The sequence below is a fragment of the Lacerta agilis genome, chromosome 10, assembly GCF_009819535.1.
Source record: "Lacerta agilis isolate rLacAgi1 chromosome 10, rLacAgi1.pri, whole genome shotgun sequence".
NCBI lineage: Eukaryota > Metazoa > Chordata > Lepidosauria > Squamata > Lacertidae > Lacerta > Lacerta agilis.
In genome coordinates this window covers 34,976,941-35,049,029 of record NC_046321.1, presented here as the reverse complement: position 1 = coordinate 35,049,029, position 72,089 = coordinate 34,976,941, and the positions used below count along the sequence as shown (strand labels likewise).

Sequence of the window (72,089 nt, the reverse complement as noted above, 5' to 3'; positions counted from 1 at the left end):
ACTTTCGGGGGTGGGAGAATGGTTTGATAGCAGGTTCAGCCTCTTAGAACTGCTTCAAATATATTTCCTGTGGATTGATGTCACCCTGTTACGTTTGGAATGGAACTATCAGGGCCAATCTGTGCTGTTTGAGAACAACTACTTATTTAGAAACAGTGATTGTACAATTTGTCCTGGGTTCTTGTGTCTATTCTTCCTTGCATACAAGCTTGAAGGTAGATGTTCTACTACAGTTTGTTCCTAGTCTGCTTTCAAAGTTGGTTGATCTGAAAAGACAGCAATAAGTATCCAGCCATTCCCTACCGGCTGCATTTCTTAGACTTCCTCAGACAATAAGCTCACAATTTCACTTAATTATTCAGATATTTTGAGATTTCTGTACTGCTATCATACTGGCTCCTGAGCATTTGCAAACATTACATGTTGCACTAAGCATTTTTATACAAATAAACTCCTAAAGCAGGAAAGGCAGCCTATTTATTTTAGTGTCACTACAGAGGAAATAAGAATTCCTTTCCCAATGGATAAAATAAATCTTTGGCAGGACATAGTTTGTCTGTGACAAGATAGATTTCTATTTACAACTTTCGGGGATTTGAAGGGGAAAAAAACCATATAGTCTTGTTATTTTATCAAGCAAATCACTGAAAAACAATATGAATTTGAACAAGATGTATGGAAAGATGCTGGCTACATTTAGCCATAGCCAGCAGCAGTATTTCTCATTTAAACCCCAAAAAGAAAGAAAGAAAGAAAAAGAACAGAAGCAATTATGTCATTGTTACCTTTTCCTCAAGCAGTACAACAATAATTCTTTCAGGGTTACTTTTGACAAATGCTGCCTGAGTGCGTATTCATAATTCTGTTTACAATAATTAGCAATGTTGCCAAATAAATAAATAACCCCCAAAACATTTGCCAAGTAAATGAAGGAAGGTTTGGAGGGAGAGCTTTACAGTTTTCATGTAATTGCCATTAACTTAGTTTCTCAGACTTATTATTACATTTTCTTACTGAACACTTCATGCCTTTGGCAGCCACTATGATGGAAGGACATTATTACACAATGCATGATGAATCCTTCAGATCCATCTGCTGATTTCTTGTCCAATTTGTACATTAATAAAATTCCATGGGTCTCCATAGAAACACCTGGCCTTTAAATAAGTCAGTTATGTTACGGAGCCCTGGAAGAACCCATGTAGTCCAGTCACTGACCCTTCTCCCTCCTGTAGCTGCTGGTGAACAATATCTTGGGTTCTATCAGCCAATTGTCCTCTATCTTCTCTTGAAGAACCCTAGGGCAGGGGGAAAAATATTCCCCTTTCCCTGTTAAATTGTTCAGAGGTAAGACAGAAGAGGAGAACATTTTAATCATTCTCAGTCTTCTCCAGTATCAAGGTAGATCCTCGGAATCCTCTCTCCTCACTCCTGCTTTCTGGGGGGGGGGGTTCCAAAGAGGCCATTCTTAGGCTCCATGTATACTTAATGGTATTCCTGGACTCCATCCAAATTTCCATCTGCAAACAAATCTGTTGCACAGACCAGCATAAGTCTAATCCATTTCAGGAGGCCTTGTGCTGAAATGGGGCTTGGGAGAATCGAAAGGACCTCATTGGTATCTTTCGGATACCTACTTTGTGGGAAAACAACTCCAAACTTAAAATGGATTGAGTGTCACGGGAAGTGATCGTAAGTACTAACATAGAAGGAAACCTGGAGCTAACTAGAAGACAAGGCAGGAAGAGAAGGGCAAAACAGATGAGAGTAGTGATCTCAGATCTTGAGGCTAGTGTTTGTAACATACTCGCACTGATATTTTAGCAATATTTTCCCAAGTGCAAAAAACTAGCTGATTGTCAGTGCTTGAGAAACTCTGCTCACAATGTTTCTAAAACACAAGTGCTGACAATCTGCTGATGGGAAGCATTGCAGAAGGAGCTTAGCAAGCCCTGCTCTTCAAGTCACCCACGTGCTCACAAACAGCTGAATGTCAATGCTTAGAGAGCCAGTGTGGTGTAGTGGTTAAGAGCGGTAGACTCATAATCTGGGGAACCGGGTTCGCGTCTCCACTCCTCCACATGCAGCTGCTGGGTGACCTTGGGCTAGTCACACTTCTCTGAAGTCTCTCAGCCCCACTCACCTCACAGAGTGTTTGTTGTGGGGGAGGAAGGGAAAGGAGAATGTTAGCCGCTTTGAGACTCCTTCGGGTAGTGAAAAGCGGGATATCAAATCCAAACTCTTCTTAGGAAGAGCTGCACACACTTTTTTGCCTGTGTGGTTTGATTTCAAACCATGCTGTGAAAAATGGGGCAGCTGACGTCACTGTGGCATCACCTGTCAAACCTGGCTTGTAAGGGATCCAGCCAACAGGAAATAGGGATCCAGCCAACAGGCTGAATCCAGGTTTCCACCCCAGTTCGAAATGAATTGTCATACCCTGTACTTTTGCATTGCATTAATAATATAATAAGAGCCTGGTGAATGAAGCCAGTGGTCCACCAGGTCCAGCATTCTGTTCTCATTGTGGCCAACCAAGTCCAACCTTTTCATTACCCCCACCTTTGCAGCTAAGTGCAGATGTACCTGACAACAGAGGATCACATTCCCTCCATCTGATGAAGCGCACTCTAAATGCAAGAAAGCCTGTTTCATTAAAATGGTTCATCTTCAATGTAGCAAAAGTTTTTTAATGCAACACAATTTTATTCTCGCCCAGACTCTCTTGTATTTTTATGTTGTGAAGTGCTGTGATCTACAGATGGAGGCCGGTATACAAATGTAATAGCTAATAGCAAAGGTTCTAAGATGGCGGCGCGCACAGACGCAGCGGCTCAGTGCTCTCCCCTTTTCTTTTTCTTTTAGCGTTTCGTAATGGCTTTTATTGTTGTTTTATTGTTGTTACTTGTTACTTGTGTGAGTGCATTTGGCGAACAAATGTTTGTAATAGATTTGTCACTTTAAGAGGGTCATGGCTCATTCCTGGAGGAATAATGGCAGCTATGGCAGTTACCGTATTAAGATCTAAGATGGCGGCGCGCAAGATTTACAGTCGGCAGGAACTCCTAAGGGTTGGGTTACAGTGTGAACAAACTGTAAGAGCTGATTATCTTCGCCCAGATAACATTTCGGTGGAAGTAGCTAAGGCATCAAGCTCTCCATGGATTGCTATCCCCTTAAGGAGGAGGCAAAGGCGGCGCAGAGAGAGGAGGAAAGGCCAGGCTTTATCATCAGCCAGCAAGACAAGTATCCTGAAGCTGAAATGTGCCACCAGAGGGGACAAGACACTGGACAAAGTCTATTCAAATATAAAACATGGTTGTAGGGCTTTACAGCTCCCACATTTGGACCAGTCCAACCATATGTCTTTGTTCCTTGTACATCCCTCTCAGGAAATGGGCTCTCACTCTAACAAGGACTGTTAATATCTGGCCTGAATGTGCTACTTACCAGCTGAAGGACTGTTTCACGAGACCTGGAAGGAAGTTCTGTGCTATATCAATCGCTATATGTATACTGTTTTTATGTTGTTTTTAAGGGATGGCATCCAATTTCATTGTACTTGTACAATGACAATAAAGAAATCTTATCTTAATAATGATAATAATTTAAATCTATCAAGAAAAATAAGTGAACGTGAACTGAGTACATCAGCTATAACTTTGGTTTACTGTCATACAATAGGCTTGTGTGACAGGATGTGCAAAAGAGAGGACAAATGTGTCTTTCTGATACTCCCGTACAATGTAAAAGGTGAAGAAGACATGCTTGCAAAAGAAAGGAGGGGGAGACCCCAAGAATATATCTCACAAATAATTTCAGAGGTTTTAAGCACTAATTATGCAGAATAGACGAGCTCTGGCAGGTACTGGCAATAATTATACGATGCAACCAATTTAAAATGCTGAATCCTGAGGGATATGGTTTTGTGATACAGCATAATTATACTTCCTCCACATGAAAGTGCAGTATTCATTTCCCAGAGCACTCAGCCAAACATAAATATCATTACAAGGTCTGATCCAGTGTTTAGTGAAATCCACAGACATGCTCTAGAGGGCCAAGAATCATATGGAAGAAAAACCTCAAACGCTGCAAAAAGTATTAACAGTGTGACCTAAGAACATGCACATACAGTTATTTAAAAGAACATATAATGGAGACTCTGTGCAAAATGAAATCCGATGAAAGGATATCAGATTATTAGATGATCAAACCAAAGCATAACTAGATGCCTCCAGGAAGCCCACTGGATCCTATTAAAAAGGTCAGCTGTGGAAAGCCTGTGGGGCCTGAAGAAGGCAGCCACCCTTCCTGCTGCAGATCCAACTTTAGAATTTAGGTTTTTTTTAATAATTCCTCGAGTGCAGTAGGGCATGCTGAGTGTTCTTAGGTATTTCTGCAGTCAATGGAAGCAAAGAAGGCAGAATAGCTGGTTACATACTGTTGAGTGGTTACAGTTTAAGGTTCATTACTGTTCCACAGAAATGTGTATCTCTTTAAAAGAAAGAAGGAAATGAACTGACCTAGTTTTGCAGCTGTGGGGCAGTACAGCAGGTGATGTTAAGTTTGTATTGATTTAAGGCGTATCAGCAATCGGATACAGTATATAAGGAGGTCTGCGTACCTCTCTCTGTACCCTAGGTGGTGGGTCACCGGATGGGTCATGTTTCTGTAATGTTCTTATAGCTAATGTAATTTCTGTTATTTTTCCTTTAATTAAACCAACTCCTAGTTATGCTTTACAGTCTCCTCAGCCTTTTGTTGTGCAGTTGCTCAGCTTAAATATGCCAACACATACAAGCCTCACTTTGCTAAAATGTCATCCAAATTATCCTTTGGCATGTGCTTAGCCTGCAAATGTTCAAACTTTTCCTGAAGTCTAAAGGCACTGGTTGCAGACAAAACATGGATCACCAATTCTGACCTGTCTAGCATAACTGGAGACAAGGAGGATTCTATCAAGGCAGGTCACACTTATGTTCCTGTTTGATTCTAGTTTTAGATCATTGATCTGAATTGCAGAAGGCCTTTTGTGATTTTTTTTTAGTGAAAGTTGAAAGAATAAGGCTATGTCTTTTTGTTATAAAAGTTATTTGAATGCATTTATTTGTTTGATTTCTTTACCAGCCTTCATCCAAAGTTTACAATACTGTTGCATGCCACCCCAATCTCTGATCAAGGCACTTACCCAAGGTTCGTGTTTCCTTTGGGGAATGAGGCACACCGTAGATTGTGGTGTCTTTAGGATATATATCTGAAGAAGTGTGCATGCACACGAAAGCTCATACCAAGAACAAACTCAGCTGGTCTCTAAGGTGCTACTGGAAAGAATTTTCTATTTTGTTTAGGATATATAGTTATTTACACATCTATACAATCTGAGCCCATGATGGAGAGGCTCACAGCAGTAACAACCCAAAAGGGTACTGTTTCTCCTATAGCTGCAGCCTTGGATTCATACAGAAATCAAGAATTATTCTCAAACGTCCCTCTTTTCCAGCTTGCTGCTTTACCTCTAGGTCACATCACTGCAAGCACTCATTCAAATTCTGGCTTTATCTTCTAACTAACCATGTACTTCTAACTAACCAACCCACACAAAGCCCCTTTCCTCCCCCACCCCATTAATGCCCCATCACCCAAGCTATCACCTCAACACAGGTTCATATTTGAACACTTGCTGGATTCAGGGGTTAGAAGGGTCTCACATACAGCCTACGTCTTCCCTGCCCAAACTCACAATATAAAAACACAAAAAGAATCAACACAGTAACAAACAATAAGAGAAAAAATCCCCTGCAGTTTAAAATCCCCTGTGTGACCATGCTGGCTACAGCTGATGGGAGTTGTAGTCCAACAACATCTGGAGGACAGCACATTGTTGACCCTTGGCATAGGCAATACTGAGCTAAATGTACCAGTGATTTGACTTAGGACAGGACAGCTTCCAGCATTATTATAAAGGGAAGTGTCATGGGTCAGAGGTAGGCCTGATTCTTTCTCAAGTCAGCTGCAGTCAAAAGTTTGCAGGACTTACTGACTGCAAAAGACATGGATGGTAACTTTGGGATGCAATCCGGTGCATATTCATTTGCAAGTAAGCTTTGCTGAATACAGTGGGGCTTGATACTGAATAAACACGTGCATGAGTGGTATGCCACCAAGAGAACTGTGATGAGCAGCAACCTTGAAGGGGGTGGGAGCAGAAGCGTCCAAGGGTACCCAAAGCCAATTTGCTGTCTGAATAATTTTAAAATATGATATTATGCTCCATTATGCTGGACACAGAGGCAGGCACTGGGAATCTATAACTAAACCCAGGACACCATTGAAGATCCTGCAAATAAAATCCGTATAGGAAAAAAAATCTGTTGTTTTTATTTTGGCAAGGAATCCAGTTTCCCAACTGAAGAAAGTACATCCATTTTTTATGTAAACCAGCATACACCTATTTTTGGAATTGGAGAAGTCATTGTTCGGATGTTATAATCAGCAGTTCATCTAAAACAATGCACCTTGCAAGCATGGCAGGAAATGGGGGCAAATACTAATTACTGTCATTTTCTATTTCACTGTGAGTTGGCAGCCTTTCCTTCTCAGATTCTGCTGGCCCCCAGCTCTTACAAAAATAGAAATGTTAAATTTCTGTATAGCTGTGAACGGTCTCCGCCCTGTTTTGAATCTGGCATATAAAATGAATGTTCTCTCTTCTCATAATGTTTATTTATGCTAAAGATAACACAGTTAAGACCTGTGGAGCCCCACCTCTGTTGTTCATTGGTGACTCGTGGTACTGAGGACAGAGAACTGTAGGGGATCACTATCTAGCAAAGGTTTTGAGGGTAAAGAGGGAGAAAAGTGTGGTGAATTTTCAAGGTGTCCCATTTCACTACCTTGCAAACATCTTGGGTGTATTCTGGGCATCAGGATTCATTAAAATAATAATCCTTAGCATTTACACACCATTCAGAATGGTCAATGTGCTTCTCGTATGCTATTTCTGTCAGTGCTATTTCTCTCGAAAAAGAGATGCTGGAACTCACCATGAACGCCTCCCTTGTTCTCTTATAATAGCAATGGTGCCCACCTGAAATAATTCCCTGGTCTCAATTATGTTTACCATAGCCTGCAAGGCCATTAGCACCATAGTGCAGAGTAGGTAGGCGGCTTAGGCTGAGAGACAGTGGTCTGCTGTAAAGCCCACTTGGTGACTTTATGCTGAGTTGGTATTTTCAATGGGGACGTCCTAGTTCACAGTTTTCATCCCTGTACCTACCACAGCACCAATGCCCTTCCATTTGTTGGCATATCACATCACACAAAGACACTTTCACAATTTTACAATAAAACTTGGCTGACAAATTCCAGGAGGTTTAACTAAACCATACGTAAGCTCTAAGAAAGCCCGTAAGGTTTCATGAGATTCCACAATGGTCCAGAATGTTCTAGGACTAGGGTCACCAAACCTTTGAGGCCTGTGGGCATATTGGAAGTTTGAGAGAGTGCTACATGGGTAGGGTTGCCATATTTCAAACAGCGAAAATCCAGACAGAAAAACAACAACATAAAACCCCACCAAAACTCCAAATTCCAAATTCCCTTCAAATCAAAGTTTTCATTGGAAAGAAGTCTGATACCAATGACTGAATGGGAAGGAAGAGGAAATGGAAATAGTTGGGTATTTCCAGAGCTAGCTATGTTAGTAAGCTCATATCCCAGGGGGTTGGGATTGAAGCCTTCATTAGGGAACTAGAGAGACGCTCCAGGACCAAATCTTTGCTCACAGTGCATGACAATAGAATGTTTATAGCTTCAGTATATAATAATGTTTTTGTAGGCTGTTATCATTAAAATGATAAATGTGTAAAAAAAAAATCCAGCAAGGCATTCTTCCATGAGTTTAATGAAATGCTAATGTAATGGTTATAAATACATGGAATTATAAATGACAGATCTTAGATAATAGTTTCCAACTGCTACACACTGTCACATAAAATTTGATGAAGTACCTTAATAATGAGGCGGCTTGCCTATTAGATTACAAAGACCGTTTTATAGCTTATGTCACTTCAGCAGTGTCCCCTAAGATTGATAAATATCTTCTGATATAACCATAAGCATTTTGTAAGTGCAAAAGGTAAGCACCTCCAAGAAAGCAGGGCCAAATTAATTAAAGACATTATGACTTCCCAAAGGTTCTGTTAGTTAAGCACACTGAGCAACATAGACCTTGGACATGGTCAATGGCAGGTCCACCATACTGGGCGTTCGTAGAGCATGGAAGAAATAAAGAAAGCTGCATCATCTTGTTTGTTTTGGTTTTCTAGCATAAGGTAGATGAATGAAACAGGCAGTCAACGCCTCTGTATACCAATGTATATCCTCCATATATCTGTATATCAACTCATGTAAATTGTGTGCAATTTAGTACCCTGGGATCCGGAGGCTGTGATGAGACAGGGGAGTAGGAAATGCATTCCTGTGTTTTCCTCGTGCAACTGGAATTGTGTCAGGGGAAACACCTGAACAGAGCTGTAGAGGAGATGAGAACAGCATCCAGTGAGAAGCAAAGGGAAATCTCACAGCAAGTTTGTAAAAGCAGTGTTCAAGGTCAGTTACGTGCTTCCTTCTCTCGCCTCCAACAATACATTCTAAGGTTGTTTATTTTGGGGGGAATACTTCAAGTGGCATAGAATGTAGCTGTGTGCAATTATTGTGCTCAGAAAGGAATTTAAAAGATTAAGCATAATTCCTGCTGGGGTTTAAGCAGGTAATTATAAATAGAGTTGGGACTTATTCTTGCAGCATTGAGCACTCCAGGCTAGGTTAAAGCTCTTTGCTCTTTCATCTCATTTTCCATGTGCAGTGAAGTTTTTGTATGTTTGTGTGGAGGGACCTTTGGTCAAATGACACAGGTATATCACGTCATCTGCTCTTTGCAAGAACTAAGCTTTAGGGCAGAGTGACACTAGGTGCAGGTGATGCATGATTACATCTCCTGACATTAAAAGGGGTGGTGGTGGTGAACAGGCAGACTTTTTCATGTCCATGTGATTAAATTCTTAAAATATAAATATAAGTAGGCATTATTCTTGCAAATATTTTGTTCCTGAAATATTAAAGCTAGGACACCCAGAAGACTTGGCCATTGCCTTTAGTTTGAATGAGATCTTAGGATCAGAGCCATGAGGTCTAGTGAAGCAGCCGCCTCAGGTGGCAGAAGTGCCAGAAGGGGCAACCCAGTGGGTGCCCCACCTGCCCTCCTGCTTCCACCACCACTGGAGAAGCAACCCAGGTAATGGAGGCCTCTGCAACAGCAGAGCAGCGCAGCAGTTCTTGCTGGCCTTCTCCATCCCTAGGGGGTACCAGCAGCAAAGCCTTGAAAAATGCCCCCCTCCTGTTGAGAGTCTTGGCAAGAGGGAGCTCTTCCAGTGCACTGCATTGCACCCTGGCAGGGAGTCTTTCCCCCAACCCAGCGGCGAGGCGAGGCAAAGGCTTTTTCTTAAGGAAAAGCCCTTGCTGATTTTTTCTTCCTGCCCAGCAGAGTGGCGACAATCTTCAAGGTTGTCTCCTTAAGGAAAAGTCCTTACAAAGCCTCGCCACCACGCCAGACAGGGGCGAGGAGTTTTGGCAATGGCTTCTCACTAAGGAAAAACCCTTGCAGAGCTTCACCGTCAGGTCACAGGAGAGAATCTGCAAGGACCTCCCCTCGAGAAGCTTGGGCCCCCTCCCATACCCAGTGGCAAGGTTTTCCAAGGGGTTTTCCTTGAGGGCAAGCCTTTCCAGAGCCTCGTGCCCCCAAATCTATACATGGGCAACTGCAAAGCGTTTTGCCTCAGGTGCCAAAACATCTCAGGGTACCCCTGGATCTGAATTTAAAAATATGGCCCCAAAAAATCAAGTGGGGGATGAGGGACACAAGGATGCCCAAGATAACCATAACATTATTATTATTATTATTATTATTATTATTATTAGCAAAAAAATTAACAACAATAATATTTAAAAAATTGCCCTATACCCATATATCTCAGGGCAGTTCGTAACATGACCATAAGAAACATGGTGGGTGTGCTACTTCCTCACACAAAAGAAGTGAAGAATGGGACCTTTACATCTGACACCATATCTCTGGTTCCACAAATTTTATAAACTTGCTCCCTTTTCTAAAAAAATGGAAGTTGGGGATCCAGAAAATATGGTTTATCTCTCTGCGGACACCCATGAGGAATTTAAGTATATATTTCTTTCGTTGGCCAAGGACCATCGATGCTCAACTGGTGACATTCCAAGCAAAAAGAGAATGCACTTGGCCTGAAGGCACGAGTTAATTGCTATGTTCTCAGATATACATTGCTGGAACAAAATGACAAGAAGCAGCAACAAAGCGAAAACATAAGATTAAATATTTGGGAGGAAGATAAACAAGAAACTCAGCAAGACCACCCAGCTTCACTCAGGGTAAAATGATTAAATGCTGCTCACACAAATTAAATGGGGGGAGATGAGTTCATAAAAAAATAATGTGGGGCAAGGGGCTTTTTTGTGCCTTGAAATCCTTGAATTGCAAAGAAATGGAAGATATATACCAACAAGTTGTCATAATTTCTAAGGTCATGTAGTGCCAAATTTCAGTTTTCTGTCATGAAGTTTTATCTCAAAATCCCACTGGCTTTGGTTGTATTTCTCAGAAAAGCTATGGTGATGATATAAAATCACCCATGGCCTAGCATATTTCACTTTAATGCTGATAACACTTACATGGTGCTTGTACATTACAGTCACCACTGCACTCTGGATATGCTTCTAAAGAAAACTGGAAAGGCATTATTTATGTACTTGATTTCTAAATGTATCCTCTGCCTGAGGGCCCTTGGGCATGTGTGTACAATAAAAATGCATAATAGTTAACACACACACCCCAACTCCCGGAATAGGGCTGAAACGTAATTAAAAACCAAATGGAATTAGATCTGCAGAGATCCATCGGAACACAAACAAATGTGATTTTGACACTGGGTGGAAGATTTCCCTTCCATACAGTCTTTTCACTGACATATAATATACCGGTATCTAGAGGCATACCTAAACCTGCTCTCTTTGTAAAAGACAGGTTAAATGTTCTTTGTAAAATGGTTCAGCTACAAGGGCAGAATTAACTGTGACAGCAATTTCACATCAATCCAACTGAAATTATATTGTAAAGAAATCCTCGCCATTTCCTCGTGTGTAGTGAGCACTTATCCTGCTCCATTTATAATTCTCACCATGGGAATTTTGATCTCTCTCTCTCTCTCTCTCTCTCTCTCTCTCTCTCTCTGTGTGTGTGTGTGTGTGTGTGTTTCCTTGTTCTGTAGACAAACTCCCAGGTGTCAAAAGATCTGAAGTTCCAGGAGTTTCCTCTAGCATTTCTGTTCTGGCACAATTTTTTGCTAGTTTATATGTATTATTATTACTATTCATTTCATTTCTATACTGCTTTATATTTTTAAGAAAAAAAGATCTCAAAGCAGTTTACAGCCTACATTAAAACACCAAATAAAACAATGCAGAACAAAAACATTACCGAAGAAAGTCAAATACAAAGTATACATTCAAAGCAACATAATTAGCAGGAAACTATCCTAAAGATTTCAGAATAAAACATTATAAAGGAGGGCAACAGCAAAATGAACATTAAATGCAGCAAAGTTAACGACCAAAAAAATTATCTGTAACATTTTGAAAGGAAACATTGCTAAAGGTAGTGAAATACAAAATGCACATTTAAAACATTGTAATTAGCAAGAGAATAAAATGTGACCTGAGTGGTCTTACACATAAAGTGTTGCATTTTGTAAAATCACCTCCTTTGTATTAATCCTTCAAAGGTGTGTAGGGTGGCCATGCCTGAATCCATTACCAGCCAAAGCTCAACTCTTTTAAGGCTGCAATTCTATGCACACGCACTACAGAGTAAACCCTGTAGAATGCTGAAAAGTTGTGTACAGGATCTCTTATTCAGTGGGACTTATTTCTAGGTAAGTGCACACAGGATTACAGCTCAAGATGCGTTAAAAGTACTTTCAGTATTGTGTTTCAAACAACCATCACAGCACTCCAGTTGATGGGGGAAATGAATATTCTCTACCCGAAACTCGACAGAAACCCAGGAATTACATGTTAGTGAAACTGCATATTCTCTTAGGGCCAGGTTCAGCTAAACAATCTTGCTAGTGGGTGCCAGCACAACAAGGCTTTCACTGCCTCTCCTCCCTCTGCATGTTCCCAATGCCCCACAAATTGACTCTTTGGGGTCAAGGAAACCCCCCAAAACAACACACAGAGGTAGGGAATATTGTTTCATCTGGCAAACAAAGATGCTTGCACCGGCGGAACAATTGTATTGCTGCAACATTGAATTCCACTCTAAATGTTTCTAAATAATTAAAACAGCAGGATTCTTGCTACTTTTAATTTGAAATTTAATTATTATACCGATTCTCTCTGCGTGTACACACACACACAACACTGCAACAATGTGTACTGTAGAAATTTAAATAGAAATGCTGTGAACATGATTATTTCAAATATTTTATTTCAGATTGTCAGAGGGAATATCAACAGACAACAATGCTCAAATTTATTAGAATGCCCAAGTAACATTCCTCAGACATATACTTGCCATGCCCTATTTTAATAGCAGAATTGAATTACTTTAGTTTTGTCCTTTGAAGTAATTCCCAATGAGAACTGGGCCCAAGAGAGCTCCTAAGGGGGTAGATAAGAGCTCACAACTGTAATTCTCCTCCAATATTCCAAATTTAATTATTAATCATCATCATTATTAGATAGTCTGCAACTGAGGATCAAAATATAAAATGGGCAGACAGTCAAATACCAGCACCTTTGCTTGATGTCACAGACAACTAATTCTTCTAAATGTATGGAATAGCCTTTCACAACATTACTGCAAATATTTTATCACACCAAATTGATTTTTAGAATGCCGTAAAATGCTAGTGATCACATGCACACAAAACCACATGCGGGGGGGGGGGTATATGCCACTTCACATTTTTGCGCAAGAATCCCTAAGTGGTTTAGAGAGATTATAAAATCAAAACACACAGATCAGAATTCAATAAATGCATTTAAAGTTCTTCATTCAAAAATAGAAAAGGCAACAACTGAACAGGATAACATTCTCAAAAATTCTGGAGATTCGTTTTTGCAAATCCATTCCTATCCAGAGCCCTGTTTTGAAGTCCCCACACACTCTCTTATGTTATAATGTCAGTGTGGGAGCTGTCATATTGACACCCCTTCCTCATGCTGTTGAGGTAGTTAATGCTGGAGGAGCCTGCACAATTCCCCCTACACAGACCAGTGTAGCTCCGGTTTCCTAGAGGGGTGGTTCCATGGCACGAGGAGAAGCCACATAGGCTCCTTTCACAAGACCTGTGGCTTTCCTTGTTATTTCAGGAACCCCGGGGGGGGGGGGATGCACTGCAATAACTCCTGTGTCACTAAATGTGTCACCGCGGTTTTCCCAATTCCTTGATTTGGAATGTGAGCCTTTGTGACTCAGTGGTCACTTTCAATACAAGGTGACAGTTATGATTCTCCAAGATAAAAATCTGAGCCAGAGAATTATCTGGAGTGGGAAGTCATCATGCCCATCCTTTATTTGAGGTGAGCACTGCATGACCTTGAGACTCGCACCGAACATGGAGGGGCGAATCTTGGCAATGCCACTAGTAATATTATTATTAAACCTCTATTAAATATTAAACCTGGAGCTAAGCAAGTCAAAGGCTGAAATCCAGGTATCCAGAGGCATACAGAACACCTGTTGAGCTCACTCTCTAAGTCGTCTGTAAATTATTAATCAACTTCTGCGCAACTGGAACAGGATTTTGTATAGAGGAATATGCTACTAGCTCACAGAAAACACTCAGTGACATTTAAAGCAGGTAGTGACCATTTTTCTATTTATACCCAACAAACCACCTTCTTAGCGTGATATAGCAGCGGTTTCAATTGAACACGTATGTAGAGTGGAGGCACAAAGAAGGAGATGGTTGGTTTGACAACAACAACAACGGTGACCTAAGTTGTAGGTATTACTACAGAGTGGCTATTTGTACTTGGAGAACATTCTTCTGAGAGAGAGAGAGCGCAATGCTTTTACCTGAAGAAAGCTGTTGTGAGAAGAAAATCAGGAGCATGTGTGAGAACTGAAGTGTCATTTTTGGGGGACAGACAACACTAGCCAGGCACACAATAAGGTGGTGGTGGGGTGTGTAGTGTGTGTGGCCTGTCTTTTTAAGAGACATGCATGGTATATACTGGTAATAGAGATTCCCCTCCCATCTCTGGGTGTGGTTCCCTCTTTGGTCACCTGGGAACCAGTTACAACCTTAGTTTTGCCTATGCAGCAAGTCCCACCTGTTACTATATGCTGAGTTTCTGAAACTGATAGTGTTCAAACACTGAGTTTTTCCAGGTTGGTATCTGCACATACATTTTGCAAGTGCTTTGTCACCAGGATACTGCAAAAGAATTGCATATTTATAATCTGCATAATTATTAAATTATGGTGTATTAATATTCCCAAAATAATTCATATTGCTAAAATGACAGCCAGATTAAGCAACTGCTTCTGAGCTTTCATTAAAGGCTTCAATTCAATTCAATTTGCCAATAGATATTTATGAAAATCATTGTTTCTCCCTTATAAAAAAATGCAGTGCCTAATAAATCGTAATAGTTATTAATTTCTACTGAGGCCACCATAATTGGCTAGATTAATCAATGTAAAACATTTTGAGTGATTAAAATGAACCCCTGATTAATTGGGCAGTGGATCTAAAAAAAGGGGGTTTAAAAATGCAAGTTCTTATAAAAACTGTGGATGACAAGCTCAAGCTTTGAAGACACAATCCCTCCTTTGTGACAGAAAAACGAGTATCCTTTATTAAGGGGGTGTTTGGTGCATACATTTGTTTATCCTCTAAAAACAAACTATTTTCCCCAACTTTAGTACATTTGTGTGTTTTTGCTGTTATCCAAATTTCATTAATCAAAAGTTTGAAAGGACACTCAGATTCCTTTTAAGTGAAGAATCTGATACATGTTTACTTAGAAGCAAGCATGATGCATTGAATGGAGCTTAATTCCAAGTGAGTTTGCATCAGGTGAGAGCCCTAATTTATTTTCCCCCTTCTTCATTAAAATAATATTTTATTTAAAATATAATTACAAATAACGAGTAATTAGTTAGAACCTCTCTCTTTTTTAGCCTCCTATTTACAGGCCAGCAAAGAGAAGACAATGTATAATCCGATTTCTACAATCCTGCCAGCCATCAACTTTGGGTGGCGGTGTAGGACTGCACTCTTAATTCCTTATGCCCCAAATCACAATCTATACATACATTTATTTTAGTTCTTTATATATTGATTATGCTTCTGTGGGCCTTCTTTAACCCTTATAGAAGCGGTAGTCTTTGTTGTAATGGCATAATTTCTGCCTTTCTCCTCCTTCAAGATGTCTGACTTCTTCATTTTGCCTTGTGTGAACTCTCATGCTCTGATTATTGCAAGGGAATTATTTCATCAAGGGAAGGGAAGGGCTCCAAAAGAACCTTGCTTACTGCTTGGCCACCGACAAAACGAAATTCATTCTGACATTGCCAAGTGCATGGACGAAACTAATCAACTCCACAGCTGCCTCACACAGAGGAGACTTTAACCAGTCAGCAATTCCCCACCATGTACCTACACAGGATTACATGAAACCCTGGCCTTCAAATGATAAATCTGCAAGCAGGACTTCCATGAACGTCCATTTCACAACACAGAAACATTGACTTATCCACATATTTGGCCTGGACATACCTTCCTTTGTTCTCATTCTAGAATCCCCAAAATGAAATTGCTGGAAAAGTTGCCAACTCAAAAGGGTAGAAAGGCCAAATAAAGAACTAAGAAATGAGAACATGGTGGGATGAGACTTCCTTCCTTCCTCAGAGACATAGGAAATAGAGAGGGGATATTGGAGGAGGCTGAATTATATGCAGTTTTGTGGGTTGTATTTCATCGCATATCACTAACTAGGTCAGGCCTGTGACAACAGCTTTGTTGTTGTTGTTCAGTCGTTCAGTCGTGTCCGACTCTTCGTGACCCCATGGACCAGATCACGCCAGGCACGCCTATCCTTCACTGCCTCTCGCAGTTTGGCCAAGCTCATGCCAGTCGCTTCGAGAACACTGTCCAACCATCTCATCCTCTGTCGTCCCCTTCTCCTTGTGCCTTCCATCTTTCCCAACATCAGGGTCTTTTCTAGGGAGTCTTCTCTTCTCATGAGGTGGCCAAAGTACTGGAGCCTCAACTTCAGGATCTGTCCTTCTAGTGAGCACTCAGGGCCGATTTCTTTGAGAATGGATAGGTTTGATCTTCTTGCAGTCCATGGGACTCTCAAGAGTCTCCTCCAGCACCATAATTCAAAAGCATCAATTCTTCGGCGATCAGCCTTCTTGATGGTCCAGCTCTCACTTCCGTACATTACTACTGGGAAAACCATAGCTTTAACTATATGGTGATTTCTCTGCTTTTTAAGATGCTGTCTAGGTTTGTCATTGCTTTTCTCCCAAGAAGCAGGCGTGTTCTAATTTCGTGACTGCTATCACCATCTGCAGTGATCATGGAACCCAAGAAAGTGAAATCTCTCACTGCCTCCATTTCTTCCCCTTCTATTTGCCAGGAGGTGATGGGACCAGTGGCCATGATCTTAGTTTTTTTTATGTTGAGCTTCAGACCATATTTTGCGCTCTCCTCTTTCACCCTCATTAAAAGGTTCTTTAATTCCTCCTCACTTTCTGCCATCAAGGTTGTATCATCAGCATATCTGAGGTTGTTGATATTTTTTCCGGCAATCTTAATTCCGGTTTGGGATTCATCCAGTCCAGCCTTTCGCATGATGAATTCTGCATATAAGTTAAATAAGCAGGGAGACAATATACAGCCTTGTCGTACTCCTTTCCCAATTTTGAACCTATCAGTAACAGCTATGTGGAGGCATAACATGCTGTAGAAGAAACAGAAGCTGCAGGATGATCTAAGATGCAAGCAATCCATGGGCCGCAATCTTGCTCCTGGAATTCATTCTTGCACAGTTCTACTGTTGGAATGAATGCTAAGGACACCATTCTGCTGTTGCTTGAAGATATATCGACATAGGATGCTGCCCTGTGCCAAGCCAGACCATTTTGCCATGTTGCTCCAACTGGCAGAGTCTCATCCCTGCTTGGCGAGGCCAGGAATTAGACCTAGGACCTTCCGCATGCATGGCATGTGTTCTGCCACTGAGCGTACAGCAATAATAGCCCAAATGATGATGCCATTATTATTATTATTATTATTATTATTATTATTATTATTATTATTATTATTTCTGTCCTGCCCTTTCTTCCAAAGGAGCCTAGGGCAGCAAACATCAAAATGTTTAAGAAATAAAATTTATATACAGTAGTTGCTGCCTATGGATGTTTCAGGATAAAGCCAGGCCAATCAAGGAAGTATTGTCATGGTAGGCTCCACTGGAGGCTGCTGTTATTGAGCAGCAAGTGATGAGACAGAGCTTATCAACAGCTGCCAGGAAAGACATGATAATGGAGAGAAGGAAGGCTGGGGTCACAGGGATTGAGCAGTAGTGTCCCAAGACCTGTGGGAACTGTTCCATTACATGTTGGAACACATAGTGCAGGCATTCAACAAAGCCATCTCCCCATTATGATGTGGCCCATTTCTCTCCTGCCTCCAACTCAGTGACACCTGCTGCTATATATGTGAGTCCATTTCCCCTCCCAGTTGTCCTTAAGTGGTGGTGACTGATCACAGCAGCCCACTCCTAAACACACAAAAACACATAACACCCCAAGTACAGCCAGAATCCATGGCCCTTTGGATGTTGTTGGACCATTGGTCATGTTGATTAGGGCTGGTGGGAGTTGGTGTCCAGTGTTTGGAGGACCACAGGTCCCCCATTCCTGAGCTATGGGGCGGTTCTTCACATATGCATGTTCACTTGGCATTGCAAGATTAGGTGATGACCTCCACAGGTCAGTAGGTGAGTAGCCACAGATAAAACTCAGCAGACAAAACGTTCATATCACCTCAAATGAATTAGAGTGGAGTCAGTTCACACATTCAGCTGCCAGTCACCAGATGTGAAGTAACCAAGGAATACACTTTTATTCTTTGACGTTCAGAGAATGAGATGTTATACATTCCTGAAGAAAATTTAATCACTGTTGCATATATGATTTCACAGGGTGCTTGACAATCAGAGTTTTGCTGCCGTTGTAAAGTTGATTGCTCACAACACAATTGTGTTAGAAAAATAAATCCACCAAGATATATGAGGAATAAATAGGTCATAAAAATGCCTGGAGACCCACCTTGACAGCTTTGCAACCTTGAGATATACAAGGATACCACTCTACTTTCTAAAATCAGGAACTTATGTTTCAGTGGACCCACCTCGGGGAATGCATGTTGTGAGATTTCTTCACTTGGAAATTTGGCAAAGTAGTCAGAATAGAATTGCAGAGATAGCTGGTATAATAAATTGCTCCAGGGGATGGAAGTTTGTGTGTTATGTCCACTCACTAGTCAATGGGATTGAGTTTTTAATTTGAACTTAGAAACACATACACAAAAACCTTCCACAAACATTAAAACAGGTGGAAATCTTTTATTCACATTAATGTTATATTGCAGGTGGACTTTTCGAGCTGAGTCTGCCACAGGAATCAACAGGGCTTCAGTAGTTTTAGGCTATCTATGGGTAGGCTGGATGAATGTAGATACTGTCCACTTTTGACAGCTGTTAAGCATTAGAATTTCATGTTGTTGTTGTTTAGTCGTTTAGTCATGTCTGACTCTTCGTGACCCCATGGACCAGAGCACGCCAGGCACTCCTGTCTTCCACTGCCTCCCGCAGTTTGGTCAGACTCATGTTAGTAGCTTCGAGAACACTGTCCAACCATCTCGTCCTCTGTCGTCCGCTGCTCCTTGTGCCCTCAATCTTTACCAACATCAGGGAATTTCAGAGAACCCTCTAAAAGGGTTGAAACTTCTTTTCAGTATGGGACAAAGACTTGACATGGAGATTCTGATGAATAAAGAAGATTGCTCCAGGAGTTCATTATTTTTCAAATGACCATCCTAGGCAGGGAGGCAGGTAGCCAGCAATGAGTTTTTTTAAGGTTACACAGCAAACATAGCTGTCAAGTTTCGGATTTGAAAATAAGGGATCAGCAGCCTCACCTATCCCGGGGACAGTCACATGGCAGTGGTGGGCGGAGCCAGAAGCAAAAGTGGGCGGCACTGGTGTGAACGCGCGCAATAGGCTTACTGTATTTTGGAAATGCTGCCCGTGGGCTACGACGCCTGTAAGCGCGGGAAATGGCTCCCGCTTGCTTTGAGGCTGCAAGGAGGTGAGGTCTTCCCAGTCCCTGGCCAGCAGGGGGTGGGAGAGGAGCTGCTTCCTTTGAAAAAACGGGAAATTAAAGGGATATAAAAAATAAGGGATAGCAGCGGGAAACTGCTTGAAATAAGGGAGATTCCCGGGGGAAACGGGATACTTGACAGCACTGACAGAAAACCTATAGCTGCATCGTGATCAAAACATAAGCTATACACCAGACACAGTCAAACTACTACCGACCTTCAAGACTACCACTTTCTCTTACTGAGCACAGCTCCATGGAAGGGGAGACTGACAACCCTTATAGGCCTCATGATGTAGTTTCATAAGTATGATGGCCCTTTCCGTACTCTGTTGGCATGCAGCTTCTGTGGGTAGCAGTGCCTCATGTGCTCCACTGGCATCCACATCCTTGAGCTAAAAGGATTTCACTCCACAAATCTCTAATATCAACTGCATATAGATTAATATGAGTGCATGTGAGTGCATCTCATTTTAATAGAGTTGTTCATGACTCTAATAGTTTCCCCACAGCTTCCAGGCTTGGGACCACAAGACACTAGCACTACGCTGATTTTTTTACCCTCTGTGAATAGTTTTGTGGTGAAGAACACAATCTCCATGACATCCACCCCAGCCATAGATTTCTTAAAGGTTGGTAACTTCTTCAATACGTAATCCTAGCCAATCAGTGATTATGTAGATTTATTTATATATTTAGCAGATTTCCATACCAGTGTGTGTGTGTGTGTGTGTGTGTGTGTGTGTGTGTGTGTGTGTAAATATATATATATATATACCAAAACAACCAAGCCTCACTGGAGTTGGTGAAAATTGTGGGCAGGGCAGGGCAAACCCCTGGTACTGTCTTTGCTGGCCTGCCTCCCTCCTTCCCTCCCTCACTCCCGCCCCTTCTTATTCTTTTCCAGCAGATTTTTTTATTCCAGGTTGAAGACCACTTTCAAAACCCAATGCTTTGCATATGAATTGTTCCTTTAAACATGTATGGGTCGAGAATCTGTTCTTTATATTCCTACCACGGCTGCAACTCTGGGAAACGCTCATTAAACTGATCTATATGGTAAAAACAGGAGAATCGTGCCATATGTGATGGTCTGACAGTTTCATAAGACATAAATCTAGTAATTAATGAGTGAAGTGTTCCATGCTCTGCATGTTGTAACTTAATAATAACCTTCTCTAATAACATATAGCTTCCCTGTATCATCTGGTAAATCTAGCTCAAACAAGATCAAAACATCAAACTATTGGCAACATGTATCCTGGCCAAACCAAACCAAAAAGAAAAAGAGAAGAAGGAAATATGAGGAGAAAAGAAGTTTAGCTGAGAATGTAATAGAAACCTCTTCCTTATGCTGAGAACTGTGATTTTATTCTGAACTTTTAAATATACAAAACAGATATTCCTTCACAAAGCCTAGACAACTGGCATTTGTGTGTGTTTAAAGAGATATTATTATTATTATTATTATTATTATTATTATTATTATTATTACCAGTATTATTATTATTATTACTACTACTACTACTACTACCAGTATTATTATTATTTTTATTATTTTTATTATTATTTCCATGCTACCCTTCATCTGAAGATAACAGGGTGGTTTACAATATAGAAACACAAAAATAATACCATAATCATTAACGAGAACATTAACACTCTCCTCCCAACACACACAGTTTAAAAGGCTATAGATCAGTCATAGGCAACCTTCGGCCCTCCAAATGTTTTGGCCTACAACTCCCATGATCCCTAGCTAACAGGACCAGTGGTCAGGGATGATGGAAATTGTAGACCAAAACATCTGGAGGGCCAAAGGTTGCCTATGCCTGCTATAGATTCTTAATTAGTGAAAGGCCTGGGAAAAGAGGAATGTTTTTGCCTGGCTCCTAAATATATGTAATGAAGGTGCCAGACTAGCCTCCCTGGGGAAGCCTACTTATTTAACACTCACCCCAGTTTATTTGTTGGGAGATGAGTTGATGCATCAAAGCAAGTTTTACCCTACACTTTCCAGCACGTTTCCCCTGTCACTTGCCTTATCACAGAAAGCTCAATCTTTTGCGGAAATCAGTTTGTTACTCAAGACCTCTAAATCAATATTTCTTTCTCTATAAAAGTATATACATGCCACTCTCTCACAAAGAGTATGGTGTTGTGGTTAGAATGCCAGACTAGGAGACCAGGGTTCCCATTCCCACTCAGCTATGAAGCTCACACGGTGACCTGTCTCTTAGCCTCGCTGAGTTTTTGTGAGGATAAAATAGGGAAGACGACAACCATGTACATTATCCTTAAGCTCCTTGGAGGAAAGGTGGGATATAAACGTAATAAACATGTCCCATGCTGCAGAACACCCTTCCAACAGAGATGCAGGCAACACAAGATGACTGACCTCTGGTTGAGTCCAGTCAGGCCTCTGTAACAGGATGGCAAGCAAAGACAATGACGAAGTACCGTGAGTCAAATGGGAAGTAGAGAGAGATGCTGAAGCAATATTCTTAGGAAAGGGAGCTGTTAAAGGAACTATTTATCACCATCAAATGGAGAGAGAATGGAGTTCAAAACTGTGATATTGTTTATCTGAAGGTTATGGAGCCAGAGACAGAGGCAGAGACAAATTTAGGGCAGTGAGGATGGTTCCTCCACCCAGGATGCCAAGATGAGGGGGAACAAAATATGCCGCAACTTTGACGTGGTGCACCTGAGAGCATGCATAGAACAGAAGGCGAGAGGGAGGAAGGCATGAAAATAAATATGGTGGGGCAAATTTTCTCGTTGCTCAGGGTCCCATATGACCAAAGTCCACCCCTGATGTAGCCCGCTCATAAGAAGCTTATCTATGCACCAATTCAGAATTGCCAGGCAAATCCCCCTATTTGACAAACCATTAGCACTGTGGATTCAACTGCCCCATTCTCCGTGCAAAATAGTATGTACCAACAAGGAATGCAGAATCCATCCCTTAATTAGCTGGTGTTTCAGGTACAAGATCAAAGTCTCCCATGAAGCCTAATGAAAAGAGGTAAATTAATGCAGGCATGGGTTTTGGGTTTTTTAAAAATGTATTTCCGGACAGGTTCCAACCTGGCAATAAGCAACCATTAGGGAGGTGGAGGTCAAGGGAGGTAGAAGTCAGCTGCCTCAGTCAATTCCCTCCTAGGGTTGCCAAGTGACCAAGGGGAGTGGGGCACAACCAGCCCTTCTTGCTTCTCTGCCAGAGGTCTGATATGAAGGAAGCCTGGGTTTATGCTTCAACCACTAGCACAAAGAGCATTTAACATGTCTGGTAGTGATCCATCCATGTCTTTAAGGTGGAATATGGGGTGGAGTCTGCAAATGCCCATGTCCCAGTTCATTCAAAACATTTGGTGTGTTAAGACACAGTCCAATCCCAGGGTCGGGGCTAAACACATGGGAAAGGATAGGGCTAAAAATTAAAATTATAATCCAACAATTTTCAAAACACGTACACTTAATTTAAGGAAGCAGAACTTCTTTCTGCAAGTAGCGGGGGGCAGGGGGCAACATCTGATGAACTAAAGAATTACATTTATATATTTCATAAAGTTTATACATTGCTGGGGGGGGGGGTGGAGCTTGAAGTGGTTTTGAAAAGATGAAACTGCCAGTTAACTGGAAGAAAGGATTCTGAAAAGTTATTGAAAGTAGTTGGGGAAGTGATCACACCCAATGAAGAGTTGGTACCACTGGGCAACTTGTCAGTGTCCCCCACCCCTTGGAGAGATCACTACTCTGCCTCATTTCCCTTCTGTTTACCTTGAGATAGGAAGGAGCCAACAGCAGCAATGTTTTTAAAGAAGCCAGTGTAGCTGGCAGGTGCTGCTGGTGACGGCTGGTGTTTTAATTTCCTCCCAAAGGACCCCATCATAAAGCCCCTACGGGGTAACTATGTGGGGTCCCTAGAGGCAATGGGGATGGATAAAATGCTGGGGACCAGCACCAATATTTCACTTGTTGGCTGCCCTCACCTTTTTGCTACTGCTGGGCTGTTAGCTCATCTATCACGAGAGGAGAAGAGCTGAGCTACTTTCACCCGGGGTACCTACCCATCAGAGTCGTTCCTCCACCACTGGTGGTGCCACCTAAGCAATGTGTAGCTGTGCTGGCTCCTCCGGTGCTGCTATCCCTACCTGGGAAGGAGGAGGCCAAGGGCCTCATCAAATCCAGGAACAGCTGTGAAAGTAGTGGCAATTTTCTATATTCATTATGAATAGCCGTTATTCCCTTCCTTACCAAGACACCTTTTTATATACCGACTTCTTCATGAATCTGACTTTCACAAAGGCAAATGTGTGGTTTAAAAAAAAAAAAACAACTCACACAGAAGTTCTGCTTTGTGGGGGAGTAATTAGAAGCACTCCTAAAGAAATTACCTGTCAACCTTCTTTTCACTGGGAAACTGGGGGAAGTCAATCATGTAAGACATGTGAATATAAAATTATCATAATAATAATGTTTGTCCCATGGACAGCTGTGAAACCTTTTTTTTAACTCTAAGCAAAAATAGCCTCATCCACCCCATATCTCTGTTTGCTTATCTGCAATGTAAGCAACTCATTTTTATGTCCATGTTTGCCTTTAAAGCAGAATGTGAAGCAAAACCTTGCTTTTTAAAAAAAAAATCATTCAAAGCTTTTGATCTGTGTCTCTCAGGGTCTTTCAGTTTGAAAGTTCCTCCCTTCCTGAAACTGATCGTTCAAGTCCCAATATGCATTCTGAGTGACTGAATGAGTGATTTTTAATTTATGCATGTGTGCTGAATCCCAGTTTAGATTTCTCTCCATTTCTCTCTTTTTTTCTAATCGTAAATTCATTTTGCCCCATTTCCTCATCAGTTTGTAATTTGAAAAGAAAATGCTGGTGGCAACTTGCCCATATCACACTCTCAGTGGTTTCATGTAGATATTAAAAATAGCATTCAAGGCTATTTAATATCCACTCTCTCACACCATGAACCATGCTCTGGACCCAAACAGTTAAACTCCCTCTGCTCCATTTAATAAGCCAGGATGAAAGGGCATGTGTGCAAGTGTACCGCTACCAACACCTTATCCACACCTGCTGACAGCATAAACTGAAGCCTATCCTACAACACGTTGCTATGGCACTGGATAGATCATCTGGAATTGCAATAACTGTATGTACCAAATGAGGAGAGTCCAAAGTTGAGCATCTTGAGTCAAGGTCACTCCAACTTTATAATCAAAATGTGTAGCCAGTAGGTCACAGCGGGTCCTTGAATGCTCCAGAAGTCACGGTCACCACCACCACATTGTATATTGCAGGCATGTCCAACAGGTAGATTGTGATCCAGCGGTAGATCACTGGACGTCTGTGGTAGATCTGCGGCTCCCCCCAAAGAAGCTAAAAAACTTTGGCTGCCCTAAAAATAACTCAACATCTTTGCCTTGCACCCTTAAAATAACCTGAACCACCAAAAACAGGGCTTTCCTTCCTAAAAAAAAAAGCTCAATGTCGCTTTCCTCCTCCTTAAAGAAGCTCAACAACTTTTATGTGAACCCCAAAAAACAGTGCTTCCTTTCCTTAAAAAAGCTCAACAACTTTGACTTGAACCCAGTCACTGCCAGTTTTTAACTCTGTGAGTAGATCGCAGTCTCTTAGAAGTTGGCAACCCCTGGATATTGTATCTACACAAGAGTCCTGCTACAAAGGCTGTGAGATTTACCCAAGGCCAACCATGTAAGCTTCATGGCCAAGCATGATTTCTTCATGGCAAAGCTGGATTTCTCGCTTCAAAACGCAGCGTTCTAACCATCATGACACACTGATTCTCATCATGGTATAGTTGGAAATTATTCAGAATGCAGAAGTCAGCAGAACTCGATAGGCTTTGTGGTTCTGTGAGCAGTAAGAAAATACAGAACTAAATTTGAATACTGAGGTACGCAGAAAATTAAGAAAGAGTAGCAGCATTTGTTCTGGAGAAAGAACAAAGGCAGTGTTGGGTTTTTCCTTTAAAAAAAAAAGCCATTGGCTATGAGCCAACAAAGCAGCCTGCTCATGTGCAACTGGAGCTTCCCCAGAGCCAGATGACAAAAGGAAAGAAATGTATATGATCACAAAACTCTGTCATAGCTGGCTATTGACGCCTTGTGTGCACACACTTGGGATTCTAGATCATGGGCAGTGAAATCTGTGTAGAAATCCCCAGTGACTTTAAGCCCGTGAATTTGAGTAAATCCTCAGTGTCACCTTTTCATTCTTTATCAGATCCAGATGGGGGAAAACAAATAGTTAAATCTGATAGATCTGATAGATATAAAGTGGGGTAATAAAAACACAGTTAATTCATTTTGAAGGCTTTTGGTTGTTTTTGTTGTTGTTTTACAAAACTTCTCTATAAAGCGCATATTCTGCTTAACGGCACCCAGTCCTTTTAATTCTTCCACTGCTGACTATGCTATTATGGTACACTCTCATTAGAACATTAATAGGATCATGCAAGTTTTATGTGAGTCTTCAGTGCTCTAGGCCACATGAGAGTCACGTTGCAAGTTACATATATCAGTTAATTACGTCCCCTTTAGCCACATTGAAAGCCTTCCTGTAGTTTATCTTATCCTTCTACAGTATAGTTGAGTTCATTTGAATCAGGCAGAGAATTTTCAATATTCAGAATCTAATTTAATGAATGTTGTGCCTGTAAATGCAGAATGCCAGTTTTTAAGGCTACTGTATGGATGACTTTGGTGTTATCTGACCTGATTTTTAGTTCAGAGAGCTAAAAATTAAATCTTACTAATGAATATGCTTCTGCATATAATCAGGACATGATAATTTATGAATGGCCCTACTGATCTTCCTTTAAACAGCACATTATATATGAAATTATGCTAGTCCAAATACCCCCAAGGACCTTGAAAGTAGAAACAAAGTAAGGTCCAGTCCAGTAAATGTGCTAGTCCAAGATGCAGGAAGATGGGACACAAAACAGAGATGGGCAAAATCTCCTTGTACTGGCTCTACAGTGGTACCTTGGGTTACGTACTTAATTGGTTCCGGGTCGCTGTATGTAACCTGAAAAGTACGTAACCTGACAAATTCTGTTTGTGCATGCGCAAACAACCCCCCCCAACCCCGCTTCTGCGCATGCACAGACCGCAAAAACACATCTGTGCATGCATGAATAATGTGTGCTTCAGATTGCACTTCCGGGTTAGTGGAGTTCATAACCCGAAAAGTACGCAACCCAAGGTATGACTGAATCATCTTGGTGCAATTGTTTAGAAGTAACTTGCCTGTTTTCTGACAGTACCCGTAATGTTTGGTGCGTACATGCAGTTCCTGTCATGAGCATATATACCATCATATTGCTCATGGGGAATTGTAATTCACTTTCCCCTATCCACCAGGCATGGGTAGAGAGGCGCTTGGAAGTTCAATTGCTCCATTCGTAAGTAAATACACCCAGAAACAAAGCAAGGTTTTCAATGAGGACACTGGGGAGGAGTAACTGCCACACAAAAAGTAAGCAAGTAATAATCAACAGGAGTTTCATCAAATATAAACTGGTGTATGACACCACAGTATGGCAAAACTAAGAAGGAAGGCACGTTTCTTCAAAAAATTGAATTTTCTGGAAGGCTTTTATTGATTCCTGGCAAAATAAGTTTCTGTGATGAGTCAGGCATACACTACCAGCTGTGTCTTGCAGGGAATATGCTTAAAGGTATCCAACTTGTTATTTATACCGGGGCAGCTGCCATGAAGCCCACTTACTCATTCGCTGGGCCTGCTGCAGAGTTATGAGGGTTCTTGTGCCTAGGACAGTCCTTAAATCCACTAAACACCTGGGTTTGACAATATGATTCTCGTGCACCTCCTCTTAAATGAGTTATAGCATAACTGAGAAGTTATGTGGTACACAGATGCTTTTTAAAAACAAAAAAAACAAACAAATAAATAATGCATCTCTGGTGTCACAAGTCAAAATAGCTGGAAAATATATAAATTGAAGGAGATCCCTTTCCCCCCTCTTGTCAGACTGTTCCTTGTGCCCCAGGCAACAAAACTCAGGGCCTATGTGTTGGCTGGCTGTGGGGTGTATGAAGACAGTGTCTCTGGGCATCAACACAGAGTTAAGAAGAGGGGAAGCACTAGCTTTTTGGTACAGGAACATTATCTGGGAGCTGTTGGTTAAACAGGTTGTAATATTGATTTTGTCTGGAAATGGACTCTTGGAACGTATTTATTTTTATACTGACAATGTTTCTTTACTTCTTTTTAATGCAAGCTGGAACCCAGGAAAATATCTTATTCCAGGTCAAACTATTTGTCCATCTATCCCTTTGGTAACCAATATAGTACTCTCCATATGTTGTTAGGCTAGATCCAAGGTAAGTAGTGTGGTGCACTCCAGGTATTGTTGAACTACAACTCCCATCAGCTGCAGCTAACATGGCCAAAGGCCAAGGTTGATGGGGGTTGTATTATAACATCTGGAAGGCACCACATTGGATGCCCCAGATCTAGACTGCCTCTGGCTACCAGCAGGTCTCCAGGCTTCCTGGCAGAGGACTTTATCACCTGCAATCTGAGCCCTTTGACTGGAGACACCAGGGAGAAACAACTGATGATGATGATGAAGAAGAAGAGTTTGGATTTGATATCCTGGTTTATCACTACCCGAAGGAGTCTCAAAGTGGCTAACATTCTCCTTTCCCTTCCTCCGCCACAACAAACACTCTGTGAGGTGAGTGGGGCTGAGAGACTTCAAATAAGTGTGACTAGCCCAAGGTCACATAGCAGCTGCATGTGGAGGAGCAGAGACGTGAACCCGGTTCCCCAGATTACAAGTCTACCGCTCTTAACCACTACACCACACTGCCCTTCTGCATTCAAAAAATGTGCTCTGGCTTTGGATTCTTCTACTGCTGAACCCTGAGCTTGAATACACAGAATCTTATTTTGCATTCTCAGCAGGAGAGAGACCTTCTAGGGAGAAACAGCAGGCATAGCAAATGAGTCTTTCTAATATAGCAAACATTACAAAATGAAGAAGTGTCCATACAGAATAAGGCGATTACGCACATGGGTGACATCATCGCTTTCTCTCTGCCATGGTTTTCTCTGACATGAGCAGGAAAAGCAGAAGTCTGATAACAGTCAAGGGAACCAACAGTTATGGGGATCATCAGAGTCTCCATCACTTCCAGTCAATTATTCACAGTGTACAGGAGAACAGAAGAGCCCTGCTAGATCAGACCAAAGTGCAATCTGGTGCAACATCCTGTTTCCCCCCAGTGGCTATACAAATGTCTCTGGGAAGCTCCCAAGCCCAATATGGAGACAATAGCCTTTTCCTGTTTTGCTCAAAGGTCTAACCTTGCTAGCCTTTTGCAGCGCTGGATTTAGGGCAGTGCAGGCAGTCTCCCCGCACAGGGCACTGAGCAGAGGAGGCCAAACTATTGAGACAATCCATTTGGGAGAGCCAAACTTTGGCCTCACACAGAGCACCATATTACAAAAGATTACCAAAGTTTGCCCCTGCCTTTGCCTTCCTATTTAAAATTCTAGAGCAGATTTTGCTCCTTGTGTTCCTGGTGACAATGGACAGTCAAAAGTTGAGTGAAATGACACTGGTAGTTCTGGACAAAGAGGGAGGTGTTGCAATCTGACTTTGCCAAGATTTCTTTTTTTCCTATCGCCAACCTCAGAGGTAGCCTGAACAGTTTGAGCTACAACTTCCATCAGTCCCAGCTAGAACTGCCAATGGTCAGGAATAATGGGAGTTGTAGTCCACAACATCTGAAGAACACCACATTGACTACCCTTAACAAACCCAGAAATATAAGATCTCATTCATTACAACTTTTGCACAACATTTCAGGAACTATTTTATAATCATGCCATTATACATAAGAGTTCAGGCCAGTTGTTTCAGGCAGATGGCAAAGCATCTCTGTATGGTATCCATTAGTAGGCATTTTTGAGTTACTGCAACTCAGAAAAGTTCTCATAATAATTAAGACGAGTTCTTTCTTATTCAGGACATGTATACAGTACTGCATAATAATCCAGTCAAAAGTTGCTAGGAATAGCTACTCACCAACTAAAACATGGTTTGAGTTCAACATGTGGTTTACTTATTCCATCCAAACTCAACAAAGTGTGTCATTGTAATCTTTCCCTTCCCCTTCCCTTTTTGTTTCTAAAAATGTAGAAACAAAAAAACAATGCTCAGATAAGATGTCTTATCTGCCTCTGATACTTTCCTCATGTTTCTGTTTTGTAGCCAGCATTAAAGCATTCTCTTTCTGAAAAAAAGGCTTCTTGCATTAAATTCTTTTCAATCAGCAACTTGCACTGTATTATCGAATGTGATCTAAAAACTGGAGCACACAACAGAGAGCGCTGAAAATTAGAATAAATGGCAACCACTGTAGAATCAAACAGAGGTTTCCTTCCAGGAACTGGCAGGATTCTTACCCCAAGTGTTTTAGTACAACTCATCTTGGCTGTGAGAGCCAGAAGACTGTTCCCTGCCTGTCTAGGCCCTGACTGACTCCAGTTACAAAAGCCGAGGCTACTGAGCAGCCCAGGGACCATCTTGGTTGACTCTTAGTGCAAACCCAGGTCATTGAGCCTGAGCTTCTACAACCATTGCCGGCCATGAACCATCAGGCAGCAGGATTGGATTGTTAATTATGCTGTTTTAAATGTGCATTTTATATTTGACTTCCTTTAGTAATGTTTTATTTTGAAATCTTTTAAGATAATATATTAGCTTCCTGTTAATTATGCTGCTTTGAATGTATACCGGTACTTTATATTTCACTTTCTTCAGTAATGTTTTATTCTGGATTGTTTCAGCTGATGTTTTAATATAGACTGCAAACTGCTTTGATGTTTTTTTCCCTTAAAAAATATAAAGCAGCACAGAAATCAAATGAATAATAATAAAAATATTTAGAAGGTTCTTTTCATAAAAGCATAAAGGAAAGAAAGGGAACTAGAGATCTCCTTTGAAATCAAAACTTATTTGCTGAAATCTGTAACTATTGGTCATGATGTAGCATTTGGAAGATAAATGTTTCAGCTATTTTTTTGTGATTTAAAGATGAATAAAATTATTTAGATTTTAAGCCTACAAGCATCATCTGCACTTAAATACTTTTATTTCAAATGACATGTTACGATAATTATCATTATCATTTTTTTATCATCATCATCATTATCACTGAGTTCCAGTTCAGGATATTTGGCAATGCTATATACGAGGGATGGAGGAGGTTTCTGGGAACCTCTTGTTCATGATCAGCACTGTCAGCAAGCTCTGTTTGCAAAGAATCAGTTTAATACCCCCATTTTCCCTTTGGAAAGATATCCTTACCTCCTGCGTATCTGAGGCCACACATGACAGGGAGGTTAATATGACTTTGAATGGCATCACAGGCAAAATTTGGACCCTTGACAGACCTATTTAGGCCTGTGGGCCAGATGGCTTCCCCAACCCTGTGATAAAGAGAATCAACTGAAACTTCACCATACACATAGCCAACCACCCAGTGGAAAATAATGACCCTTCATGTCCATGGTGGCTAGAGTTGTATTGCAGCTTACCGTACTTACTGGATTTTCTGTGTTAAGGGAGAATCCAAGTCAAATGTATGGGCTGGCGTATCAATGATGAAGATGTTGTGTGGCCAACACAAAACACATCCAGCATGAGGAGCACCAAGTCGACAATAACTCCCCTCCATTAGTGTAGGATTCGGAGCACAAAGAACAATAACTGTGTCCTCACTCAGTTCCCTCTCATGAATGCAGGAGTAGGTGGGGAATCGCTGAGATGAGGCCTTATTAAATGTTCCTGAGACAAAGCTAAAGAATGGACCTCGAAAAGTCAAGGTGCATTTTGCTACACAATACTTATGGCTCATGAAAGAATTGCGTTCTAAAGACCTGACTTTTTATTCTATCTTCTGCCTCAGTGTTCTGTAAAAAGAAAAGGGGGGGAGCCTCAGAATCTCTGAGCTCATTCATTCCATTTATCCCTACATCTTTGCTCCTTTCAGTTGCCTCCTCAAAGAAATTACATCAAGAGACCTCCCCTGGACAGCACTGTCGAACTTCTTTGAACAATGAAATTTCAATCTGTCGCACACAATGCCAGATGCATCCTCCGCGCCAGTGTCCTGGTAGAGAAATAATAGCAACTGCCCAGCCAGAACAATAGAATACTTTCCCGTTCTAGGTGATCGGCTGTCTCATTATACAATTGTGAATAACAATAATCCCTGACGGTCTCATGGGTGACATTTCTCTTTCCTTATCAGCACTGCTGCATACACCAGTGCTTGATAACACACCAGAATAAAGAAAGTGACGCCCACCACGCTGTCTATGTAGAAGTAAAAAATGATGTGTTTATTGAAAAGAGAATCAGCTGGTGTGTTTTTGAGTTATATATATATTTTACAAAACCTTTTCAGAAAGCTTATTTCTCCGCTACAACTTTATGGTGCAACCCAATGAATTGCTGTGCAGAGGCCGCAGGCAGGTCTTGTGATGAGGCATCAGTGTATTGATGCCGGCAAAAGATGACAACTTATCCCCAGATGTACCATGCAAGGACAATGCTGCTCAGATTAGAGCAGGAAGGAGGAGAGAGGTGGATGGTCCCATCTGGTTTAAATCTGCAGTTCTTTATGGGCCCTGATGGCTTGTAGAAGCTGTGGAAATAAATTATGAGAGCACTATTTATGTCTAGTCCTAGATCTGTTTATTGATGTATAAGTAGCTTCTCCAAAAAGTAAATGACAATAATAAATTCAACCATGAAACATAGGGAAGAATTCAACATAGCACTAAGTTTAAATCCCATAGCAGTGTACTGTTTGCAGAATGACTTGTGTTAGTGGGGTGGCTTGCACGAGAGAAGGCACAAGAAGCCAACATGATTCTCATGACTTCTGTAGCCCCAGTATTTCCCTTTGCACAACCTGTTCTTTCTCTATATATTTTTATTGCTTCTTTTATTCCTTATGTTGTATTTCATTGGGTTACAATCTGAATTCCTCAGAATCCTACAGAATTCAAATTGTGTGTTCTGCACAGACATATCATGGACCACTGGAATGAACACACCACAATCTGGAAACCCCGGCCTTAGAGGGCACCAGAAGGTGGCAACACAAGAATGAGCCTTTTACCCAGTAGCTCCCTGTTTGTGGAATGCTCTCCCCAAGGAGGTTTACCTGGAAACTCTATTACATATCTTTACATGTCAGGCTAAAACATTTCTCTTTAACCAGGCATTTAGCTAATTAAAATTCTATGGCTTTTTAGTGGTAAAAACTGCGCGATGAGAATGGACTAGAAAACCTGCTGACGAGAGGGAGGGGAGTCGTAGCTCGGCAGAGCAATGATTTATGTAATTTGTGTTAGATGTTAAATTGGCTGTAATTTGATATATTTGAAAATGAAAAAATTATTATAAAATAAATAAAAATAAAATAAAATAAAATTATATGGCTTTTTAGAGGGGGAAGGTTACTGGTTTGCTTTTGTTTTATTATGTATTATGTATTCTCATTTTGTATTTTACTGCTATGAACCACCCTGGGATCTTTGGATGAAGGGTGCTATACAAATGATGATGATGATGATGATGATGATTAACAACAACAACAACAGGTCTTGATCATAACACTAAATCTTTTCCCTATTTAACCTTGTAATGCAAATTAAAGTAAATGTTTCCCACCCCCAGCTGACCTCTCAGAGGATGATCATTCTGCATTAAATAATCCGAGAATTCACCATGCTGGTTTCACTATGCTACAAATCCATATCACATTGCTAAGGGACAAATTATCTCACTATCAGTGAATCCTGGGCACGTTTACCCCATAAGTCAATGCCATTTAAATAGCATGTGTGTAAAGGGTTGCAGCTCAGGAAAACTATTTGGAAACATAATTTTGATGCAGCTATGAAAAGCACTTTGTGTGAGAATATTGTCATTGAGAAAGTATACTATACCCTCTATTAAAAAGACAGTGTTATATGAAAAGAAAGCCATTTTGAAAAGATAAATAACTAAAGGGTAGTTCCTGAAATACATCTTTGTACCGTTTCTTGGAGGAGTTGTTTCGTTGTTCTGAAACCAATTACATACCTCAAGAGCATCATTGCCAAAGAGATTCTATGAATTATGCAGCAATCCTCATCTATAGGAACAAATAGAAAACCTGATAGCTCTGGAAAAAGGCTTTACAATGCCCAGGGTATTTGCATATGAAAAACTTGTAGATTACACTTTAAAAACTGTTTGTTGCCCACATAATTTCAATTCCCCTTTTATGCTTTTCCTCTGGAGAAAGTGTTTATTACATGGACGGGAGGAACCACTGTCCTAAAGTGCTTGGGGCTGCTTTCATAGCATTAGAAGCTGCTTGGAGAAGGAGGAGGAGGAGGAGGAGGAGTAATTTGGATTTTATATCCTGCTTTATCACTACCCAAAGGAGTCTCAAAGCGACTAACAATCTCCTTTCCCTTCCTCCCCCACAACAAACACTCTGTGAGGTGAGTGAGGCTGAGAGACTTCAGAGAAGTGTGACTAACCCAAGGTCACCCAGCAGCTGCATGTGGAGGAGCGGAGACGCGAACCCGGTTCACCAGATTATGAGTCCATCGCTCTTAACCACTACACCACACTGGCTCTCACTGGAGCAAGATATTCCTAACACTAGGTGAGCTACTTGAGCCAACAGAACTCCTACCATAGCTCATTTACAGGCCTAATTTCATAAGGATACATGGATATAATGGCATTTTAGAGTTTTAAAGGTAAGAGCTCTCATCGCCCACAAGATGAAATGTATTGATTGTTTATGGTCCCCAATAGCAAAACTGGAGCACTTCAACAACCCCACACACTCAATCAACAACAACAACAACAACAACGCATCATCCCTCTCAGTCACTGCCCTTTACCATGTAGAGTGGAAAGGAAAGCTGTGATCACAGTGGTACTTACCTCCAATCCTCCCCCCAAAATACTTCTTACAGTCTGAAGACCAAGCTCTTCCTTGTGTTAACATCTGCTGACATCCACAGCAGATACCTGTGAGAACCTGATAGCTTTGGCTGAACCACTTCAGGGAACATTATTCTGCTGGGAGTTTGACAGGCTTTGAAGAAGCAAAACTTGGCTGACATACCTCGAAGGTCACTAGAGTGCCAAGTTGACCTACATGCTCCAGCAGAGAAGGCAACAGCACTCAGGAGCAATCGTGCTGATGGCTCTACGTATCTCAACATTCCGCTGTGCGACAAGAGACCGAACAGCAGCACCAGCCGTGCCAGCCAGAAAGTCCCCCAGAGCATTCAGGAATCCATCAGATTCTGTAAGTCTCCAAAGAAAGACCATCTCAACAGGGCTCCTACCACTGCAGTCTGAAGTAGCTTCACCCACCCCAAACATATAGAATAAAAAGTATAGCTGAAGCAGAAGCAACATGGCCTCCACAGGGGCTGCTGATAAAAGACAGAGGAATGGGACGAGGAGAAAAAGTGATGGCTCCACCTCTTCTGACCTCTGGCTCCAGTACAGTTTGCTGCCCTGCCTCCACCAAGTCCAAAGGGGAGCAACCACCACTGATGCAGTTGAATTTCAACCCAAACTAAGAGTCCCCAAGCCCCCCTCCTTGCTCTGCCAGCAGAAAGTCGCTTTGTGCAGATCCAGGCCCTTGAAACCAAGCTCCCACAGCCGACAGTCACCCTGAACCACCATTGACAGCAAAAGCAGCAGATATATGTTTAAGTTAACATTTTATTCTCTTGTTAATGGTGCTGTTTTAAATGTGTATTCTATATTTTACTTCCTTTAGTAATATTGTTTTATTTTGAAATGTTTAATAATTTTTTTGGTTCATTTTCTTGAGTTAAATATGCATTCCACTCTTGGTGTCTTATTTTGAAAGCTAAGATGGTATTTCAGTTTCCTTAATACCATATTCACTTTTAGCTCAAAACACACCTGGTCAGTAGGTAATCCAGGTTCCAAAAATGACCAGGGGAAAGCTTTTAACCTTCAGCTGGCTGAATTTGATGGTTTTCACAATGACATTAACTCCCTTGTACACCCATCTCTCATCCATACTTCATATGTTGAGAAATAAAAGAGTTAACAGGAAAAGAAAACACCTCTGTCTGTGGTCTTGCAAATATTTAGTCAATAGGTCCATTCATAGACATGTGGAAGGGAGAGAGGGGAGAGGGAATAATTGACCCCAAAATGTATACGTAAACATATCATCAAAGATAATTGGAGTGCAAAATTACTGTTTACTTGCCCACTCATGAAAGAAAATTATGGTCCAACTTACAGTCAGTCCATGTCCTGATTATAAAATGTTGGTAAATTGATAGATTAGATCTGACAATCCTGTTTCTTTAGTTTCTACTCTTTCAACTCCCAAAACCCCTAACATGTTTGATAAAATGCTGGTGTTTTTTGTCAAGATGGGACAAGCTAATATATGGGTTTGCTGTGCTCACACTTATTGTCTCTGATACAGGAAGGGTGAAAGAAATAGACAAGGCTTTGGGTATGTTGTGGTTTTACATAACCATAGGAAAAGCATGCAATTGAGTTCTGGAAACAAACTCCAGCAGCTTGAGCCCTTAACTTGCATATTTACACCCATCTGACTCTGGGCAACTTCCAGCAAATTATAAAACCACAGTAACTTCAACTTGCTCAGAACACAGGACTGTCTTGGTGAAGAATTTGGTATCATTGTCATAGAACTAGTGCAGATGCAGAAATAGAAAATGTCAAAATTGGTTTTTTCCAGAGCTCTTCTGGTAAAATGGAAGCCATATAAAAACCTTTATCATACGTCTTCTTGAGTGCAGTATTCAGTTTCAATAGTCACAAAACATGTTTTAATAATGCTCTCTCCATTTGACTGTTTTTGAAAGCCTAAACATCTCGTGCATCACACACAACTGGAATGAATATAATATTTTCACAACGTACCCACCTTTCTTTACACAGAAACTGAATTTTCTTGGATGCATAATACCAGCACTCTGATTCATAGATAGCCATAAACTGCATCTCAAGCCTGAGACACTCTCCATTCCAAATATATAAAGGTCACTTGTTTCACATTTTCTACTTCTTCCTGTTGAGACACTCCTATGTTCTGCTTACTTCTCATCTGGTGTAGCGGTTATCTGCCAGAATGAGTTACTGTACCTTTCAAGGCTCACAGTTCTAGGTCAGAAAAACCTCTATAAATAAAACAAGGCTATATACACACTACCACATTGTATATATCAGTGTGATGCAACACAGGAATACTCTTGGTTTCAAGCACTCCACAAAGGGATATATCGCCTGTCAACAGAGCTGTAATGATGCACAAAAAGGAAATGTGTGGGAAACATTTGACAGAGGTTGTTTTGGTGGGTTATGAACACTTTCCTGTAAATAGGACAGGCACTCCATGAAGTCACTATGGGTCTGTCCAGGCAACAGCATCTCCCAGTAAAGGCAACCATAATTAAGAAAATGAAGGAACATATTATACCAGGGCTAGAAAACATTCAAGCTATCTTAGGGGACTACCATTCCCATCATGTGTAAAAACCTGTTGTCCTGTTTTGAACAATTGGCACAGCATTCCTAGGGGTTATGTAGAACAGTTATTTTAATCTCTTAAGAACTGGGACTCACCTGCTAAAGTACATCTTCAATGTGGAACTCAGTCTTGATTTTCAATTTTGCATGTCTATCTTCCTCCTCTTTAAAAACATCCTATCATAGAAAGAACAAATAGGACAGGTCTATTAGTCAGAACTATTAGCTAAGATTAAGGATGGAGAAGAATAATAGAATTGTAGAATTGGAAGGCCATCTAGTCCAACCCCTGCAATGCAGGAATCTCAACTAAAGCATCCCTGACAGATGACCATCCAACCACTGCTTAAAAACCTCCAATGAAGGAGGCCCACAACCTCCTGAGGGAATCCATCCCACTGTCAAAAAAGCTCTTACTGTCAGAGAGTTCTTCCTTATGTTTAGTCAAAATCTTTTTTCTTGTAACTTGAATCCAATTTGATTCAGTTTGCATGTAAAGCCCGGTTTATCAAATTTGCACTTTCTGAAACAATATGGAAACCAAAACACAGCCTTCCTTCCAAATTTGCACTTATCCAAATTTTGCAGTGCAGTTCTCCAACCAATCAGTGTTTACAAGAATGCATATATTAGGTAGGAGTGTGCATCAAAGGGAACATATTGTTGAACAGAACACAGAAAATGTATATTGGGAGAAATTGCTTCAGATATGTGTATGAGTCAAAACTGCATACAAAAATATGTTTATTAAGAGAAATTCACACTAAATTCTGAAGAATTTTCATGAAGATTTAAAAAAATGCACATCACTGCAGAAATGTGGAGACCCAAATTTAAGACAGGAAAAATGAGAGCTGTAATTGACAGATCGCTTCATCCCTCATTAGGATAGCTAAATGGGACCCTCCCTGACCAGATCCTGCTTTTATTCACCTGGATACCAACTGCTGGAGAAAGCTTATTGCCTCTTCTGTCCATTAGCTTATGTTGCTTTCAGCCAATGGCCATTGAAGCTTTCCAATAAATAATAATTGATTCTGGCAATGCAAACTTCCAGAAGTTACATTTAAGAAAAGAGTAAAACTTAGAAACAACAAACAGCATGATAACCCAATGTATCAATGTGTTCATCAAATTAAAACATAATGACGGCAATTAACTGTGAACTCTGAAATAGCTTTTGTTTGGATTCTTGAGACAGTACAAAATGTAAAAAAAAATAAACCCTACTTGTGGGTTTCCTGTCAATATCTAAATGGGCATCACTACTGGAAATTGAATACTGGTGATGTTGGACATTTGGCTAAACCAGCAGAATTCTTCTTATGTTCTTTAAAATGTTTTCAGGTTGCTTGAAAACAGTTAACACCAAACGAAAGAGGAATTGTGATTTCACAAGTGATGAGGCTGAGGAAAAACAGGTGTACAACACAGCAGCTTCTTAATTTAAGCAACAACAACAAGCCCACCAGACACAGGAACTTCTGATAGTTTAACAGTAACTACTGTTCTACTGTTTTTTCAATTCAATCCCGCCTTGCTGGCTCAGAGCTAAGACAACTCTGAATTCTGCATATAAGTTAAATACTGTAAGTAGGGAGACAATATACAGCCTTGTCGTACTCCTTTCCCAATTTTGAACCAATCAGTTATTCCATATCCAGTTCTAACTGTAGCTTCTTGTCCCACATAGAGATTTCTCAGGAGACAGATGAGATGATCAGACACTCCCATTTCTTTAAGAACTTGCCATAGTTTGCTGTGGCCGACATAGTCAAATGCTTTTGCGTAGTCAATGAAGCAGAAGTAGATGTTTTTCTGGAACTCTCTAGCTTTCTCCATAATCCAGCGCATGTTTGCAATTTGGTCTCTAGTTCCTTTGCCCCTTCGAAATCCAGCTTGCACTTCTGTGACTTCTCAGTCCACATACTGCTTAAGCCTGCCTTGTAGAATTTTAAGCATAACCTTGCTAGCGTGAGGTGTGTTAAAACTCTTGTATCTTGCAATTAATTGGGGTGGGAAATGTTTTTCAGCCCAAAGCCTGTTTTCGCTCATGGGTAACTTTCCAGACTCTTCAGGCCAGTAAGGGCAGAGGCAAAAGTTGGTGTGGCTAGAAGTAAGAGCAGGCAAAGCAATGGCTGAAATTCTTTCCTTTGTGCAGTAGGCTACATTCCAGCCCCACAAAAGTCAAAGGTTTCTTCTGCACACACATAGCATCCATCCTCTATCCAGGTAAGCGAGAGGAATTATCACAGTTCAAGAACATGTTCCACCCAGGCAACAACAATCCAGGTGGGCATAGAGGCAGTGAAAGGTCATAGAATCATAACTGGAAGGAACCACAAGGATCATCTAAGTCCAGCCACTGCAATGCAGGAATCTTTCACCCAATGTAGGACTCGAACCCACAGTCATGATATTAAGAGTCCCATGCTCTACCAACTGAGCTATCCATCCTAAGCAGAAGGGTGTGGCTTGGGGAAAGTCACAAGGGCTGGATAAAGAGACCCGATGGACTGTCTTTGTCCTGTGGGCCTGAGGTTCCCCCATCATTATAATAAATATTCATAAGATAATCTTTTAAAATGTTTATAGAGTTTTGCAATTGCAGCTTTGCACAGTTTTATGGGGGAAGTAAATAAATGGAGATTGGGTTTCCCCCACTCTCCATTTTTAAAAATTTATCCTCCCCCCCCCACACATGTACAAAGCTGTGGTTGCATCAGTAAAATAAGTTGTGAGTCACCTGTATTAGAAGAAATGTGTGCTAAAATGCTGACAAACCTTCATGAGGAATTTGAGAGAGAGAGAGAAACACAAACTGATGCAGAAATGTGGAATACTGAACTTAACACTGGAAGGAGAGAAAAAACCATCTGGGAAACCAAAGTCGACCAATTTGTCCATCAGGCTAGTCACAAACTTCTAGATGCAACAACTGTATTCTAAAACAGATTGCACAGTTTTAATCCAGTATTGTTTCAGATTATGAATGATTCCTAAATGCCAATAAGACGAACACTAAAATAGAGCACAGCATTGTTAAAAGCCTCAGGAAATTATCAGAATTATCGTTATTTTATCAAATCAATCACGGAAAAGAAGAAAATCCTTTCTCAGCATCACTAACAACATTTTGGTCAAACGGGCAGAATAGCAAAACAGTGTAATGTACGTTTGATATACAGCAGCAAAATCAACCACTGTGGAAATAATGAGATATTGACACAAAAAAGAGCATGTGCGGGCACACCACAACCACAGAGTCAGAGGATGTTATGAGTACATTATGAACCTTTACTCAGCTGTCACTATGCCACACTGTTCTTGCTGACAGGTTATTTTTGTAATTGTAGCAGAACTCAGTGTATGTACTGTACAGCTATAGAAAATACCTTTCACCTTGCAAACTGGATTACATTAACTCATGCAATTGCTCTTTCAGAGCAAACAATCCTGCATTATTCAGCCCTGCTCTGCTCCATCCTCTACAGTGGGGATGGGGAAGCCATGGTGCTCCAGACGTTGTGGACTCCAATTCCCATCAGCCCCAACAAGCATGGCCAATAGTCAGGGATGATGGGAGCAGTGGTCTAGCAGAACCTGGAAGGTCATCCCTGCTCCATAATAAAATATTCTGCACCACTTTCATAATGTATACTTTCATACTAAGGTTTTTCAGTTAATAACTGCAGGCCAAATTTTGCCCGCCAAGAGTTCAAAGTGACTCACCAGCACAGGTGACAGTTAGGGTAGAGACAATTATTTTTAGAAGTAGGGGAGCCAGCAGGCAAGGCATCACTAGGAAGGTCTGGGTGGAAAGCAATGAATGACATAATATACATGAAAACAGAAAGGGTTATGCATAGGAAATGTTTTGTATGTGCTCTGCATTCTCACATGCACACTAGGGATGGGTGAATCTGTCGATTTCAGTTTGAGAATTTTTAAAGTCCTTGCATAAATTAGCATTTTTGTGAATTTTTTCCCCATAATATCCATAATTTTTACATGCAATGTTGCCTACCGACATACGAAAATTTGTGCCATTTTTGCAAAACAACTTCCCTAATATGTATTTTTGAGTTATTTTCGTCAATACAAGCATTTTTTTTATCCACACTTTACATATAGTATATGCATTTTTGTACATATTGCTTGGCTGGAGAGCTGCACTGCAACATTTGGAGAAGTGCATTTTGGTTTGCATATTGTTTTGGAAAATGAATCTGAATCCAGGTCAAATTTCTCCCCTATCCCTAATGCATGCTAAAGATGTTTACTGTATATTAATAAATGACACCCAGTGATGACAAGCAGAGTAGTTGTGGATGGGGGAGGGCATAGGAAATCGGAGCGGGGGTCTGCAATATCACCATTTTTTCTCAGTAGGAAGGAATGCACATTTATTTCAAGGGAGTAACTTCCAAGGAAATCATACCATTCTGTAAAGGCAACACACTTGGGGAGCAAATAAAACAATCTGGGAATGAGTGAAGTGCTTTAACAAACTTACCCCATTATTCCCCGCCCCAATTCGGCTTCTGCTTTTTCCTTTGCTCTGGGAGAGGCCATTCCCAAGTTTCAGGTGGGAGTGATCAACATCCCTTCCTCTAATTGCTTGGCAACAGTGATTAAGTGTCCTTAGCAATGGTGCTGCCTGCCTAGTGCTAAAGCATTACAGCTGTGTTTGTGTTTTGTCCTCTCACTTTCTTCAGAAATGTCCAATTAACTTCCTTAAAAAAAAAACTAAGAATCTGGGGGCTCTGCTAGGTTTGGGCCCACCAAAATCCAACCTCTTCTACCTATCCACTGGCAGCCCTGCCCAGAAATGGAGGAAATGTTTGCTCATTGCTGACTAGGCTGGATAGCTCTCTTGCGTAGTCGGCTTCTGGCAGTGCTTCACAGACTATGCTGCTGGGAAAGGCTAACCAAGCAAAGACAGAGAAGCAGCTAGCCCAGCCCAGGCCATGCACTGCAGCAGATATCACACATGCACATAGCTCTGGTCACTTGATGCACATCAGCATCTGCACTGCAACATTTGTTTGACATCTAAGAGTACTGAGCAAATGGTGGTGAGGTATTAGAGGATGGGCACCACGTGGTCTGCCCTTTATCCCTAAGCTAGCTTGCTGTCCCTCCAGTGCAAAGGACAAGGCTGCCCTGTTGCTAGCGTTGAAGTAAGATTCAGTTGCCAGCCTGGTCTCCACCTATATGTCAAACTGATGCTGGGGGGGAGAGAGTGCTTGATGCTATCTTGTCTTACACCTCAAGCAGCAAAATGTCTTGAACTGGCCCTGCCCACAACTAGTGGGCTGTGTTTAGCTGAGTTACAAGACACTAGGACAGATCTCCTGTCTTTTCTTTTCTTTTTTTTAAAAAAATGCTTTTACACACACCTGGGGGCAGAACTTTCATATGACAACTGCCTAGAGTGCGCCATGCCAATTGGCAGGGAAAAAGCCAGTCTCCTGCTTAAAAGATAAATGACTAATCAACAACATCCTTCATGCTCAGCTTCACACAGCTTTGTTTATCATGTATTATTTATTGGAGAGCTGGGATAGAATTCTGGAATGATTAACCTTTACATAGCAAATGGGGCTTTGTATGTCTGTGCAAAATTAAAAGGATCCTTCAAAATGCCTGGTGAAAACCAATATGCTTAGTGGGGGAGGAGGGGGTAGAATTAGGGGGCATCCTAAAGCAGAGAAACTTCTTTGCAGATCATTGCTAATAGAAGTTTATTACTTCAAGTACTAATGAGCGCCAGTGCTAAAGACCATTTTCTGGTGATATTTCTTTATGAACCTAATAAATGGACTACAGTAGCTAAGTAAATGTAGGGTCTTTAAAAGCACCACCACCCGGAACATTAAGATCACCTGCTTGGTCAAAATATAGTGAAACATCTGTACATCCCAGATTTGCATGCTGTGGAAGCAAGCAGTGAGTAAACCTTTTAACAAATTCTGCCAACTGCTTAAATTCCACAAGCAGAAAACAGAATATGCTGAAGTTCTTCTCACCGCCATGCAATGCCGGAAGCATGACACGGACCCCTTCTGGTTTCTGAACTAGAACAGACACTTATTGAAACATCTTGTATGTCAGGACGTAAGGAAACTTTTTCATCTCTAGGGCTATATTTCTTCCAGGGTAACTTTCTGTGAGCAACATACCAGCTCTGTTTAGGGCATGGGGTAAAAGTGGATGGAGCAATGGATTCTTTGTACAGTTGGATTTGTGCAGTTGGCTACATTCCAAGCACACAAGTCAGACGTTTCTAGAACCATATATTCAGGCCTCTTCAACCAATCATGTAAGAGGTAGTATCACTGTTCAAGTACACTTTCCAGTCAGGTAAAAGCACTCAAGGAGGGCACAGACTGGGCTGGGGTGGGGAGGTCTTGGCCTAGGGAAAGACCTGAGAACCAGACAGATTACCCAGGTGGTCCACATTTGGCCCATGGGTTGGAGGTTGCCCACCCCTGTTATACACCAATGCCCAGGTTTCCAGATGGCAAATGAGAAGAATGGCAGTGAAGGCTGGAAGAGCAAGACCAGTCAGGGTGACTAAACTAATTTGTAAGAGTTTCGATGAAAAGCAAGTTACGTTCCCTCATAAACTCCACCTGCTTTTCACCTCATGAAATTTGAGAAATGTATTTAAAAGCAAAACACATGTGAAAATAAAATGAAAGTAATGAGTAAAACCTCACATACAAATAGATCCCTGGAGCCTGCTTCAAAAGGAAACAAAATAAAAACACTTCCATTTAAATGCATGTGTTGGATTCAGACTTGCAAAGCAATCCTAAACCCCAACTGGCAGTACAGGGGAGAAGCAAAATGGTGGGAATACTTGTAGTTATAATCGCACTATTTGTCCAAGGAGTGTTAAAAACTGCACCTAAGTCCTAAGCAGATCATACAGATTTGAGCTTTCAGTTTTCCAAACACCAACCACTCAGAATTTCTAGCATCTTCCCATTTGGATTTTGGCTTTGGAGCAATTACATGATGTAATCTGTTGATGATAGCTGGCCACAACTGGTCCAAAAACAATTTAAAATTAGATAGAAGTTTAGGGAGATAATTACGAGGATAGCAACTGAAAGCTGATATGGACTAAATTACACCTCCAACGAATAGGTTTTAGCATTATTGTGATTATTCTAGAAGCAAACCCAGCATAAATACTTCTCTCAAATTGTTGTTTATGACCAACGCCATGTTTGCTAATTCTGTCTTTTGCTTTTCTTCATGGCAACATGTAAAGAGATTAAATGGCAGCCTACTGGTAAACCATCTAACTCTGATGGCTGCATGTGCTCTACTCCTTCCTCACAAAGGACGAGGGCTATTGATGAAGTGGGAGTAAGGGAGAACCAGATCAAGTCTCCACACCATGAGGTTTGCTTCAAAGAGGATCAGTTTCCAAATTCCACTTTCCTATTTTCTTCAATAAATGAATAACCTAAATGGCCCACCCCCATGCCTCCCTTCATTCTTCTGAATTTCCTTTTGGGAGGGAATGTTCTGCTTCTCTTCTTCAAGCTTCATTCAAATCCTGGTTGTGGCAAACTGGCAGGGGTTGATGTCGCTCTCTAGCCATTGCCTTGGATGGATCAAAACCATTATATCATTCCTATCATGCATTACCCCTGACAACTGTAAAGGGGCCTTTGGTGACATTGGACAAAGCATATATTCTTTTACATATTTGTTTTACGTGCATGTCATATTTTGTCAAATGATATGAAAGAAACAACAGGAACCTCAGTAACTATGTGCATGGGGTATAGAAGTTCTAGAGAGAATGTGCCAAGTAGAAATGGGTCTACTTTTGCAGCATTTATACAGATAGTGACAAAGATACATTATGATAATGGTTGGAATGTGCAAATAAGGGGGCTTTTGGGCATTATCACAAGGTCAGGCATAAGCTGTATGAGTCAGGAAATTTCCACAGACAGTTGTGAGTGCTTCCAATGAAGGGATGATTCCTCCCTTTGAACTTTACTTTGGAGTCATAAAAAAGGAAGTGTATCTCTGGCTCACTTGCACTTCCTCCTCCAGTGCATCTAATAAGAAAAGGACTGTTTATTTCACAATTTCAAGAAATGTGGTTAAGGTTAACATTAGTTACATGAAACGTTTTGCACAGATTCTTGGTATCTTGTACTTTCCAAGTGGTATAGAAAGGAAGACTCCCCAAGAAACTGCTTCTCTTTTTCCTGTATCAGAACAGTGCATCAGTTTCCTGGCAAAACCAGTGTGGTACCACTCCGATTCCCCATTTTTCAGCTAAAGTTCTAACTACATAGCACCTTGACCCAGTCTTGCTTTTTCAGCCAGCAAAAGTCCCATCTAGCTAAGGAAATGAAGGAGGTGGGGATCCATATTTTTTTTTCCTGTTCACCCATTTCCAACCACTCCCCCAAAGCTCAGAAAAAAACATCTTTTTAAAAACTAAGTTGGATGGCTGTACAATTTCCCCAGGTGTACATGGCTTGTTGTACTACTATTCTGGCCAGTACTGATCTAGATAGATGGCTCTAACCATTTATTTCATTATGGCCCATCTTCTCTTTCTTGGAATTAACTCTATCACTTTAACAAATACAGGATGGGTGACACCTGGCTTGAGAGCAGTACATGTGAAAAGGATCTAGGAGTCTTGGTAGACCACAAACTTGACATGAGTCAACAGTGTGATGCAGCAGCTAAAAAAGCCAATGCAATTCTGGGCTGCATTAATAGGAGTATAGCGTCTAGATCAAGGGAAGTAATAGTACCACTATATTCTACTCTGGTCAGACCTCACCTGGAATACTGTGTCCAGTTCTGGGCACCACAGTTCAAGAAGGATACTGACAAGCTGGAACGTGTCCAGAGGAGGGCAACCAAAATGGTCAAAGGCCTGGAAACGATGCCTTATGAGGAACGGCTTAGGGAGCTGGGTATGTTTAGCCTGGAGAAGAGAAGGTTAAGGGGTGATATGATAGCCATGTTCAAATATATCAAAGGATGTCATATAGAGGAGGGTGAAAGGTTGTTTTCTGCTGCTCCAGAGAAGCGGACACGGGGCAATGGATTCAAACTACAAGAAAGAAGATTCCACCTAAACATTAGGAAGAACTTCCTGACAGTAAGAGCTGTCCGCCAGTGGAATTTGCTGCCAAGGAGTGTGGTGGAGTCTCCTCCTTTGGAGGTCTTTAAGCGGAGGCTTGACAGCCATCTGTCAGGAATGCTTTGATGGAGTTTCCTGCTTGGCAGGGGGTTGGACTGGATGGCCCTTGTGGTCTCTTCCAACTCTATGATTCTATTCTATGATTCTATGAACCCTTCATTTTTTGAATAGGGTTGGCTTGATAACCTACCTCCTCTTTTCTCTCTCTCCTAAATTGCAGGGGAGGGAATCATAATAATAGTAATGGTGGGAGAAGACAGTATTTAACCATTCACACCCCCCAATGGTCCCAATGAAAATCTTCCCCTCCAACATTTGCCTACTTGGTGACATACAGATAGAAGTCTAGAATCAGAATTGCTGTTCTGCTTCCAGGTTAAAGCAAAACAGAATGATTGGGTGCTGCTAAATTGTCCATGTCTACATGCACCCTGAGGCAGTTGACCCTTAGCAGATTAAGCTGGCAGCAGATTCTCTGAGGAAAAGTAGTCATGTATCAGGAGAAAGCCATGAAGAGTTTAATTTACAACAGAAATATTTTACTTTGTAGTACAATGCATTTGTTTTTGTACATCTTGAGTCCCTGTGAGACAAGCAGGGTAACAATGCTCTAAATAAATATATAATCTCAGCATAACATGAATTTCAAATTAAAAGCATATCCTTTGTCTGTGTTGCTTTCCTGACAGAAATAGGCTTTCTACAATTTGCTCACTTCCACCAACACAACATTGCAGAGAGAAAATTACAAGTTGAAAAGGATGGTGGGGGAGAATACAGAAATGCATCCAAAAGTAGCACTGCTACTTCTGGGTATATTTCTGCATTCCCCCACCCCAGCCTCCTCCTTTTCAACTTGCTACTTCTGCCTGAAAATGTTTCATTTCTTCCCTCAATGTGGCAGATATGAAGGATGCCAGGGCAGGGGACAAAGCCTATTTTACCAGATGAAGTGGGCTGATTTTAGTTTAGCATACTTGACAAATCTTCACTGTATCCCCTAGTCTTGGGCACAGGTTCACTTGAAAATTCATTAATGGATGTATCTGGTTTGGGGGGATGCATACCTATAGAGTATGGGACCAGGATAGCTGAAAGATCATCTGACTCATTATATACTCAGTTGATCATTGTGCTCTCTTGTAGATTGTGAGGGTCTCTTGTAGGTAACATCTTTTCTGAAGACCTGTTCTGCACCAAGTAGGACTTTTAGTCCTGCACAATGTAGGACTTTTAGATGGGTGCCATTTTGTTGTCTTTTCAGCATCAACTGAAGCCCTTCCTCCCAGTCTGCATCTGTCTTGATTTTTTTTTAAAAGATTTTAAAAATTGTTTTATCACTTGTTGCTTGCTGCCCTGGGCTCCTTTGGGAGGAAAGGTGGGGTGTAAATTTAATAATTAATTAATCAATAAATATAAAAATAGATGGAATATTGCAGTTTGCTGTGAAAATATTGCGCAATACCAGTTTAACTGAGAATTCAGCTTCGAAAACATAACACAAAACAGATGTCATTTTAAAATGTTTATGTTAAAACTAAAGAGCAAATAACTGCTCTGGGCAAAATTCTGCTTTCCAGTGAACATCACATGATACAGGTTTTCTTTCCCCATTATACATATGCTTAAGCTTTCATTGGAATTTTGCCATTGTACAAAGAGTAGCTCATTACTGCAAGCAAATTTCCACAGAGACTCTTTAAAAAATCTCCCTTAGTGTGAACTAAGCTCAGTGTCCCAGAGGAGACACATGAAACAGAAATGGGAAAGGATGGTGTGAGGGCCACAGACATTTTGCAGTGATGTAAAGCCAAGCTATAGCTTAGTTCAGGTTACTGCAGTAGCAGGAGAATCAGGGGAGGAAAGCAGAGGCTATGATCTTGCACACTCACACCATCTTGCTAAGACATGCAAGACTCTTGCCTACCAAAAGCTGACAGGATATCTCTAAACTTTATCAAAAACATTGTTCTTCCAAACCAGAAAAAACATGTCCTCCAACTCAAGAATGTGATTTCTTGCTACCACACAAACATACCCTCCTTAAGCACTGGAAACAAAATTAAAAAGAGTCAAATGGACTATTCCTTGATGTTCTGACATGCCAACATAAAACTAACCAGGCAAAATAATTTTCTAGACCTCTGAGATATAAATTCATGTGCAGTGATGGCAAAAGGCATGCTATAAACAACCATGAAATTGGAGATTAGCATTGTCTTTTTGTGATTCATGCAAGCTCCTCTAGAGCTTTTAAGTTCAGCCATCTGTACGGAAAATTGACCTGAAGCAGGTAAAATGAGATTATATTTATTCAAGAGCCCTAGCTGAATGATACAATATGGGCACAACTCAGTCAGAAAGAAGCCTCATTGGTTTCAAGTGGGATTGTGAAGCCTGTGCCTCAAGCTCTCCCAGGGCAATAATTTGATATGGCCTGTCCTATTCTTGGATATTGTTACCCAGTAGGTGGTCTGATCTAGGATTCATTTTATAAAATGTGTTAATTGTGCAATAAAAGCACTTTTTAAGCCAAAGCATTGCAAATGTCCAAAGCAGTAACAAAACAGCTAAAATATATACAGGCGAGCAGCACTTAAAACGCATAAACACTTAAAATGCACAAGACAACTAAAAACTGCTGTTTTCTATGTGCCTATGCTGTAATAGTGGGATACACAGGTAGGACTCTCTGGAAAGGTGATTCCAAAGCTGGGCTGCCACCTCAATGAACACATTGGCCTGAGCCTATATAGAGCTTCCAATGTGTGGTGTGAATGTGGTCTAAGTCTCCGAGTACCAGTTACTGGGGAGCGGCAACTTGAGAGGGTTATTGCCTTCGTGTCTTGCTTGCTATTGTTGGACAACAGTTCTTATCATCCCTGAACAGGGCAGAGTCCAACAGTGGGGAGCGGGGAGGGAATGCCCATTGGCACTGGGAGGCAGAGAGGCCGGCAGTAGAGAGAGGCAGAGACGATGACAGTTTGAGCAAGATGCAGTGAGAAATGGAGGCAACAAATTTTACTTTTGTCCCCATCTTTTTCCCTGCTGAGTTTTACAAGGGTAAAACTGAGTATAAGGAGGAGGAATCTGTAAGTAATAAAGCAGGAGGGCTTGGAATAATCAAAATGGATGCTGTTGGGGCACTGCCCCATTTCCCCTGATGGACCAGCCTACACTGGAGTTTAGAGGGTGCTAGACTGGGAAAAGCTGATATATCCACATGTTGGGCTTCTTGGTTCGATGGTCCATGTTCCCTTACAGGGGCTTAGATACTCCTCTTGTGGGTTGGCTCCTGAGTTAATCAGATTACTATCTTCTGCTATGGCTTCTGGCAAAAAGGGAAGGGAAGGGAAGGGGAGAGCCAACCAGGTCCCCTTTTTGTTTTCGGCGCATTTTTGATTTTGTCAGCTATCTTGCTGGTGTGATGTAACATCAGCGTGGGGGGATGGGAGTGACCTCTGAGCAGACACTGAAATTGGTGGAAGTTCGGCTGAGTTCTCAAGGGAACCAAGAATTGCTCATAAGTGTGCTATTGTCGTCTGACACATCCTAGACATGATTCCTTACCCTTAGTCATTTACTGAGCAACGTCTCCAAACAGGTACAACTACCAAGTATTCATTTTCCAGATAGAGATTTTCAGTTTAAATAGAGCTATTTTTCTCCTCAGTGGTACAGCTACACCGAAGAGACGACTTATCTGAACATATGTAGCAGCTGATCTCTTGAGTTCAATAACAAATCCACTTTTTTAAAGAAAACACAAAAGCAGAACCATCCTGCTCACCAGCCCCCACAGTCATGTGATTTAATAAACAAACATTACTAACTGAAAGATTACCAGCTGCTCTCGCTTGAAAAATATACAGTCATCTTCTACATATTGTCACACACACACACACACACACAGACACACACAATGCATTATGAAAGGTGGTCAGTCCGGACCTGTGGTGCCCTACATAATGGAATCAGGATCCCATGCTAAACAAGAGCAAAGTCAAAAGCACAATAGTAGTATAAACAGGAACATAACCATAACCAACAGCCACCCTAAAAGCTCCCTGGCAATTCCACAGCCAGAAGAATGCTAGCAGATGACACACTGGTGCATGGAAGGCACCAGTCAGCACACAGTGATGGCAGGAATGCAATAATGCAGAAACCCATCATCTTACAGCTTCCCTTGGACAACACACACCCTCAGCTCTTCCTCCAGTTGCTCATTGATGAGGACCCAATATGTAAAACCTATAGGTACTATACCCTTATCGGCTTATTAGCTGGAGTTCTCTGCCATGGCTGTGGGGGGTGGGGTGTCCATTGGGAATGTGTTTACTTATGTCCCCTATTTTACAGGTGTAACATTACATTACTGTTGGCGGAAGGAACCACCTCTGACTGAGGATAGGATTGTGATATAAACTGCAGCTCCTTGCCATGCTTCCATCCCAGATGTCTCGTTTTTGCCATAGAAAGTTAAGAAGCTGCCTTATACTGCATTCATGCAGCTCAGCACTGTCTACACTGACTGGGGGAGGGTGTGTGTGTGTGTGTGTGTGTGTGTGTGTGTGTGTGTGTGTGAGAGAGAGAGAGAGAGAGAGAGAGAGAGAGAGAGAGAGACTCTCCAGGCTATCAGAAACAGACTCTTTTCTACTTGAGGTTGAACCTAGGGGTTGAATCTGCTCCACCACTGAGCCAGACCTCTTTCTCTAAAAAATGTATTGCAACTCAACATTAACTCAGTATTGCAGCAGAAAAGTTTCTGCCCGTGCAACATGGTTTATTGTAGTAATTCTATCCTCATGCTGCTGGTTTAGATCAGAAACAAAGCTTCCCTGGTGGCAAATAAATGAGCCATGGGAAAGCTACAGAAGAGAACATTTCACAAGTTTGTGTTAAAAAGAAAAACAGAGGAGAAATGTATATAACAAAAAAAAAATATTAAGAGCTGCTTGAAAGGTGTGGAATATGTTGAACAATCTGCTTCCAGTCATCAACTGAATGATAAATTCTTAGCAACAGAGCTTGTTTTGCTGAGATCACAGTTTCTTCCAATTTTTCTAAATGTAAAGTTTATATGAGCAGCTAATCTCCCTGCTGTTGCAAGGAGACATTTTCTTCTATGTTTTCATCTGAAATACACTGGATTGTATCCAACTAAGGAGTCACTGAAATGAATGGATTTAAGTTAGCCGAGTCCATTGGTTTCAGTGGGTTTACGCTGTGTGACTCAGTTGGGAACAACCCATTGGTGGGGAGGCATCTAACCAGTCCTGTGAGAGGCAGCCCTGCACAAGGACTTCTGCTTGTGCAATGGGGCTTCCCTCCCCACTCCTGCTGCACCCCAAAATTGGCTCTGGGGGTCAAGAGATCACCCAGAACAATATGCCTGGGAGGAGAGGGGGCATTGTTCTGTCTGGCAAGCAAGAATGCATGCATGCATGCACAGAAGGAACAATGGGAAGAGTGTGACATTAGGTTCCACCCATTGTTTCTAATTAGCCTTTCACATATACCTCCTTCTATTGGTGGTTACTGAAACCTCAAAAAGTGACCAGCTTCTTCTTCCATGGAATGAGTGGGATCCTAAGCACAATTATTCAGAAGCTGGTCTTAATAAGGATAATGGGGCCTTGCTCCTCACTAAGTGAGCATGGAATTGCAGGCTGAACCTGGCCTGTTTCTTTATATCATTTACATCCTGCCTTATCAGTATCAATAGATAAAGCTTCAAAATACATTGAAAATGATAATATAAAGCATAATTAATCAACAAATTCAAAATTAGAAATGCAGTATCCAGTACTTAAACCACCAGTATATAAACACTGATCATCACAGATTTCTGAAACGCCTACAAAATAAGAGTTATATAAATTATTTCCTAAAATACAGCAGTACAGGTCATTGTAAGGCAGGTAACAGGCAGAAAGTTTGAGCATTGAAAATGGTTTCCTGCTCAGTCGACAGAGCGTGAGACTCTTAATCTTGGGGTCATGGGTACGAGCCTCACATTGGGCAAAAGATTCCTGCACTACAGGGTGTTGACCAGATGACCCTTGTGGTCCTGTCCAACTGTACAATTCTATTATTCTTCCTACATTTTATAGATTTCACCAGGCATAGGCAAACTCGGCCCTCCAGCTGTTTTGGGACTACAACTCCCATCATCCCTAGCTAACAGGACCAGTGGTCAGGGGTGATGGGAATTGTAGTCCCAAAACAGCTGGAGGGCCGAGTTTGCCTATGCCTGGGTTTGACTATAAGGCACCTTAAACTGAACTCCCAAAAATGACATTAATAAGCCTCAAACAGGCAATCTCTGAGAGATAAACTAATAATAATAATAAATAATAATAATAATAATAATAATAATAATAATAATAATAATAATAATAATAATAATATATTTATACCCCGCCCATCTGGCCGGGTCTCCCCAGCCACTCTGGGCGGCCTCCAACAAATACCAAAGTACAATACAAAGTCACAAATTAAAAACTTCCCTAAACAGGGCTGCCTTCAGGTATTTTTGCACCTTGGAGGGACCAGCCTGCTCCTGCGGGTGGCGCCGTTTCCTCCTGCTGGTGGGTGGCAAAGTTGACGCCTCTGATGCAGGCACAGGCTCCTGTGTTTGAGTGATTAACCATTGAAAAGTGTGCTTCATATTTTCATCCTGAAGCCAGGGATGTTCTAAAGCCTCTTCTATTTTAAGACGCTTCCGTGGATCCACCACAAGCAACTTCTGCACAACGTCAAAGGCCTCCTCTGACACATGCTGCCATATTTCTGCACAGTAGTAATATTCTCCCTGGGCGATCTGCTCCCTCAGAGACAGACGAGCATTTTTATCAGAGAAGGGTGGATATCTGGAGAGGCAAATAAAGAGAATGACTCCCAGACTCCAGCAGTCCACTGAGTGCCCATAACCTCCTGTCTCAGCAAAATTTTGAACTTCGGGAGCAAGATAGTCAGGTGTACCACATGTTTTCATAAGGGATGTTTCTCCAAGAATTTTGGATTGACCAAAATCTGTTATCTTTATAAGGCAATTTGCCTCAGTAGATGACAACAGCACATTCTCCAGTTTCAGGTCCCGGTGAATAATGCCTTTTTCATGAAGATACTGCACAGCCAAAAGCATTTGATAGAAATAAAGTTTGCATGTTGCTTCACTCAGTCTTGCTGGACACAGAACCTTGTCAAATAGCTCTCCACCTTCCATCAATTCCAAAACAATGTAAAAGTCTTCTTCTTCAAAGAAGTCTATTATCTTGATAAGGCAAGGATGGTCAATCTTCTTCAGAATCTCCACTTCCGTTTCCACATTAAAAGGCTTGTCATTCTCCGGCAAAACATCTGCCATAAACCTCCGTTTATTTATTATTTTTATGGCCACTTTCTTACAGGTGTCCCTTTCAAAGGCCAGCTTCACTTCTCCACAGGCACCAGTGCCCAACGTTTTTGATATGATATATATAAACTAAATATAAACTATGAAGAAGGTAAGAAAATTACATCTTAAATTAGACCTGGAAGTGAACAACCCATGTTGCTGCTGCAGAATAAAGCTGAACATGCTCATACCTCCCCTCTTCCAGGATCATTCTAGGTCATGCAGAAAGCAATGCTGGTGGAATTGGAGCACGTTTGGATGAGCCACTGGCAATAATGTCAGTGGACTGCAACTTAAGTTACTTCAGGCCCATATAACTCATTACCCATCAAGCCAAATTTTGAGAACCATCCATTGAACTGTAGCTTGACAATTCATTGATTTGTGAAGTCTCAGACAAGTAGCAAAGCTGAGAGATTTGCTGATCCACAGACTGCACATCATATACATGATTGGAGTGCAGTGCTCACCTTTGTGGGTCACAAGTTGTGAATTACTGGAAGAAACAGTGCAGGCCTGTGCAGTTCATGACCCACAAAGCTGACTACCATCAACAGCCATGCATGATGTCCCACCAAGGGCTTGGTAAATTTCCTAGCTTTGCTACCTGAGGCTGCAAGAGACAAAATGGCGCCTCCCTTCCTCATTCCAGCAGCCTGTCACCTGCATCTTACTTCAACACAGGTGAAGGAACAGCATTCTCTATAGTGCTTGAAGGCAGCAGGATAGCTTAGGGGTCACAGCGCTGGCACTCCATGCCTCCTAGGATTTTCTGCCTGAGGTGGCCACCTCACTCTGTCTGATAGGACAGTCAATGCTGTAAACAACCAATACTTCACAAATATAACCCTCGGGCCTGGAGCGGGGGACTTGAGACCCTGCAGATGTTGTTGATTCCAGTTCCCATCAGTCTCAGACAGCATGGTCAAAGGTCAGGGGAGTTATATTCCAGCAACATCTAGAGGGTTACATATCCCCCATCTCTGCCTTAGAGTTACCTTGGAATACTGGCAAATGTGTACTCTATGTTCCGAACAGCAAAGGACAATTGAAATGAGTTTCTAAGAAAAAGTCTGAGCCCAGTTCATAACAGTCCTTAATTGTTCAGTGCTTAATCTAGTACCATCTTCTGAGAAATCATCTAAATTGCAATTAGTCATTAGGCAGATTCATCCTCTGGACAGCTACACAAGTGGGCTTTTGGTTTGCTAATCTTTAGCTATTGCATTATCCTTGTTTCTGCCATTCTTTCAGGCAGTTTGCAGGAGATGGTAAAAGCAGAACTGACTCTTTTATACATATATATATCAACATTTGCGGTAAACCGTGAGACACAGCAGTGTCGCAAGCAAAACACAGTTGCTCAACTGCATCTGCTAGTGCAATTACTTTGACACAAAATGAGTCCTTCAACATTCTCTGTAGATAAAATCAACAAGAGCCTGTTAACCTGCCGTTCCAGCTGGTAACAAAATTTGTTACCTTTCTCTTGAGCTTACATAACATACTAGCAATGAATATTAACAGCAATAAAACTTGTTTTTTTCCAATTACTGCCAAGCACAAATCAAGAATAGAAACAAAATAGCTTTGAAAAATGGGTAGTTCTTTACCATCAATGTACTGCTCTCTGGAGTTGGAAAAATGTTGAACCAAATATGAATACTTTATTCCTTTATCTTCCCCAGTTTTGAAAATGACTCGGTCTGAGAACTGCCTGTCTCTTCTGGGGCAAAATGTATATCCATGTCATTAAACCAACAGCCCATGGCCTATTCTCCAGGGTATCCCTGTGACCAAAAGGTGGTACAATACATACAAGAACATACCCCATCTTATCTCATTTATATTTTGCTTAGAATAGTCATGCCTGATAGAAAACTTACTGGGTTCAAATTTAAATGAGTAGTCAAGCCCAATATAAGATATAACTTGACATACTGTTCTGTCAACAGAGAACCACCCCACCCCACCCAAGCTTTCATTTCTTTTCTTAGTTATGTTTTGTGAAGAACAAAAAAATAACTTCAGTGGTCATGACTGCATTTTGTTTTGTTTCTTTGACTTTGTTACTAGTCAATGTAAGGGCAAAATGGAAAAGATGTGTCAGTTAAGCTATCCTTTGGCCCTTGTTTCGCTACATCCTTATCAGTAACTTTGCCTATCCCTACCACCCTCTGCTAACCCAAGGACTACTGTTATCTTAAAATTCTCCACCAAGAATTAAGTAACAGTATTTGCCCACATTCCTCTTTACCCCATTGAGTGACCCTCCCTCCCTCTGTTGTTTCCTCATTGTCTGTTTTAGATTATAAGATCTTTGGGAGCTGGGTTCTGTCCAGGTAACTCCTTAAGGCACTCTGCTTACTGTTATTAATAGTGCATATATGGTATCTGGTCTGTCTCAAGAGATAATGGAGTGCACATTTGGGGGTGAAGTCAAACCACTGCATTAGCAACATGAAAGTGACCTCCCTGGGGCACAAGCCTAGGCAGTGTGTCTGGAGGTCCTGGGCTACCCAGACAACAAGACCTCCCTCTCAGCCTTGCTGATGTGGTCCAAAGGAAAGCAGAGCAATGCTTTCTTCTCCTGAATATATCCTGCAAGGCAGTGGAGGTTTAGGATCAGATATGGTAATGGTGATTATAACAATACTTTGCGTACAGACAATGGTTGTGCTTTTTTTTTTTAACATGGAAACTACCATGATAGTTGATTCAAGCACATTTATAGGAGTTTAAATTGTTGATGTCACATTATTTCCACTTGGGAGAGAGTTTTCCCACAAGTCAGAAGGGCCTTTACTCTAGCCAGAAGCTCGGCCTTGCCCTTGCCAGTTTTGGAAGGAACATTTGGAAAAGTCCTGTATGCTCAGAGACTTTGCGCCTGCCCATTAGGGGAAATAGGAAGCCCCGAGCATTAATTTTTTAAGATGTCCCTTTTATGACGAGATACGCAGAGATACCATTGACCCTCAGCTGGAGAGGCTTGCTAACCTTTCGGGTAAGTCTAAACTCAATTTTCTCCTCTTAGGCAAAGACCACAAGATGACCTGGGTGGTTGCCAGATTCTGCATGCAGATTTGCAGGCGCAGACCACCCCCTGAAACAAATTAGTTCACTAGGAAAACAGTCGAAGTCGGCCTCCATGGTGGCAGGGCCAATTTGTATGGTAGCCCAAATTTTAGGTCTTTATGTGTATATGCATTTATCTCAAATTTTAAACTTTAAGCTGTTGTTGTACAATGTTTTAAATATATATATATTCCCACAAGTCATAGTTAGGAATCTAGTATTCCTAAACTGAAACATGTAAGGATTTAGTTACGGAGTGGGCCCACAATACAGAATGCATGGTTCCTGGAAGATGTGAACTGTGCATCTGAGCCATGACAGACCACTAACTCAGTGATTCAGGGGGGATATAAGGGTTCAGATGGTCCCAGAGGAATTCTGGGCCCAAGTTGTTAAGGGCCTTTGTAGTGTATGGGCAGCTGGTGCAAGCTAACACAAGCAGTTATCAAATTGTAAATTCACATGCAGCTGGGAAGGTAGGAGGATGTTTTTCCACTTGTATCTTTTATGATGATAACAATCTTATGCACACTTACTTGGACCCAATTTTAACCCAGTGGAACCTACTTCCAAGACAACATGCATAAATTCAGGTTGCACAGCTGCAATCACACTTGCTTGGGCACAAGATCAATTAAACTTGGCGAGACTCGCTTCTAAATAGGCAGGACAGGATTGTGCTGCGAGTGTTATTCATTTTCTTATGTCAGCTTTGTGGCTGCAGTAGAAGGCTGAATAGTTAACTGTATCGATGCTGACTAATCCTTTGCTAAGGCATCATTTGGAATGATGCCAGTTATGTGGCAAAATGATAATATTTTCATCACAACTCAAGGTAATCATGAGAATGGCACCAGTCTGTGGTCAAAACCAAACATGATGTTAGTCACAGCACTCAACATGACCAAGCTTTTCTATAGTTCTGGGGAACAAAGCACAATCCACAGGGAACTTATGCTTTATACTGAGTCACACCACTGGCCCATCTTCAGTCCTGGCTACACTCACTGGTAGTGGCTCTCCAGGGTTTCAGGCAGGGGTCCCTACCAGCTCTAAGGAGATGCTTGAGATTGAACTTGGGACCATCTGGATACAGTGCAGATGTTCTACTTATGAACAGTGGCCCTTCCACTGGCCAAGCCTCATGGAATCCCCATAGTGGAAATTAAATTATAGTCTGGGTGAAAACATTCATTTAGCGACTTCCGGCGGCTGGCGCCATTATGGATGGTCGTGGGTTGCTTCGGCTGCGAAGCACCCAGTTCATTCCGGGGGTTAGGAGCCCTGCAGCCGCATAGCGGGGCTTCGGTTGGGGCGCGGGAAGAGCGTCCCGTGCCCTGGGCTCCCCGGCTGTGCCCGTTGCGCTCCGAACCCTTCCCCCGCTCCCCCTGTAAAGGGGGAGTGGGGGTGAAGGGACCACGGAGCCGGGCCCTAGGGGAAATGCCCCAACCGGGATGTTTACATGCGGCGGCAAAGTCCGTGATGAGTGTCTCTGTTCTACTTGTCATTAAGGAGTTGCTAAGAAACCAGAAGCTGTGAGTAATTAACTGACTCTTTGTATTCCGGGAAAGCTCTGGGATAAGAAGAAAGGCAGTAGCCCGCCTCTCTCCCTTCGGGGGGGTGAAAGAAATTAACTCTTTAAGTGACTGCTGCTACAACAATCAATAGAAAGCATTTGGAATTTGAAAGCTGAGTCTGTTGAGATCTCCTTTTGGGGGTTAACTGAGGAAAAAATATCTCCATTTGAAGTTTTGGTCTTTATACTCCGGGATCGGAAGAAATGGCGGCGATTTGGACTTGCGTAGGAAAAAATTGAGACAAAGGAAGGAAAAGACAGGAAACGTAACTTGATACCCACCTCCCCCCGAAGATGTTGGACTTTGCGCTTATGTTGGCATTGAAGGACTGGGAGGAGGAGGAAAAACTTACTGTCTTTCAACTGGAACTGCTTGATCGAAAACTAAGAGCCTTGAGTGCGATTATAAATGGAAAGAATTTGTTTTCCACAGAGGAGGCTTTTCGAAAGTTTTATTTAATGGAAACAGACTTCTGCAAAGAGTTGGAAGATGTGTTGGAAGGATGGTTGGAGATGGCTGAGCAAATCCGAATGGAACAGGGACCGATTTCAGGGGGTGGCAGCAGCCCTGGAACGGAAAGATTTTTAATATCTAGACTCCGAGGTGGCAGCTCGGGGTCGAGGGACATAGAATTAAGATTTCTACAAGAAGAAGAAGCATGGCACAAAGGCACGGAGAAACTCAGAATGGAGAGGACGAACATCTTGGAGCTCGATGCAGGGTTTGTTGTGGTTGCAACCTGGATCTGTGGACATTTAGAAGAATATAAAAGGAGATCTGGTTCTGGTGAAGGACAGGAGAAGATAATGGACAGAAGGGGAGTGGGTTGAACTAATTAATGTATAACATAGATGGTCTGCCATGGTATCCGAAATCGGAGTGTGAAGTATGTTAATTACAAGTCTATGTTAAATAAGCAAGGAGATATTGAGTTTAAGTTAAAAGCAGCATGATAAATGATAGAAGAAATAAGTTTAGCTGTAAGAATATTTGGTTAAGTTTTAGGTTATAATGCAAAGAATAAGACAAAGGTGTTTTTTCTTTTTTAAGTAAAGTTAAATTTTCATAGAGAAAAGTTGTTAAGGAAATAGTGTATTGTTTTAAAACCGAAGGTGTATAGGCGGGGGAAGTCAAACGTCAAGATTTGGAACTAGAAATTTTTTTTTTTTAGTAAGGTATACAGATAAGAAGAAGAATCCTGACATTATGTGTATTTGTATTTGTTTTGATATTTGTAGGTGTGGGGGTTGGGTTTGTGTTATTTTGTGAAAATGTCAATAAATTCTGTTAAAAAAAAAAAAGAAAACATTCATTTAGCAGGGCAAAGAAATGCAAGATAATTATTTTCTGTTTCATAATCTTAGCCTTTTGGTGTAGTCTCCTACTCCCACATCATATTTCTCCATAGAAGTTGTAACATGAAGAACGAATAGATTTTAGTGGAGGGTTATAAGGGAAATCCATTACCAGTCAGCTACAATTTACAGCCAGGTTTCAAAGGAAAGCAAAAGCATAATCTGAGTGTGGGAAGTGCCAAGATAGAAAGACTTTTTAATTAAAACTAGAAACATTCACTGCATCCTAAGAATAGAAAATGCATTTCAAAGTATGTGTCAGAAACTCAAGAGATGCAACAAATAGGTCATTCTTTTAAAAAAATAAAATACGAAGGCAACAGTTTACAATAGGCCTAACCAAAGAAAGGAGTGTAAAGAAAACATAATATACAGATTTACCAAAAAGCAGTATCTCTCTCGGTGTGATATTAACAGCCAAAAATCCCTACCTGCCAACAGCATCCTCTATAAAGGGAGACTATAAAGGGAAAATAGAAAAAGAACCATCTTAACTATCTGGGTCCTGCAATGGAAAATGCCTTTAGGGGCACCAATTTGATTGCTTCACAGAGAGAGGAAATGACTTGTTCGTAGCCAAAATAACTGAAGACCCAACAATGCATTTAGAAAAACTAGCAAAGTCATTTTGTGTGAGGAGGAAAGCACAAAACAATATGTTTTCCTTAAAAATGCTGTTGTTTTGTTTTGTTTTAGATACTCCCTCACACATGGATTGACATCTTTATATTGGGTAGAAAGGCTGGACTGGGAAAATGCTGTTGGGAATTATCTATCTTTGCTCCTGCCCATACTGCTATTTTCAAAGAAAATGTTGTGAGGCCTAGCCAAAGTAACCTGAATGGTGGCAAAATGCATTACCATACAAAGATTTGGGGAGCTTCCATGTGAACTTGGTTTGGATTTGCATTTTCCTACTTCTATATATAGATACTGACTCAAAGAAGAGTGTCACCAGGTGCTAGCCCCCATATTTTTTCATACAGAAACTGAACATTCAGAGGACAAACCCCACTACATTAGAAAAAGATGGGAATTGTATTTCTAAGTGCACAAATTCATTAGCATCTAAACATGCATGTTGCAGTGGATTGATGTCACCGCAAAGATGTGTGAAAATCAAAAGGCAGTTCAAGTTTCTCTTGAGAAAATTGTCAATCCTCAGGGCCGTTTCACATTCCTGCTCAGAAGTCAGTTCCATCAAGAAGAAATCTGAGCAATTTGCACACATGTAGATAGGTATGATGTGACACTCCTATGTGAGATGTTTGCTGCTATATTGGTTATAAAATGTTGTTATGATTGACAAAGAGAACTGAGCAAATTCTTGCAGGTAAATGTCTTTGTTAACACATGCAAGGCAGCTTTCAGAACTGTTGTACATCCCTCTCCTTTCAACTTTTTTGCTAAACTTTAGAAATAACTGTCTCTTGACAATTTTCCAAGCTACAGAAAATGGTTGTAGAAAGAAAGACCCAGAATACTATTTTTAATGGCAGGCCCCTTGAAAATTGTCCAAGGTAGTATATAAAATTTCTTTCTACAGCCTCAGGATTAGACGACTTTGATGTATGTTCCTTGCATAGGTGAAACTGCTTGAGAGGCCATCCACACAACTAACCATTGCTCACTTTCCCAGGCAAATTGAGTGCACTTTTTCTCATGTTGTTGGTCTGCAGGAAATACATTTACTTGATAACATCCAATTGTTAATAGGGAGTGTTTATAATGGAACTGGAGAGATTCAGAGTGGAAATTAACTACCGTATTTATGCCGGGAAATATGATATAAGATCCTTATAAGATCAGAGCGTGTTGATTCAGTTGTAGGATTTGGCCTCCAGATGGCTAAACTTAGATTACAGTTAACTAGAACAAATATTTCTATTATTTTTCCCCAGTAGCTGGATAGCTCTTAAATTTAAATAGTAAAATGTTTTCTTTCCCTGCTTGAGAAAATAAACCTTCTGAATTTAAGATCTGACACTTCTTCTTTTGGTTTTAGGAACTATTTTAACCAACTTGTCCCAACATGCATGCATTACTCATAGCATGATAAAACACCTGTGAACACGCCAACATGGCACACATGTAAACCCACCAAAACACTAAAATAATGACGGGGGGCGGTTCTTAAAAGGTTTTGTGGAGGTTGATTGGGAACTAAATAGAACTGTCCCTGATCAAAGAAGACTAGGGTGACTTGCAGAGTTTAAAATTAGTTTCAGAAAACAACAAGCCATCAACCAAGAAAACAAGGATAGCGGTTAAAATCAAATATAAAAACATTATCTACTACATGCAACAAAAGCCTGTCAGAATAAAATGCTGAGTAAGTGAGGCAGGGGGTAAATGGCAAATCACAAGGCTAGAAAATTCATAAGCTAAGTATAGCTACTGAGAAGTCCTCCTCTCTAATTCACCTCAAACATGCTTGCACCCTAGGTGGGACACAGATAACCTTAGGAAGTGGGCAGCTTTTTTGGAAGGCACATAGAGTTGTGTGTCATCTGCACACAACACAATCTAAATCCCTGGATGATGGGTAACATGGGGGGGGGGGGGAGAGACAATCTTCTGGCCTTATAAGCAAGTAGCCAAGGTGCAAAGAAGGGGTCCTCTAACATTATTTCTGGAACTTTCCTCAAGGAAGCACCAGAACCATCACATAACAGTTCCTCCTACTCCCATCCCCATCAGTAAGTCCAGGATACCAGGTTCAATGGTACTGAACACTGCTGAAGTGTCTAGCGGAAACAACTTGATCTCCCTGTCTATGAAGATTGTCTACCCAATTTACCAAAGCTATCTCAATCCCCAAACTAGTCCTGAATCAAATAAAAAAGTGGGTCTAGATAGTCTGTTTCATCCAAGAACCACTGGAGCTGAGATGCTACTACATTCTCAAAAATATTGCTCAGGAAAAGCAAATTGCTCAGGAGTAGCTGGTAATGATCCAAGATAGTAGGCTCTAGAGAGGGCTTTTTTGACAGCGGTCTTACAACACTAGCTGGAATTTTGTCTTGTTCTGGAGAATCATTCACCACTTTCCTTATCTACTCAACCAAGCATCCTCTGACTACTTTAATCAGCCCAAATGGGCAAGGATTAAGTGCACATGTGGTTGATCTCACATTACGAAGGTTCTTGTCTTCCTCAGGCTGTACAAATTGAATTGTATCCATCACAACCAGACAAATAGGTGCCAACACTACTCTCAGGATCAGCTATAACTATGGCATCAGAGTGGATGCGAGCAGCTTTATCCACAAACTGTCTAGCAAAATTGTCCCAGCAGGCTGCTAAGACCTCATCTTCGATTTTCTCTAGTCCTTGATACAATATACCTCTTACTACTCAAGTCAGCTCAGCAGGACAAGTCTGTGCAGATGTAATAGTGACAATGGAGAAAATATTTATTGGCTGCTGTAGTCACCACAGCACAGAGCTCATCCTGAGTCTCCCTCTATTACCAGTGAAAATAGTCTTCCCTGAGACTGCACTGTCCAAAGTTCCCTAGGGTGGGGAACCTCATGCTGAGAACCAAATGTGGCCCTCCAGAACTCTCTGTCTGGCCCTTGGAATTCTCCCCAGGCCACACACCCTCACAAGCCCTCCTTTGCACCTTCCTTGACTATTTTTATCGGCTGGAATATGTTCTAGAACTCCAATAATGCTACTTTATTTTTTTACCTGGGTGGAGAACAGAGAGAGGTGTGGGTGTGTAGAAACCTGTTGTCACACCCTTCAGCCCAAGATCCCAGGGCGTGTTACAGCAATTAAAAACAGTTTAAAACAAAATTACAGAAATAAGGTGGGAGATATAAAAAATATACTTCTCAAGCCAGGGTAAAGACTAACCTACTGTACAGAACTAAAATTCCCATTTGTTGCTCCACCTACCATGCGGCCCCCAGAAGGTTTCTCCAAAGAGAATGCAGCCCTCAAGCTGAAAAATGTTCCCTTCCCATCAGTTACATTTTACCCCTCATCTGCAAAATTGAGCCCAGAATAACAGGTGCTCTGACTAGAAATTATTGATAATGATATCAATCAGTGTCCGGACAGTTGAACTATCCTGCCTGGAGGCCTTCAGATAACACTTCCTGAAAGTTTACATTTCCATCCTTTTGTGCACCTGGATCCAAAGCCAAAATTCTCTAAGGGGAAAGGAACAAGACTGAAATATGAAATTTTACACTGTTTCCATTGGGTCCATTGCAGCATTTTAATATTCAGAAAAACATAAGTATTAGGTATGGAATGTAAGTCTCATGGTCTATGTCGTCAGGTGCAAACAATGTTTGTGGCCCAGCATCTCCTCCCCCAAGCATCCTAACAGTTCTTTGGCATCATTTAGAATGGTGACCAACTGGATATTTATACTTCTTTCATGCATAGCATCATCTAGAAAAGAGGTTTTTATTAAATCAGGGTGCAGGATGCCTAAATCAGGAGGTTAAGCCTTTTCACTTTCTGTTTTAAGGCTTGAATAGTATCTGCTTCCCAAACCACCTTTAAATTTTCCTGGCAGACAAAGTTTCAAGTGACACTTCACTCCCCAGACAGCCAATCAGATGTGACAGGAAGGTCATTAAAGAGCTTTAGTGAGACTGCTTTGTGGCAATTGCTGTTTCTCAAACTATTGTCAATGACTATAATACTCACAGATCCAAGTGTACACCATACTACTTTGTTTATTAAAAGCATTCATAGTCCACCCTTCAACCAACGGTCCCAGGGTAGAAACGAACAATAAAATCAACATACACACATACTAAAGTCTCCAAAAAGGTACCTCTGTTTTCTCATTGAGAAAATGAAAATATCACTAGTGGTGTTAAGTTATGGCTTCCTGACAGAGCCACTTGCCACAAGGCTGATGCTTAAAAAGCATTCTCATCAGGGTGAATTTTGCAGTTGCTTTCTCTCTCTCTCTCTCTCTCTCTCTCTCTCTCTCTCTCTCTCTCTCTCGGGTTTACCACATGAATAGGCCTCATTAAGGCATGGACTAGTCAAGGCCTGTGTAGGTGTGCTAGCTGGAGTCAGTACAGTCAGGGGTGTTCCAAGGCGGGGGCGGGCAGTTCACCCCAGGTGCCATTCCAAAGGAGGGGTGACAAATGATCAGCGGCACCTCCTGGGGCCCTTGCCATGCACCTCTCAGGACGCGTGCCATGCCCCCTGGGATGAGCACCGCTCCGGGTACCAGAGCAGGTTGCTCTGCCTCTGAGTACAGTGAGCACCACTAGCACAATGGGATTTGGAGAACACTCATAATGATGGCAGTGGGGAGGAGAGGAGAGATTGTTCTGTTGGGTTGTGCTGACAGAATCATTGGAAGAAAGTAGCACCCCAGCCTTTTAACTAGGGATGGGGAAGACATTTGATTCATTTCTCATGTAAAAGAGAATTTGCCTAGCTCACATTTTCCAAAGTAATACAAGACACAAAACACAGCCATGATCCAGACTTTGCAGTCCTCTAAATTTCATAGTGCAGTTTCCCAGCCAAGTAATGTGAATAAAAGTCCATATTAAAATATTATTTAAAACTCTGAGTTGAGGAAGGGGCCCCACCCATTTGCTATCTGTCACAAATGGTTTGCCACCTTTCCTTTGTTCTCTTAATGGTCCATCACCCAGGTGATCTCCTGAACATGGGAAGCTGGATCCAGGGATTAGGAATCTAGGATCCAGTTTAACTCCCCAAGCCTTGATTAGATTCAAACAGCTACTGGACCCAGGAATATAGGGGAGTCTGGCACCCACAAACCTATAACGTCTACGAAACTGAGAAGCTTTGGATAGACAAAGCATCTCAGCACAGTGACTGCAAACATTTACACCAATGAATTTACCTATGTTGCCAGCTTAATGTCCCTGAAACACTGGCATTAAGTTATATTATGCCTGCTGGTGCAATGGTTTTATGTCCCAACATAAGCAATTACGTGCTAGCACAGCAAATCTTGGGCTCAAGCTGTTAAATCCATCCTTAAACTACGGACTTGGATGTAATCCTATTGCTGACTTTCATTCAAAGGACTATGTTGAAATACCTTATACAAACTCTTATCGTGCAAACATTTGTGCACTTACAGAGCATAGTAACTACCCATTTTATGGTAGAATGTTGCATGTTTTATGGGCAGCAATGCAAACTGAATTATCTTTGGTTGTAAAACTTGTAATATTTATTACGGTCAAAATAAAAATGGAAGGGCACTCAATTTCCCTCTAAAAATGCAGGATTGGGGAAAGGGAGTGATACAACCCTTACAAATAAGTGAGCCTATTGCATCCCTGGCTCTAATCAGCAGAAGCCTTTACCTGTTCTGAACCCCTGGCCTACCGGGCAGGAAGTCAGTATGCCAAGTCCAAAGTTCAAGGTCCCAGAGTCAACCCACACAAGCAAAGTCCAAAAGTCAGGAAATACAGTCCTTCCAAGTAGCCAAGTCTGAACTCCAGCAGTCAGGATACAGTCCAGAGTTAAATCCGAGGTCCAACAGCATCCAAGTCAAGGGCAGTTGAGTGCACACAGCTTCCCTTTTGTACTTTGCATGCTGATTGCAGCATCTGGCCTTGATGAGGCAAGTGGCCCTCACCTGTTCTGCCTACTCCAGCTGAGGAATCATACCCCTTTTCTCAGAGTTAGCGAGCCCCACCTGGCCAGCTAGGGAGCTGGGCTGTCTGCCATTGCCTGCCTCAGCCTCCTAGAGTGTACTATCCATTGCTGCTTATTCCTCAGAGCCTGCCATGTTCAGGAGATAGGGGTCCCTCTGGCTCTGGTGATGGGTCTTGCTATTCTGGTTCCTGTACACTGACCTCCTTCTCCTTCTCCTTCTCCTCCTCCTCCTCCTCTGTCATCCTGTGAGCACTTCCTACACCAACCTGTCCTTCCCCATCCCCAGCTTGCCCCAGTCCTGGCTACACCCCTCGCCGGGATCCTATTCCTCCTTTTCCTCCTCCCTGTCATCTTGCCAGTTCATGACATTTACAGCACAATGGTCTAAAAATGTGATCACCACTCTATTTAATACATGCTTGGATTCTGCTTCTCATTCAGCTGGAAGTAGACAGTTTGAAATTATAGGGGAGAAAATTACTTAAATTTAATGCATTTTAGAAAAAGGTCACATTTCAGTTTCTTTTGTGTTTGAGGCATTTTATGTAAAAGTGTTTTAAATAAATCCAAAAAGCTAAAATTCCTGCAACTCTCACCTCTACTAGAACAAAACAAAGTACCAGTAAGAATAGCATTAATGGGTCTGAGTATTAAGTCTAGGAGGTTTTCTAGAATTGTATATGCATGTATATTTGTAAACTGTGTTCATTGTAAAAGGTTGGCTCAACTGCTGTATAAATTGTACACTTTTAATGTGCAGATAATGCAATCTAGAATTCAAGCTCCATAGATTGTATCCTCCCGCTTTTTTTATTTGGAATAGTTTCAGCAAGGGTTGTATTTAAAACAACACAAAGCCAGTGTGGTGTGAGAGCCAGTGTGGTGTAGTGGTTAAGAGCGGTAGACTCGTTATCTGGGGAACCGGGTTCGCGTCTCCGCTCCTCCACATGCAGCTGCTGGGTGACCTTGGGCTAGTCACACTTCTCTGAAGTCTCTCAGCCCCACTCACCTCACAGAGTGTTTGTTGTGGGGGAGGAAGGGAAAGGAGAATGTTAGCCGCTTTGAGACTCCTTCGGGTAGTGAAAAGCGGGATATCAAATCCAAACTCTTCTTCTTCCTCTTCAAAGCTGTCATAAGACAACATATTAATTCTAATAAATGATAAAATATTATCTACACAACAAAACAGTAACAATTTTAAAAGAAAGGGGGAACTTACTCCTGAGTTTTTACCAAGTTGATAGATCTGATAACATTCACAAAAACTTTAAATCAGAGGAAATGGAAAAAAAGATGTGATCGTCTGAAACAACAGGAATTATTATGAAATTGTCAGTGATCAATAAACACAAAGCAATCAATATTTGGACAGCTTTATGATGTATGAATCTGGCATATCCCCATAAGCAATGAACTGGAACCAAATTCCCATAATTTTATTAATGTATTTTAATGCATGTACAGGCTGCTGAATTTTTCAAAAAAGCTCTAAAAAGTATGCAATATTAAAACAACAATAATTTCAATGAACATACAACAGATAACCAATAAAACAGCAATATAAAAACACAAAAACAAATAAGAAATTAAGGGGATCCAAACGCAGAAAACAAGGTCTGATCTTATGAGTTGGGAAAAGCATGGGCAAAAGGAAAAGAGTTTACAAAACATCTGAAACAATTGTTGGTTGCTATTTTATGTATGGAAGAGGGAAGAGTGTCCCACTGTAAGGGGGCATTAGCAGAAAATCTAATGAATTCTGGAAGAAGTGTACCATGTTAAATGCTTGTAAAAATATGTGTGCGTGTGCAACCCTGTTAACCCAGGGGTTTGTGAGAGTAAATTCTATACAGTTTTCGTGGATCATACCATTATGAAATTTTGGGTGGTATTTCAGCATACAGTTGTTTCCCACCATTTTTGTGTGAACATCCACTAGAGTTAATGAAATGTAGCACAACATGGTGGTGTAGCTACTTAAGACTTGGTTCCTTCAACCAACCTTCCCATGAAAACAGTTGATAGTTTTTATAACCTACATGCTGTATGACATGTTTTTTTTTCCTGTTTCATTGACGTGCTCTGCTTGATTTTATTTGCTACGCTGTTTTGGTTTCAATTGCAATTCTGCACACCACATAGATATATATTCTATATGAGGTTTGCAGTATCAAAATGAAGTAGTTATTATTAATGTAATAAAGTAATAATGTGGAGAGTAGAAACCTCCTGCATTCTAGGTAAGGACAGCTGACATCTGTGAAGAAAGAGAGGAAATTCACAAGGCCTTGAATTTTTTGAGCAAGCCATAGGGTAGTTTTAAAGCCCGCCTAACTTTTTAATATATAAATTACTGCTCTGCCTTGCTTATTCTTGGAAAGTGAAGACAGCAAACCGTGATGAATCCACTTTCTCACTGCCTCTACCACCCCACCTCCATTCAGCACCAAAATAAAACCCCACCTACATCAGCCTGTCCAAAAGCTGCGTGGCAACCAGCCTCTTTTCTTTGCCCTCTCCTTGAGACTGACACTGCCTTGGTGCTGAATAGTCTAATGGGAAGAGTTCAGTGCCAGGTCTGCACTTTCCCAGCCATTAGCCAGCTGCCACTGCATTTCATTATTTTGAAAGGGAGGGGCGGGGGAGAGAGCGAGAGCTCTGCATCAAAGCCATTTCCAAACAATGGGGTGGGGTGGAAGTAACCCAGCCAGGACAACACTCTAAAATGTGTGTGTGCATGAGTGTGTGTGTGTGTGTGTGTGTGTGTGTACGTACACAGTGCCATCTGGAATCCGGAACCACAAAGACCAGGCAGGCCAGCAGGAGGGAGAAAGCCCTTACACACCCTGCTTTGTTTACTGGTGTAACAGTTAATCCTGATAAACAAGACGACCTTGGAGCAAGTGCCTGTTATCATGCATACCCATTGTTTTACGTTAAGCAGAACTGCAGCAAGCCGGGGGGGGGGGCAAAGGTAGAAGGCTGGACCTCCTATGGAAACAAAGGAGGCAGACCACGAAGAACAGCCTTTGATTGGCTTCTCTGCTTGGCTAAGACAGAAAGAAGACTATTCGCCTTCCCCCCTCCCACTTCTATATTAAAAAAAAACCCTCTCTAAAGCTGCCTGCAAAGCAGCCTAGGTACTTGGCATGACAATGCCTAGAGCTACTATTCGTCTGTTTCACTTGGCTGGGTTCCTTGTCTGATCCACAGCTCAGTAGTTCAAAATCATTCTCTCTCTCCTCTCTCTCTCTCTCTCTCCTATTCACTGCTTGTGGCACGCAATCATAAAGATAACGTGGGCTAATCTGTTAGGAGGCTTACCGAATCTGGTAGTAACTCGCCACACATCAGAACTCGCCGCATACAGTATATGGGATTTTGTATAGAACTGCAGTGAAACCGAAAGAGAATCTTACAGTTACAATTTTTGTTTGTTTGTTTGTTTGTTTTAAATGGCTCTAGCCTTGCGGTTGAAAATATGCAACACCTGTAAACAGATTTTGGTAGTACCTTTTAAGAGGTGCTACCTCCATAACCTCTAAGATTAATTTATGGACATAAGAAGAGCTTGCTGGATCAGGCCAGTGACCCATCTCGTCCAGCATCTTGTTCTCACAGTGGCCAGCCAGATGCCTGCAGGAAACCCACAACCAGTAGCCAAGTACGAGAGCACACTCTCCGCTGTGGTTTTCAGGAATTGGTATTCAGAAACATTACTGCTGCCAACCATGGAGGCAGAGCATAGCCATCGTGGCTAGTAGCCATTGATAGCCTTATCTTCCATGAATTTGTGCAATCCTCTTTGAAAGGCATTGAAGTTGGTGGTCATGACTTCCTCCTGTGAGAGTGAGTTCCACAGTTACTTTTCCACCAGGTAATGAAATACTTTATCTGTCCCGAATCTTCTGTCCATGAGTTCTAGTGTTATGAGTGAGGGAGAAAAACTTTTCTCTAGCCACTTTCTCCATGCCATGCATCGTTTTATAAACTTATATCATGTCACCTCTTACTCAGCTTTTCTCTGAACTAAAAAAAAACAACCCCAAACACTGCAGTTTTTCCTCAAAGGGGAGTCCCTGTGCCCTTGAGCATTTTTGTTACCCTCTTCTGGACCTTTCCCAAACCCTACAATACCATATCCTCTGGGTTCACTTTTTGTTACCAGTGGTTTATTGCTACATTTCATACTTTGTTACAACAGTGCTCTTTGCTGGGGGGGAATGCTTCTTAGTTCAACAAAAAATCGGATTGCGAGTTTGAAATAAACCTATATTTTAAATAACAACGTAGTACTGAAATGGCAGCTCTTGGACATTATCTCAGCAATCTGTTTAACAACAGTGTAAAATAAGCCAGCATTATTATTCAGTAGGAGGAAAGAGGAGCCTACAACAAAGAAAGATTGAACTGCTGTGTTTAAGTAATCAATGTTTGTCAATGTAGATATACTGCTTTCATCATATTAATATATAACCACAAATACTTTATGCACATTTTCTATTTGTATTGGTTACAATTATTCTTTCATTGAATAGTTCTTTTAAAATCTATTATGATATACAAAGACAGAAGTACTGTTCTTGGGGGACAGGGGGCGGGCTGGTGTGGAGGACTCCCTGGCACTGAATGGGGTAACCAGGAGTCATTTTGGACTCACAGCTGTCCATGGAGGCACAGGTCAATTCTGTATCCAGGGCAGCTGTCTACTAGCTCCATCTGGTACGCAGGCTAAGACCCTACCTGCCCACAGACTGTCTTGCCAGAGTGGTGCATTATCTCCCGCTTGGACTACTGCAATGCGCTCTATGTGGGGCTACCTTTGAAGGTGACCCGGAAACTACAACTAATCCAGAATGCGGCTGCTAGACTGGTGACTGGGGGCGGCCGCCAAGACCATATAACACTGGTCCTGAAAGACCTACATTGGCTCCCAGTACATTTCCGAGCACAATTCAAAGTGTTGGTGTTGACCTTTAAAGCCCTAAAAAGCCTTGGCCCAGTATACCTGAAGGAGCGCCTCCACCCCCATCGTTCTGCCCAGACAATGAGGTCCAACGCCGAGGGCCTTCTGGCAGTTCCCTCACTGCGAGAAGCAAAGCTACAGGGAGCCAGGCAGAGGGCCTTCTCAGTAGTGGCGCCCTCCCTGTGGAACACCCTCCCATCTCATATCAAAGAGATAAACAACTACCTTACATTCAGAAGACATCTGAAGGCAGCCCTGTTCAGGGAAGTTTTTAATGTGTGATATTTTCATGTATTTTAATCTCTGATGGAAGCCACGCAGAGTGGCTGGGGAACCCAGCCAGATGGGCAGGGTACAAATAATAAATAATTATTATTAGTAGTAGTACATGCAGTTTTCAGAATTCCCAAACAAAATTGCATACAAATATTTTTATTTGTAGAATTCCCTGAACAGGCGCGGAGGAAACCTCCTTGCTACCCAGGGCGGTGAACGGAGGCACCCCCTGGGGGCGGGGCGTCGCGAAATCCGGCACATGCACGCTCCGCCACCACGCTGCCGCCGCTGCTTCCGCAGTGACTTTGCGAGCTGCTGAGCGATTGGCAGCTCATGGGGCTGCCGAGCGTGAGCGGCGGGCATAAGGCCGTGCTGCTTTTCGCACTCAGCGGCTCATAAGGTCGCCACGGGAGCAGCCAACGAGCCGCCAATTGCGCGTGGCAGCCCCATAGTGGCACAGGCGGGCCATGGGG

At 41.6% G+C, this 72,089-nt stretch overlaps 1 protein-coding gene across 1 annotated transcript; it reads right to left on the bottom strand.

Moving 5' to 3' along the window:
- Nucleotides 1-36,226: 36,226 nt before the first annotated feature.
- Nucleotides 36,227-66,616, bottom strand: LOC117054142 (serine/threonine-protein kinase Chk2-like). The gene is made up of 4 exons (XM_033162653.1): nucleotides 66,575-66,616; nucleotides 52,868-53,830; nucleotides 37,251-37,319; nucleotides 36,227-36,304 (listed from the first exon to the last, which is right to left on the bottom strand). The coding sequence occupies exons 1-4, from the start codon at nucleotides 66,614-66,616 to the stop codon at nucleotides 36,227-36,229; spliced, it is 1,152 nt and encodes a 383-aa protein (XP_033018544.1).
- Between the last annotated feature and the right edge of the window lie 5,473 nt (nucleotides 66,617-72,089).

Bases quoted from the DNA above. Each gene is read 5' to 3' on its own strand.
- LOC117054142 (XM_033162653.1), bottom strand. From the start codon at position 66,616: ATGACAGAGGAGGAGGAGGAGGAGAAGGAGAAGGAGAAGGAG. The intron at 53,831-66,574 runs GTCAGTGTACAG...GTTTATATTTAG, and splicing joins AGAAGGAGAAGGAGAAGGAG to TTTATATATATCATATCAAA. The intron at 36,305-37,250 runs GTACTTTAGCAG...CATCTGCACTAG, and splicing joins CTGAGTTCCACATTGAAGAT to TTCTATGACAATGATACCAA.